Here is a 72089-nt window from a genome sequence, read left to right as displayed (position 1 = left end):
TGTATCTCAACCGGTACAAACTGGTCCTTCTACCTCGCAACCACAAGTTTTAGGTCAAGAAGTTCAAGTTTATCAGTTTTTTGTACAACAACCACTTGTTTTTGTGGTTCCACAACAACCTCAGGTTAGTATACCCTTATCTGGACTGACCCAAGCTCACACTGGTATATTTTATTCACAACCTGGCCAGCCTTTCATTGTTGGGAAACAACAACTGTTAAATTAGCAATAGTTGTACCAACAAGAACAACAATTGATTCAACAACCATGGCAGCCTCAATTTCAACAACCCCAATTCCAACAATTCCAACCCCAATTTGGACTTGCCCAACACGCTCAACCTGGGTTTGGACAATATCAAGTTTACCAAGGTCTTGGTCAACAAGGCTTTGTAGATTATGGACAACCACAAATTCAATCTAGTTATCAACAACCACCTTATGCCGGATTTGTTCAACAACAACCCCACCATGGTTACCAAATGCAGATGCCCTATGCTGGTATGCAAAGACCTATTGCTCAGGAAATTCCATCATATCCTGGGTATGCTCAACCTGACTTGAATTGACAGTTGCCATTTGTAGCAACTTTATAATTACCAAATTTAAATCATCTCACTAATGATCCAATCTTATATGAACCTTGGTGGCTGATAATTCCGCATAAGTTACCGTGTGACATTCCAAAATTCAATGGAAATCCTAGAAAAGACCTATCAAATCATGTCATGACCTTTGATTTGTGGTGTTCATCAAACTCCTTAAATGATGATTCAGTTAGACTCCATCTTTTCCAAAGAACACTTACTGGTCTGGTTGCTAAATTGTACATCGAGTTTCCAAGAGCTTCTTTCGACAAATTTACGACTTTAGCCACTACATTTCTAACCCACTTCTAGTTACCTATCAGATACGAGACTGGAACGGAACTCCTAACCAACTTTAAATAGACTACTACTACCCATATATTAGATCATATTCATGAGTGGTGGTGTCATCGTCGAATGGTTAAGACATATGTTCCTAATTAGATTTTAGCTAAGTGGTTCATAAAATCCTTGCTTCCATCAATCACTAAGGATGTGGCAAAAGGTGGAGTTGTCACTGAAGAGCAAGTAATTGCTCGTGCCCAATACTTGGATTTGATTTACACATAATTTGGCACACTCTACAACAAAATTCCCAATGCACCCTGACCAGGTTTCACTGTTCCTCCTCCTCCACAATCGATTAAGGACTCTCATGCCGATGATGGTGTGATTGGTTCTTCGAGCATGCAAATGACAGGAAGACCATCTGGCCAAACTCTTGCCATTACCAATCAAACTACCAATGCATTAGAAAATACTCTTGCTTCCGAAATTAATGCCATGTAATATGACAAAGGCAAAAATCAAAAGCAACCAAGAGGCAAGAAAAAGGGGAAAAACAAAAAGAAACAAGATAATTGCCCTCAAGAGAAATCATCTGATTCCTCTACTTCGGCAAGGAAACATCGTTATCCATGTCTAATCTGTAATGATGAGCATTTTACAAGAGATTGTCCACAGCGCTCAAAGGTCTCTAAACATTTAAAGACTTCAAACACATCTGCAGTGTTCACTGATCTGTTTCCAAACCCAGAGACACACTTGGTTGCAACAGACCATGCTTCCACATCCCAAGTACTCATGTTATCCATCACAAAGCCACAAAACGAAGCTTTGGTGTCAACGAGAAACATAGATTATGGAAATGCAGCGTCATCGTCGAATAATCAAGCCACTAATAAACCTAACCCTTTGACTTCGACTTCATCTGAAAATATTCCACCTATTGTACCAAAATTGACAATAAAACCACCAAAGGGAGTTGTGCATAAATTGACATTTAACCCTCGGGCTTGAGCAGCTCAGAACTATAACATAGTGGAAGATCTTTCTCAATCACCTTCTGCTATGTCGACACTCGAGGTGTTACAAAATTGTCCCTCCTAGAAGCAGGCTTTACTGTCAGCAATAGGCGGAGTAGATCCTATGGATTCTAATCTTGTGGTTTTTAACCATGCGGGATATACACCACAATTACCAGTGCAGTTAGCTTTCCTAATTCAAGTAAAAGATCTCAATAAGAATGTTCACCGAACTATTAATTGATGAGGGGGCATCTACTTCATTATTTCAATGAGCTGCTGGAAAATACTTGGTTCACCGCCGTTGTCACGATCGCCAACTACACTAAAAGCTTTTGATGGAAGAACATATACTCCTTGTGGGATTTTGAGTAACCTGCAAATCGAACTAGGGGGAAAAAGAGTTACTGTTGAAGTTGAGGTAGTTGACGGACCCCTCGATTACAACATTTTATTGGGAAGGCCATGTGTATATGTTATGGCTGATATGGTTTCCACGTACTTTTGTACTATTGCATTCCCTCATAAGGGTGGAATCACAGTCATTGATCAGGTAGCCTTCTTTGCCAATAGTTCACTGGCTATGGGAAGCATTCCATTGGTACACAGACCCCCGCTATCACTTCAAAGTGTTGGAGTAGGTCTCTTTAAATATCCTTCCCTAATGGGTACTTTTACACTACCGTCACCATCTGATTTGGCAGAATTGGCAAGAGTAGAGACTTGCAACATGATTTCCTCCACCTCATCTGATTTAAGGAGAATTACCAACAAGTTTGAAGTTGATATAAATATTGAGGTAATGCCGCTAATGCCGCTATGCCATTGAACTAGCATAGCAATAAATTTTTTGGGCTTTTGCGACAAACCCAAATCCGCATTTAGCAATTGTATGGGTAGACCGTTCGTTAGAATATGGTACTTCTTCGGATCCTTTCTCACGTATACATTCTACGGATGAAGGAATCATCCAGTGAATGATGATAGGAGAAGAACCTTGGGAAGATTATCATCATCGTTCCCATCTTCCAGATAAAACTAAACCACCCTTTAGTTGTTGATTTCCTTTCAAATTTAGTTTTCATAGACATAGTAGAATCAAAGCAAAACCTGTCAAATATTGAAGAAATGAGTTCTATTAATATTTCGACTAAGCCTAATATTGTAGAGAACATTCATGTTGGAAAATATTGTTCTCCATCAGAACTCGATAGTTACCGTACTCTCTTTTGTGAATTTAGAGATATCTTTGCATGGTCTTACGAGGAGACGTCGGGCATTAACTCTAGTATTTTTGAACAGGAAATCAAAATGTACCCTGATGTCAAGCCAGTTCGACAGTGGCTTCAACTTGTTCATCCAAAGAAAGCTGTTGCAATTAAAGCAGAAGTTGAAAAACTTTTGCGGGCTAGTTTCATTTACCCTGTACCTCTTATTGACTGGGTTTCCAACCTTGTTCCTGTCATGAAGAAACAAGGGACAATTCGAGTGTGCGTCGATTATAGGGATGTAAATCAGGAATGTCCAAAGGACAATTATCCTACTCCTTTTATCAACTAGATTATCGACGAATGTGTCGGATGTGAAATATTCTCATTTATGGATGGATTTTCCGGCTACAATCAAATCAATATCCGCCCACAGGACCAATCGAAAACAACTTTTATTTGTCCATGGGGCACATTCGCCTATAGGAAACTCCCATTTGGTTTGAAAAATGCAGGGGCCACATTTCAGAGGGCAATGAATTATGCCTTCCATGACATCAAGCACATTGTTCAACCTTACCTTGATGATTTACCTGCTCATTCACAAAAGCGAACTGTTCACCCACAACATTTGAGAGCAATATTTTTAAGGTGCCGACACTACAGGATACAACTCAATCCACACAAATGTGTGTTTTGTGTTGGTTCTGGTCGATTGCTCAGATTTGTAGTGTCTAGAGAAGGGATTTGACTCGATCCATTAAAGGTTCAGGCAATTCTGGATTTGCCTCCACCTTCAAGTCTTTTACAATTATAGAGACTCCAAGGGAAAGCAAAATTTTTGAGGAGGTTCATTCCTAATTACGCTGAGATGGCTAAAGGTTTTACATGTCTTTTGAAAAGGGAGATACCCTTTCATTGGGATGAGGTTGCACAAGATTCCTTTGATGCTCTTAAAGATACCTTGATTAGAGCTTCATTAATGTATTTTCCAAATTACTAAAATTACTATTACCTATATCTCACCGCTGCAGATACAACCATTGGCATGGTTTTAGTCCAGGAAGAAAATGGGATTGAACATTCGATTTATTACTTGAGCCGAAATCTCAACGATACAGAAAGTAAGTACTCTTATGTTGAAAAACTAGCTTTGGCAGCTGTGCAAGGTGTTCAAATATTTCACCATTACATCTTGCTACGGAAAACAATTGTCATTTTAGATTGTAACCCTCTGACATACATTTTGTCATGTTAATTGCTGGGGGTAAAATGCTCAAAATGGATAGTTATTTTACAGGAATTTGATTTGGAATTCATCAAGTCCAAATCAAATAAATCTGTAGTTTTCGCAGAGTTACTTTGCGACCTTCCCTCGACCTCCATTGATTCAACATCTGAACCATCAATTTTGGATGAGTCTCTATTTCTAATATCGTCATTTGATGCGTGGTATGGAGATATATTGATCTATCTCCAGACCCAAACTTTCCGGCCTGATACCTCTCGCTTGCAACAACGACATATTCGTTACCAAGACAAAGATTATCTGATCATTGGCAACACTCTTTACTGTCGTGGTATCGAAACGCTTTTACGGAGGTGCCTCACACATGAGGAAGCCGAGAAAGCATTGAATGATTGTCATTCTGGTGCCTGTGGTGGACACTTATCTAGATATGCAATCGCACAAAGAATTCTCCATGTTGGTTACTTCTAGCCAACTATATTCAAAGATTGTATTATTATTGTCAGAAGTTGTCACGCATGCCAGATATATGACCAGAAAGCCAGATTACCACCTGCACCATTGCATCCAGTCATTGCTATTGGCCTATTTGCCAAATGGGGCATTGACTTTATGACATGTAACCCTACCTCGGCCGGGGGGCATGGGTATATTATAGTAGCCATTGACTATTTTACCAAATGGGTCGAGGCGATGCCAACATTGAACAACAATGGCGAAACGACTGCTCTTTTCTTTTTTAACCATGTGGTTGCCTAGTTTGGTGTACCACAAGCCATAGTTACAGATCATGGGTCACATTTTTGCAATCACATGATGGCTGAGTTGATTGCTAAGTTAGGACTGTCACATGATAGTTCTACCCCTTATTACACGTAAGCGAATGGACAAGCTGAGGCCATCAACAAAGTCCTGACGCAGATGTTGCAGAGAATGATAGGGGTTCATAAGCGAAACTGGCACTTAATCCTATACTCTGCCTTGTGCGCATATTGAACCTTGGTGAGAAATGCAACTAGATTCACACCCTTTCAGTTGGCGTATGGTTTGGAAGCAATCTTACCGATACAATGCGAAATTTCATCGCTCAAACTCGTGATTGACCTATTACCCGACATTTCTGAAGAAGAAGCGTGTTTCTTGGAGTTAATCCATCTGGATGAAACTCGTCATGATGTCGCATTGGCTAACAAAGCGCATAAGAAACGTATTAAGGTGCAACATGATAGAAATTTCAAGCCTCGTATCTTCTCAGAAGGAGACCTGGTCTTGCTTTACGATGAGGAAGCTGATAAACTTGGAGCAAGAAAATTTGAACCAATGTGGATGGGTCCTTACATTGTCAAGCGTGTTCTGGCAAAAAGTGCCTATGAGTTAGTAGATTATGATGGGATTCCATTGTCACAGCCCTGAAACAGGTTGTACCTCAAACATTACTATGCTTGATTAAGTGTAGTAAAACTCACTATATATATGCTTTCATTGCATGTGTGTGTGTATCTTTTAGAGATTTTTATCTGGTTAGTAATCTGCTTTGCATTTGTTGCAGATGTCGGAGTCTTCAGAACCTTTTGTTGGTTATGTCGATGGTGCTAGTCGTAGTACGCAGAACTTGTCTTTTGCAGCATATGCTATTTTCGCTCCAAATGGCGAGTTAGTGAGTTTCCAAGGGATTTGTATCGGTCGATTGACAAACAACATCGCTAAGTATAGTACGTTGATTGAACTACTCTCTGATGCCATTTCACTTGGCATTCACTGAATCATCGTTAGCCTGGACTCACAACTCGTTGTACTACAACTAACAAACATTTATAATGTCCAAAATCCAACAATTTTTCATATGTTCCTTAGAGTTCGTATTTTGGAAAGACGTTTTAAACACATTCAATATCAACATATTTCTAGAAATCTTAACACATTAACTTATTCTCTAGAAAATTATGTGTTAAATAGACATTTTCGACACATGCAAAAGTAATATTTTCAATTCACATCATCAGTTGAATAGGATTGCATATAACCATAGAAAACTCTGAAAGTAAACTAGATAGGTGTTTTAAATTTTTTACAAACTCTGTGTGCAAGACACGTTTGGTCATCTGATCCAAAAACTCAAAATGTATGCAAAAAATCCTAAGTAGATCTAGTGGTGCTCATGGTAACAGGTCACAGCTTGTGCTATCATGTGCAAAATCCTCACCTAGTGGCTAGGAACACCAATAGTGTGGCGTTGTAGCCTCATAGGTAACTCCTCAATCCAAACATTTGGAATACCAAGGGTTAATCCCTCTATGTGATCCTGCAACTCTACTAAGGTCTCGGCCAAATCCAAGTCCTGGAGAACTGCTCTCCCAATGTTTCTCTACGCTGGCCCACCTGCAACTTGTTGGTGTCCCACAGGTCGAACAATACCCACATCTGCATGCATAAGAATAATTTTAGTTTAGCCTTGGAAACATTTAAAAAACATAAAAAACATGTAGAAACTTGAAAAATCAAAAAACACTTTGGTCAAACAACTTACCCATAGCACCCCATTGTGCTCCAACTGGTAGAATCAAATTTGGATCTCCACGGAAATCCATCCCTATGTATGGATGCTCCTCAATGACAAGATGTTGTCACTCGAGCCAACTGAAGAATGTAGTGGAAAAAGTGATTGTTGACTGACCCGCATGTCGAGCCATCAATTCAACCTACCTCTACATACGTGGATCTCTAAGACCAGCTACACCCAGTGATACATGTTGTGGTTGCATCAATGGGATTCTCTCTAAGGTAAAAGCGAGTAAGATCGAACCATAGCAGAAATTTTTCATCTTACCACTTTTTACCTTAGTCAGTTGTTATTTCAATGAAGAAAGCACAATCTTGCACCAGTTGAAAACTTTTGGCTCTATACACTCCAGTGCATACTGCATATAATATCTATTCGCCAGATGTAGTGTCACACTGCCAGCCATTTTATGATTGTGAAGAGGATCGTTCTCAAAGGAAAATCACCTACATCCCTGATGTTTATTTTCCCATCCTTGCTAGACTGTGTACCTGGCCGTCAAAACTATCTAATATAATCTCTCACCGATTCACCTCCACGTGAAAATCCAGAAAGTGAGATGGGGGCACCTCGCCTCGATGGTCCGGTAAGAAAGTAAATATCATCAATGGTAATAGGGACCATCTTGTCCCTAATGTGAAAAGTATGATTTGTCGGATCCCATGCACGAACAAGGAATTGCAATAGTTCTATTTTTTGCCTCATTCCGGACAACTTAAAGTATTTGAGTACCCCGCAGTTTTTGAGGGCCTTAAATGTACCCAGATTGTTTAGGGAAACCATGTCTTATTATTCATGCTCTCTTTTTAGCCATGTAATCAACATTCTGATCCAATGAAAGCCTGAAACACAATCATAAGCTTAATTAGGATCCTTTCTGTTAGTGTCAGCCTTTCAAGCCTTCCATCAATGATCAAATATGCTCTTACAAAGTGGTTGCAGGGTGTCAAAGTCAAATTTTGTCATTTCAGTGAGTCTTCAAGTAAAATTTGGTTACTAGGTATTAGGTCTAGGGTTGTTTTCACTCCTTCCAAGGTATTCCAAGTATTGGTCCATGTCACCATTCAGCTTAGTGTACCATCACTCAAAGAGTTGTCATCATCATTTCAGGTTCCAATGGGTCATTTTACACCTTGTTCGTGCTTCAGTTGTACTTGGGTAAGCCTCATTTCCCTCTCCTAGGGTTTTGAAGGTAATTTTTTTTGGATGGTCAATCATCAACAAAACTTGTATCCTGATGCTCATACACCTTCCTCTATCCTTAATATACCTTCTTAAATTCTTTCCATCACTGATATCCCTTAAATTCATCATTTTCCCACAAACCCTAACTTCTTGCTACAATTTGACAATTTTCTAGGCTAGCCCTGTGTTTTTCCATTTTGGACCCCTTCCCGTCACTCAATCTTTGAAATTCCACTTTCCCCTGTTTCCTAACATCCCTCCATACTTCCCAAAACTTTCTCGAGAATTTAGAAGCCCCTTATCCCCTTCATTTCACTTCATTTCAACAAATCCCTTGTTCCACACATCGGGATAGGTTTTACTCAAATGATGTTTCAGAGCAAGAAAAAATGAATTTGGAAAAAGTGAGAGATTTTTTGTCCACAATAATCCAAGGAAGAAAAACCTCTTTCACTTTTTACACAGGTGTCATGGTTTTAGAGAAATGTCAAAAATATAGTTGTCTTAGGAGAATTGTTGCACCTCTAGAGTGACCTTGGGAGAATCAAGATTTATCCTAGCTAGGATGACCAAATGACTTTCCTTATAAGTCATATGATAACTAGACATAAATATCTTTCCAGTGAGCTATCATGAGCTCATTTTAGAGTTGAGGAAGACCTCCAAAAGTTGACTTCAACAACACTCTACATTTAGGCAGCCTCATTTTGCACATTTTGACCAGTCTGGGGAGATTTGACTTTTAACAAGGCAAATGAGCTCCAAATTGAAAAATTCAAGATGTTTTGGAAAGTAGACTTGACAAGCTTTCCATCTAGCTATCAGATGCCTGATTTGGACATCAGGAAGGCCTCCAAAACTGGCCTGCAAAATGGCACTGCGCATTGGGAGCTCGACACTGCGCATCAGGCAGTTTTCTCCTGTGTTAATTTACACTGGCACTACACATCAGAGAGGCGTTGCGCATTGGCCAGTAACACTTCAAAACCCTCAAACTTCACCTCTAATCGCCATCATTGTTGCATTTCTCTTCCAATCAAGTAAGTAACCTCACTTTTGATCTCACATAGGGTTTTTATGCTATAATTGTGGTTTTAGCATATTAAAACTCAAAACCCTAGTTGTCTCCTACCAAATTTCTCACCATTTCTAGCTCTTGTCATTTGTCTTAATTTTCCCATTATCATTTTCCCTAAATCTACCCCTTGATCCCATTTTCCCTAACCTATTTTCCCTTTCCCTATTTTCCCTAAGAAACTAATCCCTTTATGAAACCCTAAGTTCATACATCAAAACCCTAGGTCCTCTATCCATCCCTCTCACCCCCCTACCTCACCTCATCACTATTGTTCCTTTTACAAATCTCTTCACTCATCATTTTTCCCCATCTATTATCCACCATTCACCATATCATCACCACATCATCCCATAGAGACAAGCATGGAAAGAGACAATGACCCTGATTTTGAGGAGGACACCCTAAGTGACAGCTCTAGGGAAAGGAATTTGTAGCAGGTAGACAAAGGGAAAGGAAAGGTCCCAGGAGAAAAGCTTGATGATGATGTTGAGAGGGAGTTTCAGCTTGAGGAGCATGATGATGATGTGCCACCTCATCACACTCAGGTAATTGATCTTGAAAGCCCATCATTAGATCAAAGCATGCTTTTGAAAGAGAAAGAGGCTCATATTCACATGTCAAATGATAAGTTGGCTAGAGCTAGATATATTATCAATTACCTAGAGCAGGAGAATAAGCAGTTAGAGGGTAAACAAAGCCAAATGGAGTTAGAGATGCTAAAAATTCAAAGGCAAAGCAACAAAGAGCATCTGGTTCCCTTGACTCCTATTGAACAAGAAGTGGAGCATGATAGAGAAATATGGCTTGAAAGAGTTAACATTCACCTTGAGGGGCTTCTAAAGAAAGCAAATAGAGACAATAAGATGCTAAGGCATATGGCCCACCATTATTTGACCCGGAATAGGATATGCAACATAAGGATCAAGCACCTTAAGGCAAGATTAAGGAGGGCCTTAAGAAGCAAAAAGAGGGGTGAAAAACTTGATATCTTGGCTGATGTTACATTTGCACAACAAAGTAGCCAATGAAGTACATTTGAGCCAAAACTGGGCAGATTTTGGAAAAATTTTGTAAATTTTGATTTTTTTTTTTTAATTAGGCAACACAGGAAATTCCGGTGGCACTATGCATTGGATTGGCTCACTCTTTTTCCAAATGGCTTGTAGTTTTGGATTCAGAATGAAAAAAAAACCAAACCCAGAAAATTTCATCAAATTTGGAGGAGACCTTGGCCACCAAAAGGGCAAAAAACACTCAAAAAGTGCCCTCTTTGCCACTTTTTGGACACACAGGAACCAGTCTTGGGAGAATCCACTATTGAGGGGGTAAATGACCTCCAAATCAGAAAATTCAAAGTGTTCCAGAAACTAGACAGGCAGGGCTTTCCAAAAAGATATATTAGGCCTGATTTGGATGAGTGTAAGGCCTCCAAAAGTAGCCTTGAAGCGGCACTGTGCATCAGGCAAATTTTGTCAATTTTGCCTAAAAGTCAAAATTCGCCTAGTTTCTTCAGCAATTGACTTCTTCTTCTTTTCTTGGTAAAATTTTCATGGTAAATGGTGTAATATTATGTAAATATTGATGTAAAACACTTGATGGGGTAGATACATCAAATCAAAAGTGGTTTTGAACTGAATGTATCAGTTTCCTTAGTTTTAGAGGCAAGCTGTTCCACTGCCTATTTTCTTGTTCCTAGTTTAGATGTTGTTGAAACAGCTCCTTGACTCATGGATTCGACCCCTGATGGATAGCTTAGATGGTTTTGAGGTCTATATGATGTCTTTTTTCAGTAATTAGCAAAGGTTGGACTTTGGTGGAAGTGGTGGCACTCATTGAACATTTGTATCAACAGTTTGGCAAGGAATAAAACCAGGTTTCACAGTTATTTTTGTGGGATTTTTGTGACAACGAATGTATTGTTTCTTCTTTGTAATGAGTTTTTATTATGTTTTATATGTATCCAAATATATCTTTATCATCTAAAACTAAATGAATCAAGGTGAATGGACAAAATACACTGTTTTGCTTTGTCTTGGGAATGCATTTGGTTTTCAATGTTTTCAACTGTTTGAAGAGGATTCATAGTTTCTTTATGCCCTCCTCAACTCCTCAGCTGTCTTAATCTACCATTTCAATCCATTTCTAGTACATAAACCCCTGTCTACCTCGCCCCATAGAACATGACTGTATCCCTGAGTTGATTTCCCGGACCTAATATGCCTTCTCCAATTGATCCATCAACCAAAACCTAAAAATCAAACTAGAAACCCTAAGCTACTATACCTAGCCTAAAATTAGCATCATTTCAGTCATCTCAAGACATAATTGCAACCATCCTCACTGATATTGACAAGGAGAGAGACCTCTCTTGACCTGGTAGGGCTAGCTACTAGGTTAAGCGTGGTTTGTAGTTACCCTAGGATTGCCTTCTTCAGCCTGAGGTTAATATAGGCTCTAACACTTTCCATGCCAAAAATAGGATAAATTTTGGAGAAACCAGCTAAATCAAACTTGGGAAATTTTCCCAACGCAGCCCATGCATAGAGACAGTGCACTGCAGAGCATGCAACCTTCTATCTGGGCGCTCTTCAGCACAATTTTTGATGTGAAAGCCTGCGTTGATCCCAGGGCAAAAAATTGAAACCCCAGGGGCCCCAAAAAACCCTAAAACTTGCATGAAATGACAAAAGAGTGACTTGAAAATAAAGTAGAGAGGTTAAGTTCCTACTTGGTCTAGACGGCTCGAGAAATGGTTCGCAAAATCTCTCGCAATCAACTGGTGAAGATCGAGGTAAAAACTAAGCTCAGAGCACAAAATTGAATGGTAAGTTCCAAATGGGAAAAATGTCATGGTAAAAACTTGTTTTATGTTTATTTCATGTTCATTAATCAAGCAAACATTAGTATTTACCTATTTTTGCCTATGAAACAGATATTTTTAATCCATTTGGTGGTGTTTTGAGCAGGTTTTGTAACTAACTTACAGAATTCAACGTGCTCGATTATAAATTGTACCTTTGACCCTAGAGCACACTTTTATCTCTTTTTCAAGATCTGTTAAAAGTGAAAAAGGAACCCCCTTTGAGTCCTCTTTAAGCTCTTTTCAGACTCTCTAAACATGAAAAGATTGTTGAGCGCTTGTTCTTTCTAGCTCGTTAAGAGATTGGAAACGATATCTCTCTTGTATTATTTTATGCTTTTTCGGGCTTGAGAGATTAATTTATGAAAAATAACTCGTGGAGTTTTCTTTTTGTCCCTTTTCAAACTCTCTAAACATGAAAAGGACCGAGTTATCTTTGTCGTTAAAACATCAAATAGCGACAAACTTGTCCATCTAAACAAGACCGAGTTTCACCTTCACTAGACTTGTTAAAACATCAAATAGCGATTGATTCGCCCAAAGGGTGAAATTATACAACAAGCATATTTTATCCTCATCAAGCTTGATAAAACTAAAGAAGTACTGGCCAACAATGACTGGGGAAAATGGGAAAAAGGGGAAAACCACTTTATGGTAGCAGGTCGCTCTTGAACATGACACTTTCACTCCATCACCGTGACTATTTGGGTTGGGTTATTAGCTTGATGGTTATCACACCATTGGTCTATCATACCATCCATCACTTTGTTTTGGGTCAATGCTACCAATTCATTTCAGTGTCGCCGACATGTTCAAGAGAAGTCATCCAGTCAAAATTCATCCTTTGCAATACCATAAACCTTCATTTTCATGACCGCCATTCTTGAACCTTGTGTTGTCAGTCAAATTCCATTTCCAAAATCACTACACTCATTTCCTGTCATTGATGTGGGATACATTAAGGCCCTCCTGCGACGAGTTGCTTCTTGTCGACATCAGCACATTATCCAAGAAGTTGACTTAGAAACACCCTTCCAGTACCTTAAGGCTTGCATGCATCAATGGCAGGTTTCTCACTTTCGGCGATAGGTTAACATCAATGGCCTTCGACTAAAAGACTTTGTATGGTGTTTGACATCAAAACATCTATTCACACCATGCAGAATGTACTGCAGTACCTTGAGGATCATTATCATTATCAGTGATTTCTCTCGCATCTGTTAACAACTTACATCATTGGTTGGTAATCAAATGGTGTCTTCCCATGTTCAACTTCATATCACATATTCACATGGTCAGACTCATACTTGAGCGAATGATTGAATGAGATAGAAGACCCCGGATCTAGTTTCATCCATCTGGGCTGTGATTTCAGGAGTACTAAATCATATGCACAATGGCTTTACATTGATGGTCATTATGATCATGGGTCTATCTCTGTAGATCACTGTTTATGTACATGTATTGAAAGTTTATAAGCTGAGTATGGGTATGCCTTCCCTCAACAATTCATGTAAAATCAAATATCATGATATATGTAATGTAATTGATGCAGGTCACCTTCCACTTTGATACCTCCTCATCACATCGTAAAGCATTTCATTTGACATTGGCATTTTTCTGACTTCATGCTTTAGGGGGCAGTTGTTATAGATCCATTTGGGCACATCAAATCCCAACATCCAGATCAATGTTTTAGGGATCATCAAACCCTAATTTCAGTTGCTTCATGCCCTAAACATCACCCCTTTGAATGACTCCTTCCCAGACAGTTTCATGACTTGAAGACATCCAGAAATAGCCTCTAAAGGGACCAGCGTAGGTAAGCCCTTGTAAACGTGCACTGCACATCAGTTGATTCCACTTCCAAGGTGCTCTGCAGAGCACTTAGGCTTCCTTTCACCTGCGCTGGGATGAGGAATGAGTTAAGGTGCATCCTATCCTCTCATCCCTCCCTCCATGGAACTAATTCTAAGTATGGAAGGCCATTCAATGCCACCATTTATGACAAAACCTCCTTCATATTCCTATAAATTGACCACTCATCTAAGTGATCAGGGGCTGGATTATGTTGAATTATAAGGAGATAATGCTGCTATGAGATTTGGATTTGAAGCAAGTACTGTAATGCTACAAGTTTGTCATGCTTTTGATGTGATGTGGATGGGATTGTTGGAAATAATACTGAGAGGGGGGGGGGGGGGGGGTGGATCAGTATTATCAGATCAATAAAACTTTTTCAATACTCAGAAACATATACGCTACTTCAGTTAAGTGAACCAGCGTGTACATGCTACTGTGTCTAAAGCAACCAGCGTATAACCAGAAATCTTATGATTCAGTTAGTTTATCTTCAGTAAATGCATCAGGACATTATTAACCATATTAAAAGTAAACAGGTGCAGTATGACAGAACAGATCATCACACAAAAGCCACACACATGAACACCATGATATAAGGTGGAAACCCAATGTGGGTGAAAACCACCTGCTGCAATTCGTCTCTATCTTTCTTTAATAAGAAACTTCAGTTTACAATCTTTTGTACTGGTGCAGCGTTATACCAGTACGCAGGCTACAACCTGCAGAAGGCTCAACCTTCTCTCGTTTTCCAGACTCTCCTGGAAGGGAGCTCCAACCCCCTTTGCTCTTGTACTAGCTAAGATACTAGTACGTAGGTGCTGGCCTACAATCTTCTTTCTTTCAGGAACCACTTTTCATACATTTTCAGACTCGATATTCCTGAAGCACAACATTACAATCTGAAGACCACAATTCATCAATTTTCATAACAGATCATACTAGCATCATCAATCTTTGAATCACTGAACCACTGAAACCCTGTCAACACCCAGTCACCAGAACATAGAGCAGACTACAGAACTTCTGCAATAACAGTCAGACCCAACTGCAAAAAATTAAGCTTCAAAAGATATACGCTACTTCAATGAAACCAACCCGCGTATACACGCGCCTTTACCAAAGACAACCTGGGTACAGATCTAAAAATAATTTCTCATAACTTGCAGCTGTACCAGACATCAGTCATACTCAGAACATAACATTGCGTCAGTATGCAGATCTAAAAATATGCGTAATCAATCATATACCGATAGTTCATTTCAAACCATTTGATCCCGATCTATCCTTAGATCTAGTCTTCCATCAACCGGTGTGATCTCTCCTTAGCTTAGATCAAGCAACCCAGAACCTGCATACTAGATCTCTTTCTTTATCAGATATTCAAGACTTTTCAGTACATTTTCCTAATGATCTTCTTCTCCTTATATAGCCTTAGGCCCTTCACAATACCACGGTCCAAAACCATAGTAACACAATACTATCAACTTCAAAACTAGGGATCAACACGTCTGTCGAGATACCTTGGTAAAAAACATAGGCTCAGGTACCGAGGACTAACTACCACGGACCAAAGAGAAGCTTCTCGACATGTACGCTCTTTTCTATTCATGAAACAGCGTGTATACGCGACTTCGTATATAGCGAGACTTCGTATCTGCGACTTAGTATATAGCGTACCAGCGTGTATACGCAACTTGGGCTTAATGAACCTGCGTATATGAAATTTCTCTTCATTCTTGTAGTCTGGACTGAGATCTGTCATCAAAGAGAGTTTCCATCAAGGACAACACCTGTACCGTAGCGCCACACCTGTGCCAAAATGCCAACAATCTCCCCCTTTGGACTTGATTGCAACCCCAAGATCCTTAGAATCATTCTCCCCCTTTGTCATCAAGGGAAAAGGGCTGTGCTCCCCCTGAGAACATGCTGATATCTCTGCTCTGCTGTGCTGAACATGCTCCCCCTGACTGTAGGCAAGATCTGCAAAAGATGTTCTTCAAAAAGAACCAAGACTTATACATCATAAAGGACCTTCCTATCACCAAAAGACTCAATACATACATCCATATTCCCAATCAAGAGGGGATACATCAGAAATTTACATATAACAACCAATTACATTACATCATTCATCCCAGGCATAGTGGGGAAACCAACATAGGTCGTTACATGACCTTGACATCATAAAAGAGATATCACAAAAGAGATACATGACATACAGACGAAAGATCTAGACCAAGACCTATGAAAGTCACCAGCAGCATCTGATAATCATCTTTTAGATCAGCAACCAAGATTTCCTTCTGTGCTCCTTCTCCTGAAACCAACAACAGTTGTGAACTAGAACCAAAAACATCTAAATGCCAACAATGCTTTATTAGACTTTAAGCTGCTCCCCCTGAAACTGTGCCTGTTGCACCCCCTGAAACTGTGCCTGAAGGACTCTGGCGTACCCATCTCAGACCTTCTCCAACCAGAGTCTACCCTTGCTGTTCAGAACTCCATATACGCGACTTCACCTGCATAAATCGGTGTATGTACGCGGATATCCCTTATACAACACGCGTACACCAACTTTTCTTTAGAACAGACAAGCTTCAACAGCAGGATGAAGCATCAACTACTCCCAGCTTTTGTCTGAGATATTCAAAAGTCTCCCTGGGCAGTGGTTTTGTGAGAATATCAGCAACTTGTTCTTTAGAAGAAACATACTCCAACTTGACCTTTTGTTCAAGCACTTGTTCCCAGAGGAAGTGATACTTGATTGGTATGTGCTTGGTCTTTGAATGCATGACTGGATTCTTTGAAATGCTGATTGCACTTGTATTATCACATAAGATAGAGACAGGTGGAGTGCAAGTGATTTGAAAATCCTGCAAGGTCTGCATCATCCAAAGAAGTTGTGTGCAACAAGATGCCGCAGCCACATATTCTGCTTCAGCTGTAGATAAAGCAATCGAACTCTGTTTCTTGCTGAACCAAGATACTAATCTGGAACCCATGAAGAATGCACCACCACTTGTGCTTTTCCTGTCATCCACACTTCCGGCCCAATCTGCATCTGTGTAAGCATGAAGAGTGAGATATGTATCTCTAGGATACCATAAGCCATAGTTTTGAGTCCCTTGAAGATACTTGAAGATTCTTTTGACTGCCTGAAGATGAGTTTCCTTTGGGTTGTCTTGAAATCTTCCAACAATTCCTACTGCATGCATAATGTCTGGTCGGGTACCTGTTAAATAAAGCAAACTCCCAATCATGGATCTATAAGTTGGTTGATGAACTGCTGCTGATTCATCATTTGTACTGAGGCTGCATCCTGTAACCATGGGGGTACATACTGGATTTGAATCTTCTATGCCATACTTCTTCAAGATCTGCTTGAGGTACTTGGTTTGAGACAAGAAAATACCTCCTTCATTTTGTTGGATTTGCAATCCAAGAAAGTATGTCAATTCTCCAAGTAATGACATTTCAAATTCTTTCTGCATAACCAAGGCAAAGTTTTGACTCATAGTCTCTTCATTGCTGCCAAAGATAATATCATCTACATACACAACAAGTATTAGCAATTTGTTATTTTCAACTTTCATATAGAGATTGCTATCTGCTGATCCTTTTGAAAAACCTTGTTGGTGAAGATATTTGTCCAAACGATAGTACCAAGCCCTTGGAGCTTGTTTGAGACCATAGAGAGCCTTTTTCAATCTGCATACAAGGTTTGGATCATTCCCAAGAATGAAACCATTTGGCTGCTCAATATATACTTCTTCTTCTAAGTCTCCATTCAGAAAGGCTGATTTCACGTCCATTTGAAATACCTTGAAGTTTTGAAAGCTTGAGAGAGCAAGGAACATTCGGATGGCCTCAAGTCTTGCAACAGGAGCAAAGGTCTCTTCAAAATCTATTCCTTCTTGCTGCGCATACCCTTTACAAACAAGTCTGGCCTTGTTTCTAATTATTTCTCCGTTTTCATTCAATTTATTTTTGAAGACCCATTTTGTCCCTATGACATTCTTATCTTTTGGTCTAGGAACCAATTCCCAAGTGTTGTTCTTTTCGATCTGCTCAAGTTCTTCATCCATTGCTTTGACCCAACATTCATCTTTGCATGCCTCTTTCACATTTTGTGGTTCAGTGGGAGAGAGTAATGCCAAATAGCTTGAAGCTTCTGCAATTGTTCTTCTTGTTTGTACTCCTGCTTCTTTCTGCCCCACAATCTGAGATTCTGGATGATTCTTCTGAACATATCTGGATGGAGTCTTCTCTTCTATTCTTGTCTGCTCCTCTGGTTCTTCTTGAGGTTCTTCTTCATCATTCTGTCTTTGAGGGTAGCCTTCATCTTCTTCGATGTCTTCATGATGAACTTGCCTAGGAATGTATCCCTTCTCATCAACCACAACATCAATGCTGTCGACAATTCTGCCAAGTCTTTTATTGTAGCACTTGTATGCTTTGCTATGTGGAGAATAACCAAGAAGAATGCCTTCATCTGCTCTTGGTTCAAGTTTGCCAAGTTGCTCATCAGTATTCTTAATATAACATTTGCTCCCAAAGATTTTGAAGTGCTTCACCGAAGGAGTCTTACCACACCAGAGCTCATGAGGAGTTTGAGTGCTGTTTACTCGGACATTTGTTTTGTTGAGAATAATAACCGCAGCATGTGCAGCTTCACCCCAAAAAGTTGCGGGAGTACCTGATTCATCAAGCATAGCACGAGCCATTTGTTGGACTGTTCTGTTCATTCTTTCCACAACTCCATTTTGCTGAGGATTCTAGCTGTAGAGAATTCTCTTCTTATCCCATGTTCTTCACAGAAATCAAAAAATTCATTTGAGGTAAACTCCCCACCTCTGTCAGATCTGAGGCACTTAATTTTGCGTCCTGATTCATTTTCAGCCAAGGCTTTGAAGGATTTGAATTTTTCGAATGCTTCATCTTTGTGCTTCATAAGTCCTAACCAGACAAACCTGGAGAAATCGTCAATGAATAATATCAAATATTCTTCTCCTCGAGGTGTTCTTTTTCTGAATGGACCACATGTATCTGTATGTACTAGCTCAAGAGGCATGCTAGCTGATCCTTCCTTCTCAGGAAAATTAGTTCTGGTTTGCTTTCCAAACTGACATGATTTGCATATGGTGTTGTCTGGAATTTTGATATCTGGAAGATCACGAACTGCCTGATATTTGCATGCTTTCCTTATTTGTGGAAAGCTTAGATGCCCCAACCTCCGATGCCATAGCCAGTGTTCATCATTCTTGCTCAAATATCATTGTTGTTGTCTTTCTTCAAATATGTATAGATTATTTGGAGTCCTTCTTCCTTTGATCACTGTTTCACCTGTATCAAGATCACGAACACAACATCCATTTGATCTAAATATTACCTCTGTTCCTTGATCGCACATCTGACTGACACTCAGAAGATTATGCTTCAATCCATCAACATATAAAACATTTCTAGCTTTGACCTTCTCTTTCAACGGAGCAACGCCTTTTCCTTTTATGGCTGCAGAGATATCGTTTCCAAAAGAAACTTTCTTTCCCTTTTCTAATGCGGTATATGATTCAAGTTTTTCTTTGTCCCCTGTCATATGCTTCGAACATCCGCTGTCAATGTACCATAGACTTTCTTGACCTTCTGCATAAAAGGCTATCCCACATCTTTCTGGTTGCGGTTCCTTTATTCTCCATGTTCTGACATTTGAGGTTTGTTCCTTCTGAGTTGTCTTCCAGAACCTGCTCCTGCATTCAGAGTCTTCATGACCAAAGTTATTACAAATAGAGCATTCAACTTCATTTTCAAGAACCGAAAAGTTGTTATAAGTCCTTTTCATGGTTCCAGTCATACTTCTTTGCTTTTGAGCTTCTCTAGTCATGATTGTCTTGTAGGCAACACATTGAGCTGCTTTGTGACCGAAGTTATGGCAAGAAAAACATTGGCCATTAAAGAAATTTCTCCGATAATCAGATCTATCATCCAACTGATTGTAGCTTCTATTGACATCCATTCTTGGGGAAAATTGGGAAGATTTTACCTGTGGCTGATTGTAGCTTCTGTTTGTCCTTAAGGCAGCTTGTCCCCGAATTTCTTGATAGTCTTTATTTGTTCTTGAGGTAAACTGTCCCTGATTCACCTGATGACTTTTATTTGGTCTTTGCTCGCTCCTCCTTGCTGCATCAAGATAACTTTTAGAGGTAGAAGCTTGAGATGTTTCTCCATTATATCCCAGACCTGTCTTGATCAGAGGAGAACGCTGCACATTGATAATCTCATCCAAGGTTTCAGATCCTTTAACAAATTTAAGATTAATCGCTTTTGTTTTCTCAATCTCCTTTCTAAGACAAACAATCTCACATTCCAATTTTTCAAGATGTTTTTCCTTTTCCGCCAGTTGACATTGTAGAGAATCAATAATAGCACTTTTCTCTTCTAAGCAAACTTTGAGATTATTCATTTCTTCACAAAAGCCTTCTACATCTATAGCATCCATGTAGTCATCATCTTCAAAAGCCATTAATAGTTTATATCTATAACCCTGTTCATCTTCGTCACTATTTGAAAGACCATCACTATCTTCATGAGTGTAATAGCTTTTCTTCTTTTCATTCTGTTTCTTGTTCCATTTAACAGGTTCCTTTCCCTTGTCATTCTTATCTTTGTGAGGACATTTGGCAGCATAATGACCTACTCTTCCACAAGCAAAGCATTTAAAAGGTAACTTACCTCTGAACCTTCCAGAACCCCTTTGAAGATTTCTGACAAAATTTGATTCTTCTTCTTCATCTTCTGGCACATGACTTGCTTCATAATAATCTTCTTTGCCTGAAGCCTTGAAAGTAGCTTCTCTTCTATCTGATGGACCTCCTTTTCTCATTTCATAAGCAGTTAGAATTCCGTGAAGCTGAGACATAGTAAGAATTCGTAGATTTTCCTTTTCTTTTATTGCAGACACTTTAGATTCAAATTTGGGGGACAATGATCTTAGAACCTTTTCAACCACAATAGCCTCTTTTATTTCTTCACCCAAGTTTTTCATGCAATTAACAATCTCATCTACCCTAAGGAAATAGTTAGCCACACTTTCATCATTATACATTCTGAGAGTCTCATACTTAATCCTGAGGGTTTGAAGTTTAGCACGCTTTACCTGTTCGTCTCCTTCATAGCTCGTGACAATTTTGTCCCATATTTCTTTTGCGGATTTATAGTGCATTACCTTCATGAATTCCGATTGGGATATACATCCTAATAGAGTACTGACTGCTTTCGCATTTGTTTCATACTTCTTTTTCTCGGCTGGATCTGTAGGAGTAGCTGAAGGAAAAGTGTAGCCTGTCTCTACGATGTCCCAAACTTCTGTACCAAGAGATTGAAGATAGGCAGTAACTCTTACCTTCCAATAATTGAAGTTTGTCCCATCAAAAACCGGTGGCCTGATTGATGCTTCTCTCTCGTAGTTGCTCATGATGAACGATCTACCTTCAAGCGATCAAGCTTCTCTGAAGGACCTGCTCTGATACCAATTGTTGGAAATAATACTGAGAGGGGGGGGGTGAATCAGTATTATCAGATCAATAAAACTTTTTCAATACTCAGAAACATATACGCTACTTCAGTTAAGTGAACCAGCGTGTACACGCTACTGTGTCTAAAGCAACCAGCGTATAACCAGAGATCTTATGATTCAGTTAGTTTATCTTCAGTAAATGCATCAGGACATTATTAACCATATTAAAAGTAAACAGGTGCAGTATAACAGAACAGATCATCACACAAAAGCCACACACATGAACACCATGATATAAGGTGGAAACCCAATGTGGGTGAAAACCAGCTGCTGCAAGTCGTCTCTATCTTTCTTTAATAAGAAACTTCAGTTTACAATCTTTTGTACTGGTGCAGCGTTATACCAGTACGCAGGCTACAACCTGCAGAAGGCTCAACCTTCTCTCGTTTTCCAGACTCTCCTGGAAGGGAGCTCCAACCCCCTTTGCTCTTGTACTAGCTAAGATACTAGTACGTAGGTGCTGGCCTACAATCTTCTTTCTTCAGGAACCACTTTTCATACATTTTCAGACTCGATATTCCTGAAGCACAACATTACAATCTGAAGACCACAATTCATCAATTTTCATAACAGATCATACTAGCATCATCAATCTTTGAATCACTGAACCACTGAAACCCTGTCAACACCCAGTCACCAGAACACAGAGCAGACTACAGAACTTCTGCAATAACAGTCAGACCCGACTGCAAAAAATTAAGCTTCAAAAGATATACGCTACTTCAATGAAACCAACCCGCGTATACACGCGCCTTTACCAAAGACAACCTGCGTACAGATCTAAAAATAATTTCTCATAACTTGCAGCTGTACCAGACATCAGTCATACTCAGAACATAACATTGCGTCAGTATGAAGATCTAAAAATATGCGTAATCAATCATATACCGATAGTTCATTTCAAACCATTGGATCCCGATCTATCCTTAGATCTAGTCTTCCATCAACCGGTGTGATCTCTCCTTAGCTTAGATCAAGCAACCAGAACCTACATACTAGATCTCTTTCTTTATCAAATATTCAAGACTTTTCAGTACATTTTCCTAATGATCTTCTTCTCCTTATATAGCCTTAGGCCCTTCACAATACCACGGTCCAAAACCATAGTAACACAATACTATCAACTTCAAAACTAGGGATCAACACGTCTATCGAGATACCTTGGTCAAAAACATAGGCTCAGGTACCGAGGACTAACTACCACGGACCAAAGGGAAGCTTCTCGACATGTACGCTCTTTTCTGTTCATGAAACAGCGTGTATACGCGACTTCGTATATAGCGAGACTGCGTATCCGCGACTTAGTATATAGCGTACCAACGTGTATATGCAACTTGGGCTTAATGAACCTGCGTATATGAAATTCCTCTTCATTCTTGTAGTCTGGACTGAGATCTGTCATCAAAGAGAGTTGCCATCAAGGACAACACCTGTACCGTAGCGCCACACCTGTGCCAAAATGCCAACAGGGATCCAAGCTGGAGGAATGGCTTTGAATTAGACACCAATGGTTGTAATTCCTTCTTTTATCTAATAAAGTGTTTGAATCTTTTTCCCATATGTTTGTATTGTTTCATAATTCTTATATGTGTGAATTGTATATGATTCCTTTAACTTATATTCAATAGATCGTATGCTTTGATCGATTCTTTGTTTTCTGTTGTGTTTACAAGTTACTTCTCAAGTGTATTAAGTACTGGAAGGAGCGACAAGATCAATACAAGGGAGATGAGAGGAAAGCAGAACTACATGTAGGTCTTCTTATCTTATCTATTGCTTATAGGAAAACACTTTAAACTATTGTTCTAGATACAACTACTTATCTAGGGAATTAGTATTTATTCGTAGAAACCAAATTCTCCAAAACAATGGGAGAAAATATTTCATCCAAATCTATACCTTTTGCAAACCCATCAAGATATATACCTTTATTCTGTGTAAACACATTTGCAACAAGTATGGTCTTGTACCTCCTTTTGCCTCCATATTCTTCCTTAAATTTGTAAACATGATTATTCTACAATGCTCTTTTACTTGCAGGAAATGGGACCAAGTCCCAAGTGTGGTTATGTACTAAAGATTCCATCTCTTCTTTCATGCCTTGCTCCCATTTGTTTCTAGTTTATAATTGCATTGCTTCTTCATATCTTTCCAGTTCACCAGAATTAGTCAAAAATATATAATAAAATGAAGGGTAGTATCATTTAAGAGGTACACTTATCCTAGTTGATCTTCTAATAACACTTGTAGGAGTTTGAGGTACCTATTGTTGTTGTTGAACATTTTTATATTTTGGCACCTTTGGAATTTATTTTTCTATGATTTTGTTAAGCACTGTGTATTTTGTGTTTTCCTTTTCCCGTTTCTTTCTCTACAACTGATATTTTTACATGACCTTCTCATTGAACATCACATCTATATTCCTAGTGATTTTGTGATTTTTATAATCACATAAGGTATAGTCAAATATTAACTCCATATACAATAAAAGTACACAGTGGTTGTAAGGAAAGTTTGAATGAGGGCGAGCAGCTATCCGTAGCTGCTCCGCCCATGTTTCGTCGCTTGCCTCCCTTTCTGTCGTGATTTTCTTCCTTTGCAGGTTGATGTGATAATTTTTTTGTTGTTGCGTAAACTCTAGGTTCAACTTGGGTGGAGTTTTGAGGGGATGAAGCTTTATGGGCTCTATTTCATGCCTTCAACTGTTGGATTAGTCGCTTATCTACTAGAAGCATCTACACATCTCCTGCAAGGGTTCACGAGGGTTTTTGTTGGGATTTGCAGCCCATTTTTTTCTTTTTCCTCTATCGCCATAAAGTTTTTTCTTTGTAGTGATCTCTGGTTCATGGGTCTTGTGCGTGTTAGATGAGACTATCATCGATTTTTTTTTGCGTCGTCCACCTCTATGAAGAGTTGATGGGATGGGGTTTTTACCCCTTTTCATGCCTTTTCACACTAGACATTTTCTCTGCAAGGCCTCTACTCTGGCTCTTTCCAGTTTCACAACCTGCTTCATGGGGTTCACTTTATGGCCTCTCAGTGTGGGTCCCAGGGCTAGTTCTGTTATTTTTTCAAACTCGTTATGTGTCAGCAAAATGCAACTTTATTTTCTTCTTTTTCACTCCCTTCTTAGGACCTTTGAGGGTCTGTGCACCTCTTTCTTTTTAGTTTTTTATTTTTAGTAGTTGGTGGCTTGTGCGCTAGATCTTTTGCTTGATGGGCATGTGTGCCTTGGATTTTTCTTGCATTTTCTTGCTTATGGCTAGGGGTTTTGATAATAAGGTTTCATTCCCTGATCCTTCAATTCCAGTTGAATACTTTGTAATAGACATGTAATTGCCCAGGTTACATACACACTGAGTGTGTCTACAAAATGTAATTTTTATTCCCTATTTACATAATACAAATTGAGGTTTTTTTTCTTTGAAAAAAAATACACTTTTTGGATTTTGCCTCAAGCTTGGTTCTATTTTCTCTATCAATATGGAAAAATGCTTCAAAATCAAAAGTATTTAGAAATGGATAGTTTACCTTTTTACTTGTCCATGCCTTCTCTGGAATGCCACCATCCAAGGAACTTGAAGACCCTTTATTTATTGAGTAAACAACAAAATCCACAACATATTCCCAAAATTGTAAGGGCAATCCTGCATGTAATCTCATACTCCTTGCATGCTTCATGATTATCTTGTTCATCCTTTCTAACACATCATTTTCTTGCGATGTTCCTGTAACTATCTTCTATCTCTATGAATCCCATGGTATTAACAACAAATATTAAACTCCTTTCTGTAATATTCACCTCCATTATCTGATATGAGACACTTCAACTAATTTCTTGTCTCGTTCTCAACCAAAGCTTTCCATTTCTTAAAAGTAACAAAGACATGATATTTGTTTTTAATGCAATAAATCCAAGTTTTCCTAGTTGTATCATCAATAAAAGTAACATAATAGTAAGAGCCACTGAGAGATTATACCTAGGTTAGTCCTCACACATCTATATGCACAAGCTCTAACTTTTCACTCTTCTTTTACTTCTCAACTACGATAAATCTAAATCCTTTTTTATTTCTATAAACACAATGCTCATAGAATTCCAAATCAACCTTCTTCAAATTTGGCAATAATTTCCTCGAGTGGGGAATATGTATTCCCTTCTCACTCATGCTTTCGAGCCTATGATGCCACAATGTTATATCTACTCATATAGAAGCCAAAACAATAACAAGGTTAGCATTACCAATACATAAATACAATGTACCTACCTTCTCCCCTTCTGATATTATCAAAGATCCTATAGTGACCTTTCATGAATTTCCTATAAAATGTGATTGTACAAACTTCGCTTCCCAACTGTCCTATTGAAACTATATTTCTTATTAAATTAGGAGTGCACCTTACCTCTTTCAAAAACCATTGGTTTCCATTCTGTAATTGTATCCATCCCTTTCCCTTTCCAACAATTTTACATGGTTCATCATCAACCAAATAAACCTATCCAAAATCACCTTGAACATAATCTTGAAAATATTATGGCAAGAAATGAAGCCCATGGGTCTATCACCCAAGAATCAATAATTTTATCTATCGAAACAATTGAATCATCTTGTACCACATCACCTATTACATTTTCTTCCTTATTTTTCTCTATTTTCCATCTCCTTTTTTTTCCTTTTAGAGACCAATAGTCTTTCTTCCCACAATGCCAACATTCTAACATCCCTGTAGATTTGCATCTTACCTTCTTATACTCTGCATGATTCCATGGGATCTTTCCTCTCTCTATTTGTCTTCTCTTGTTATATATAATCAAAGCATTAACTAACATCTCAAATGTGCTTTTCTGTTGCATTTACTCACTAAGGATAATACCACCAACATCATCAATCTTTAAAGTGTTTGAAATAGAGACAAAATTGCTCACAACTATAATAAAGCCATTATGACTTTCTGGTAATTAACACAAAATTGAAAGAGCGCTAACATCATCATCAAATTTTACTCCTACAAAACTTAGTTGACTGGATATTATATTAAATTCATTTAAATGATCAACAATACATCCACATTCTGACATATTCATATTAAATAAATGCTTCATAAGAAATACCTTGTTAGAAGTTGAGGGATTTTCATATAATTTAGCTAATGACATCAACAAACTCTTTGTTTTCTTTTCTTTCAAACTGTTGAAAGCCACTGATGTTGCCATGCACAATCATATTGTTCCTAATGCCTTTCTATAAAAAATCTTATATTCTTCATCTTTCATAGTCATTAGCTTCCTTGTTGTTCCACCTAGTTGTAGAAAAATACATTTCTAACATAGATACTATTCCATTTGCATATTCCATTACTGGTATTTTTGGTTGTTAAACCTCTCAACCCTAAAACAAATTTTCTCCATTTCTCCCACTCCAACCAGGAACCCTCCTTTCATGGTGAATTTTATTAGCGAAATAAATCTTTTGCTTTGAGATCAATTGTTAGGAATAAAATCACAGAGCAATAAAATCAAAATGAATGTGGAAATGAAACACATAATTAAATGATGCAAAGGAGACACCAATATACATGGTTCACCTAATTTGGGCTATACCCACGAATAAACATCTAGTTCCATCCAACAAAATGAAGGGATTACAACCTACAACACATATTTTGCTACCTCCTCTTCTCTCTCTCACTATCTTCTCCCTCTCAATTATAATGCTCTCTCAATAATACATAGTTGCAATACAATTCTCTCATAAAATAGGGTTTCCTTCTAGGGAAACTACTCTAAATCATGCATATTTACCGTGAAATTATAATATATTACAAGGCAATTTTTCCAAAAATTTCTCTTTGAGGGCATTGCCCCCAAACTCATGCTAAAGGGCCCTTGAAAGAGTTGTTTCCACCCTCTCTATACCCCCTAGTGACAATAGTAGGGGGTAAATCCCCCATACATCCCGCATCATCAAATGGGGTCCAAACGCAACTAATTTCAAGACCTCTAAGTAAGGAAGATAATCATGATCTACAACCAACAATTGGATTATAGGTAAGTGAAAGGGAATTAAAAATAGGGAAAACATGATGTAAAAAGATGATATTTTTTGTGTCCCAACAAGATGCTTATCCATAACACTATGTTATTCCCAAATACTTCTCAAGGTCATGGTTTCCTTAGAGAATATCTATTATATTTAGTGACTCCATCATAGCACAATGAAGGAGGAGATACATGCTTTCAAGGTCTTTATGCATGAACAAGGGCTAAGCTAGATTTTGTATTTGATGGAGCCTCTATGGTATTTTTCTATGCCTTAGTTCTATTTGTTCTAGGTCGTCATCTTGTTAATTATTCTTTCCACCTTGCCTCTAACATTGGTCTATCCATGTTAAACTCAAGCCTTTTCATTTCCCCTATAAAAACATGATTTATGACAACCACTTTTGTCTGATATAAAACTATATTGATCTCTTGCTTGAAAAAAAAATCATAATTATTGATAACCTATAAGTATTCAATAAAAAAATAATGATTTTAATAGTGAATTACTTGGAACACATCAAACAATTATATCCCAAAATGAAAGATTAGTGACATAGGAGACACATGAATCATGCGACTTTAATAAATACATTTTCCATGGTTCAACTAGAAAGACTTCCATGATAGAAAAGGTAATTAGATCATTGAATCATTTGTGTTTCCAAGTATCATCTACAATTTTTCATCGAGGAGAGTAAGGCCTTAACTATCAAAGTTATACCCACTAGTGACATCAAATGAATGACCTCCAAGGGACACTGGTTTGTGAAGAAAAACCATGCAAGAGTGGTGAACATCTTGCAATGTCATATCTTTCTTGAGACAACAATATATCTTTAATGATGATAAGTATCATCCAATTTCATTCTCTATCAACATTCTTATTCCTTAGGATAAAAGAAAGTAGGATTTCAATGATCAAATGTAGTAGGAATATATAGACAATATTTTTTTAATAACGTTGATTTATAAAGAAACATAACATAACTAAAAATACCCACTTGAGTTGATATCCCATGTTCTAGAGCAACAACATACATTTGTTGGCATAGGAAGTCCTTCACTATCTTACTTTCATGAATGTGTTCCAATCTTAGGTGGTCACCATGTGGATGCAAGGAGTAATATTGAATATGTACAATCATTGATGCAATATATATGTGAAAAATGGGCCTCTTATGATCCAACTGGATATTGGTGGCAGCGTGCCTATTCCACCTAGACCTCCAACTGGTTTCATCAATTTCCTTTATTATAGCACAATTTACTATTTTTAGCAATTTTTCGAGTTCTGAACTTCCAGAGTTGTTTTGACCCCCTAAATGGATTCTTTTGAGGTACACTAGGCCATGGGCATGTTGCAAATATTGTAGTACTTGGAGAGACATTTCTAACAAGGTATTTTACGTGCCAAATGGAGATCATATGACCAAGTTACGACCATGGGACCAACAAACTCTTCGTGTTCCATCTCTTGGGGTTAGGGTTTTGGTTGTTTAGGGTTTCCCTTTGTTTTTCAATAATAAAAAGGCCCTTGAGCCTCATTGTGACAAATTTCAGAGGCATGTAGCCACCACATCTCTTCTCAAAGATAAGCTACCATAGTCTAAGCTAGTTTATTTCCATTTTGTACGTAAGCATATTTCAATTCTTTGATATTAATGAAATGAAGATTTATTTCTGCTGCATATCTATGTTTATGTTTATATCTTTATTATGTTTTCTGCATAAGTCTGGATCAACGGTATCAAAGCGATATGTTCTTTCTCTATTTTTTTGTGCATGTCCCCACAAAGTCAAGGTATAAGGATTTGGGACTTGAACTGGTTGATCCCTTGCAATATCGACCCCACTGACACCAATGACCTCCCATGGAGGAAGAAAAGAAAGAAGAGGGAGCAAGAGATCCTACCAAATTGTTGCCTGAAGAAGCCCTCGAGCGACAGAGGAACAAAATGATGGACCACTTTGCCCAGATCCTTCGGCAGATGCCAACCGACAACGGATCTTCATCCAACAGACACTTCAGAGGCACCGCCCCCTTCAAGGTACAAGTTAACTTTGATATCCCTATATTCAAAGGTCAAATAGATGCAGGTGTTGTAGATAAATGGCTAAATCTGCTCGAAGTTTTTTTTTGGTCCATAATTTCTCTAATAGGGAGAATATTACTTTTTCATTGCTTAAAGTCGCCCCCCATGTCAAGGATTGGTGGGAAACTTACTATGAGAGACATGCCAAGGAACCCTCTCTGTTTTCAATCATACCCTCTTGGAACTTTTTCTAAGATGCTGTCAAGGAATAATATTACCCTGTTGGGAGCTATGACAATAAGTACATACAATGGACTACGCTGCAACAACAAAGGGATTAAGGTGTGCATGAGTTGATAATATTTTCGATACCCTGTGCACAAAGTTGGGTATCAAAGATTATGAGAAACTTCTAGTGCTCAAGTACTGCGATTGTTTGCGCAAATACATTTAGGAGGAAATCGAGTTCCTAGACATCTCCTCGCTTGGTGCAACATACTAATATGATACCAAGATTGAGTAGAAATTCAAGCAGAAGAAACAAGACTTTGTATATACGAACCCAAAGCAGAGAAAAGGCACCTCCAAGCCATAGAGAAAAGGGAAGAGTTGGGACACGACTCCCTAGGACAACTCCTCGAAGCCGCAAGCCAAGAATAATAGGAAGGAAAATGACACCAGAAAGTGGTGTGAGGTCCATAAAAATCCTAGTAACTCACAACACGAACGAATGTCGCGTAAAGTAGGCACTTGTGGTTGAGCTAAAAGACTCAGAGATGGATGCTTGCTTTGATTCTGAGTCAGAACCTAAAAAAGGAACCAATAAGGGAAACAAGATCATTAACGCATAACCCATTATAGTATTACCCACAACCAAGCTCCAAAGGGTGGAACCTAAGGATCCATAGGAGGGAGAGCACATATTCCACTTGCAGATGTGGCTAAAGGGTTCACTAGTGCAATTCATCATTGATAGTGGGATCCAAACGAACCTGATCTCAATCGAGGTTGTTAAGAGATTGAAGATGCCAATAACGTTGCAACCACAGTCGTACACCATTGGGTGGCTCCACCAATGGCAAGATCTCTATGTCAGCCAACAGTGTCATTTGCCTTATAGCATCAAGCCCTTTGCAGACGAGTTGTTGCACAATGTTCCCCCCTAGAAGTTTGTGATGTTTTATTAGGTTAGCCATACCTATGGAAGCATCATGTTGTATATGAATCCAGACCTCATTCTGTTATTATTGCTTTGGGTCATAAATTGTACAAGATACCAAAGGTAGTGTTGCCTACCGCCTTTTATTTGATCTCTACTAAATAATGCAGTACGATCATTTCTCAGGCCTGGAAATTTGTCTTCCTTATGATTCACCCTCAAAGCAAGAGAAATATTGTGGCCATATCCACAGCCTCTAGACAGGGCTCCTCCGCACTACAACAACAGATGGAGAAGGTCGTGGAGGAGTATAAGGATATCTTCACCTCATCCACGGGGGCACCTCTACACTATTGGGTCAAGCACTCCATCGATCTGACCCCAGGCACTCTGCTACCCAATGGACTGATCTATTAACGCTATATTCTAGAGAATGATGAAATCAAGAGACATATTCAAAATTTGTTGTAGAAAGGGCACATTAGGCCAAGTTCACCTTGTGGGAGCCTGATCTTGTTGGTACAAAAGAAGGAAGAAACCTAGAGGCTTTGTATTGACTATTGGGTGTTGAATAAGATCATTATCTAGAATAGATATCCAATCCCATGGATTGATTACCTTATGGACCAGCTCAAGGGGGCAAAATATTTCAGCAAGATTGACTTGAAGTCTATCTATCACCAGGTACTAATCGAACTCTTTGATGTGTGGAAGACTGCCTTCAAATCCAAGGAGGGTCTTTTCGAATGGCTGGTCATGCGCTTTGGGTCAAAAAATGCCCCCACAACCTTCATGAGGCTAATGGATGACATCTTGCGTCCCTTCACCAACTTGTTCGTAGTAGTGTATTTGGACGACATCCTGATCTTCAGCCAGAGTTGGGAAGAGCACCTACACCATATTTGACAAGTCTTTAAAACCTTGTGACAACACAAATTGTGTGCAAATTTGGTGAAATGCACTTCTGGTATGACCTAGGTTCAATATCTGGGGTACATCATTGATGAGAGGGGTGTGCATGTGGACCCAACCAAGATATAAGTTATTCAGGATTGGCCAACCCCAACCACTCTACCAGAGCTCCGTAGCTTTCTGGGTCTTTCCAATTTCTATCGTAGGTTTGTATTGGGATTTTCTCATGTCATTGGGCATTTGAGTCAAGTCACCAAGGGCGAAGCGAACGAAAAGTTATTTTGGTCTAAATCTCAACAAAATGTGTTTGTCGAGTTGAAGCATTGCCTCTACTTTACACCGGTGCTCACATTACCATACCTGCAACAACTATTTGAAATTGAGACAGATGCCTTTGACTATTCTATTGGTGAAATTCCTACCCAGGAGGGGCATCAGGTGCCATATCACAGAGAGACACTTTCATATACATCCTGGAATTATCCCACCTATGACAAAGAGATGTATTCCATTGTGCAGGTCTGCCAAGAATGGAATCATTACATTCTACAGAAGGAAACAATCATCCACACAGATCATTGACTACTACAATTCATACAGATACAAGGAAAGTTGCAAAATGATCACCATCAGAAATGGTCCACATATATGCAACAATTCCATTTGAATATTAAGTACAAGAAGGGAAGCACCAATAATGTTATATATTGCCTCAAATGATCATCGATTATGGCACTAACCACCATGCTCGAATCTTGTGGACATGAGTCTTCGAGATGACCACATATTTACAAGAGTGATTCAGAATTCGACACCACATACCAAATGCTCCTAGAAGGAAAGCAAGTTATAGACTTTCACCTCCAAGATGCATTGTTATGCCACTTAGGACACCTCTGTGTTCCTTCAAGTGAGCGTGCCAAGATGATTTGGGAGGCACACCATAGTCAGGTCGCTAGGAAATTTTGGGTAGAGAAAATAGTGGTAGTGTTGCGGAAGTATTTTTATTGGTCGAACCTTCGAGAGGATGTTGGGAAGTACATTAGATCCTGCACTACTTGCGCCATTTCCAAACATACAATCAAGAAGCAATGCATGTATACTCCTATGCCTACTCCAAGCCAGCCCTGGGAATCCATCTCCATGTCGGGACTTCCTTCTACCAAGCATGGAAACTACTCTATTTTCATGGTCATCGACATATTATCTAAGATGGCCATTTTGGCGGCCTACAAGAAGAGTATCACAACAAAATTCATTGCTAAACTCTTCTTTGAACTAGTATGGGTACACTTTGGGATCCCACATTCCATTATCTCAAACCAAGACAACAGATTCCTAAGTGCATTTTGTTCAAGCCTCCAGTAATTGTTGGATACCAAGCTCACTAAGTCCACGACTTTCCACCCCCAAACTGATGGCCAAACATAGTTCATCAATAGGATAATCATGCCTATCCTACACATGTACAACTTGAAGCATCCACACACATGGGATGAAAGCCTCCCCTATGTCTAGCATAGCTACAATAAATCTCTCCATAACTCAACTGGCCACAACCCCTTTCAAGTGGGGTTAGGATTCCAACCACTATGTCCTATTGATGTTTCCATACCACTTACAACTACTTAGGAAGATTCGACTCATGTCAAATCTGAAGCTGGTAGAGCTACCAACTTCATTTAACGCATTCATCACGTTTGCGAATAGTTTCATGAAATATTGGAAAAATCAAATTCTAAGTACAAACAATGTCATGATCAGCATCAGGTGCCACACAAGTTCCAAGTGAGCAACAAAGTCTGGTTACATTTGCAGAAGGAGTGCCTCACTTGGGCTCGTCGTAAGCTTCGCCCACTCTGATATGGGCCTTGCACCATCACTAAGACTATAGGAGAAAATTCTTACAAACACAACATTCCATTATTCCTTGGCTTGCACCCAGTATTCAATGTGGACTGGTTATGGCCATACTTTCCACCATTGTTGGACACATCAGACATTGTTGAGCAACTGAAACCAAAAGAGCTCATCCCAAGTACACGACTGATAAGATCATGGACACACAAATAAATAACACTCCCTAGAAGAGGATCCAACTATATCTAGTTGTCAAAGCAAGCCAACTCCTTCACTGGGGAAAGTGGCTCACTAGGGACCAGGTTCAACAAAAGTTTCCTCACCTCATGGAGGTCTACATGCAATGGGGACCATTTCTTCCTAAGGGGAGATGATTGATCTAGGTGGATATTGGTGGCCACCCGCATATTCCACCTACATCTCCAGCTGGTTTCATCAGTTTCCTTGATTATATCACAATTTACTATTTTTAGCAGTTTTTTGGGTCCTAAACTTTCGGAGCTATTTTGACCCCCTAAACGACATTTTTTTTAGCTCCACAATAGGCCCATAATCATAGGCTACATTTACTAATCTGCAACAAATATTTTAGAACTCAGAGGCACCTTTCTAACAAGGTATCATATGCGCCAAACAGAGATCATATGACCAAGTTATGACCCCAGGAAGTTGGTTGTCCAACTAACCCCAACGACGCCCACAAAATCTTGGTGTTCTATCTCCTCGGGTTAGGGTTTTGATTGTTTAGGATTTCCCTTTGTTGTTAAATAATAAAAATTCCCTTGAGCCTCATTTTAACACAGTTCAGAGGCATGTAGTCACCACATCTCTTCTCAGAGATAAGCTACCATTGCCCGAGCTAGTTTATTTCCATTCTGTATGTAAGCATCTTTCAATTCTTTGATATTAATGAAATGGAGATTTATTTCTACGACATCTAGGTTTTTATGTTTATATATGTATTTTGTTTCATTCCTGCATAAATTTGGATCTTCACGTAACAATTTTGTTTTGGCAATTAGATATATATGTGTGTGTGTATTATGTGTACAATCTATTTTCAATTGGTCATAGGCATCATTTTAGAGAGTTTTCTCAAGCAAATATATGCCATGTTAATTGGAAAGGAAAATTGCATGCTTTGGTACATTGGAAATTTTCTTATACTTGACCATTTGTGACTCTTGTAGGTTAGAGTAAGGTAGGATAAACATGGAAAATTTTGGTCACACTAGATTAAACAATGGATATAGAGCAATGTTAGAAATTTTGAGGTGATTTTTCATTTTCCAATTTCTACAAATGCATGTTTTCTTTTGAAGTCTAAATCAATAGCTGATGTCATTCACAAGTTTTGGGCTAGAGTTTAGTTGTGTCAAAGTAGAAAAGAAATAACTAGTTGATTCATGTTTTCTTGACTAAATGTCTTTAGGATCAGTAATGCAAAGAGTATTAAAGTATTTGAAAAATCATGTCAAGTGGGAATTAGTTTCTAAATGTCAAATGTCTAAGGTCACCCATTTTGTCCATTGATTAACTTTGTTTGATAGTATATAATTAATGAGCATTGGATATTTTCAAGAGTAGATAGTTCGACCAATGGAATAAAACAATGTTCAAATGTAGAAGAATTAGGGCATAGATAAAACACTTGGCTAACCATCATCGTGTAAGTGCAAATTTGGTTTTAGTTCTTGGTAGGTAGTTATTGCTTGATTTTCCCCAAAGCATTATAGTGTTCTTATCACTCCACAATGAGGTATTTTCCCCAAATGAAATCGTTGTTATCACTTAAAAATGCACCTTCAATTTTGTGGTTGTACCCTTGCATGAACAAATGCATATTCAACATCCCAAGGATTAAAAATTGAAAAAATCAACAAAGTTGGCTAGGTATGAAATGTTGGGAAAAGAGGCTTTGCTCAATGCATTTTCTTGATAAGGTGTGAACATGTAGAGAAAATGAGTGGGGAAAGTGCACTATCTCATAGGTTGTCAAGAGTGGACTATGACACTATTAAGAAAAGGAGAAGACAAGTGTCAAGTGAAGGGTAAAACATGATTTTTTTTTTTGTCTTAAGTATTGTTCCATTGAGCAAAGAGTTCCTTGCTTGAAGATTTTACTTAGAGGAAAATCAAAGATCGTGCTTAATGGATAATCCATTGGTGCAAGACAAAAGACAACAAGAAAAGGAGTGAAACAATAAATGAGCACAAGAAAGTGGTAGTAGCAAAGAAATCAAAATTGACTAAGTACAAGCCCACTAAGAAAATAAGCTTTTCTCAATGCCTTTGCTCAACGGTGAAAAGAAAAACTATGCTTGGTAAAGGAAGAGGTAAGGGTGTGAATCAAACACCATGCAAAAGTTGTATAACAATCTCTAGCAAGAAGATGAGATGAAGGACCAAAGCGAATATTGTCTAAGTGTAAACCCAATGAGAAAATAAAATTTTCTCATGACTTTTCTTGGAGGGAGTTGGAATTGGTATGCTTGGTAAATATGTGAGGGATGTTGAATCCATGAAAACATGAAAATGAATTTTAGTCCAATGAGTGAGTAATGAGCATGTGCATGTTCACTTTGTCAAGTGAGGGAAATTGTTAAAAGCATAATTTTAAAGGCAACAAGCAAAGTGAGTTTTCTTGGGGCATATGCTTAAGGAAAGCAAGAAAATCATGGAATGGGTGAATTAGAAATGGGCATAGGCTACAAATTGTTTAGAAAATGTACAAGGTAATGAATGAGTAGGACAACTAGCATGTTAAATTAACAAAAGGATGAAACACTAAATGGGGGAAACCCTAGTTATTGAGCAAATAGAAAGTAGGATTTACGAGGAGAATGACATATTTTTAAAACATATGTCAACCAATCAATCATTGCCATATGGATCATATCAAAATGACTCAATTCATGAGTTAAAGAAAAAGAAGTATACTGAGTTCTAAGAAGAGAACTAAATATTAGCTCACAATTATAACCAATGTCTCAAATAATATACAACATGGGAAATTAATACAAATGAAAGGATGATCATCTTTGAGTTTGTCAAGATGGAAAGTGAAGGATGTTAGGAGGAACATATAGATCATGGATCTATCTTCTCACCTAGGAGAGATACATTCTCAAATCATTACTATTTTAAAGAATACATTGAGTTGATTGAAGATTATCAACATTTACCATGTCATGATGATAGATATGTTCTTAGAAGCCACTAAATAATGCCTCATGATCAATTCTAATTGTATCTTAGATGAATAGATGAATAAATGTTCTTTAGGATGTTTGGAGGCAATACTAATCATCTTTGACCATACCAAAGGAGATACAATCCATCAATATATTTGAGAATGAAATGAAGCTTTTACAAGGGCTGGAACTCCTTTGAGTGGAGAGCTCTATTATTGGGTATATGTTGTCGTTGTATTGAAGCTATGCAAGTGTTATGTCTATTTATTTATTTATTTATGTATATCAAAGTTTCACCTAGAACTACATCTAGATATTACATGGAATCACTCTCTATTGTATATGCTTGTGGATCTTGATATCAATCCCTAGAATATACACTAAGAAAGGAAATTGATGAAGTGATCATTTTGTTAATATCTCTATATTTCCGTTGGAAAAATGAATGGTTAATAAACTTATTGAGCCCTAGTTGGAACTAAAAACTTTATTCAATGAATCAATTTATTATTATATTTACTTGATTACTTTGTTTTTTTTAGATGTGAATGACTTATTGTCCACTTAATAATTATTTTCTTTTTCATTAAATTTGAAGAAATGATATGTATGATTTGTTGAAATCACAATGTCTGCTAGATTTCTCCATGACCACTTCTAATCTGTTTGGACAAGCACCTTAATTCCATTATCCAATGGTTTCAACGCTTATCATGATTGGTTAAACCAATCTTTATTTTATATATATTTAATGTGATTATTATCTCTTATAAAAGGATGTATTCTAATTGAAATCAATGTCAAGGATACCCCCGATTGAGCTAGAAAATAACTAGTGCTAAAGTGAGAAAGAATCATTGTTTGTAAAATAAGTATTGCCTCTAAGTTTCCCTGGTGAGTTTGCCCTTCTCAGTGTTTGGGACCTATCTCAAGGAGCAAGTTTGAGAGAAAAAAAACTCCAATAAGGATGTTGTGGCAAGGTACACAACATGCCATCGCCCATCCCTCACCCCCCCACCAAGAAGAAGAAGAAGAAAATGAAAGGAATACCAATAATGTCGAAAAATCAAGAAATAAAGTCAATTGTTGAAAACTTGTAGGAACAATTGATAAATCACATTATTGCTCCATTAAAAACGTGCCCTTGGATTTATGTGTAGCATTATGTTACTCAAAATATAGTAGTTTAACTCATCTTGCCATCTTTAAAGGGATTTTCAAAGCATGTGTGCAAAAAAAGGAAGTCACACTTCATGATTCATTGAATTACTTTAGGAACAAAGAGCAAGTTTTGAACCCAAAACCACTTATTTCAAAAAGTGTTATTTCAACCAAGTGAACTCAAATATAATTATATCTAGGGCATGATAGGAGAGTGGACACTATTTGATTCAAGAGAAGTTGTGCATCACAACATGTGCAAACTTAGGTGTTTCACCAAAAATTCTTTAGGCTCTCATGTGGCTCCCTCTTTGGGAAGGCACCTCCACTTTATATTATACTTGGCATTATCCCTTTTGTACATATTTCTCACCTTCACCTCTAGAATGCCTTTAGTTCTAGTATGAGCTTATCTTCTTCATTTCTAATGAGAATCTATGTTTGTGTGACCACCTTATTGCACAACTTACTATTTAAATAAAGATACATAGAATACATAATGGAAACCCCCTTTATTGGGAACATTTAGTGCATAGGAAATCTATGCAACTTTCATTCATTTTAATAAACTGTACACTCTAGTTTGGAGCTTATTTTTATCCTATTATTGTAGAATTATTTACTTGTACATTATTGGCTAAAGTGTCCTCACACAATTTTATTAAGTAGAAAAAAAACTTACATAAGGGATGAGAGGCATAGGATATATAAACTTATCTAGCCTTATCTCAACATGTCATGTGTCCTTGATCAACAACTCAAGGATAATCACTATGTGAAGGTTGTGACAAGGCCAACCTATCATCTAGGAAATACAACACTTATAGAATTCGCTTTATTATTCTAGAACTAATACATTCTAAAATAACTTTATAAATAAAAAAAACTAATTAACTAAATGTAATTTTACAAATGTTTTAATATTTTGCAAAGTGCACGAGACCTAATTCATTTACTTTGATTATCTCCATATCTTTAGAGGAGATGAACCTATTTTTGAAAAACAAAAGTGAAATATATAGAAATACATTTTGTTAAAATTAATATGTAATTATATATTTAATATTAATACAATTTGATAATGGTAAAAATTAATTATCAAAATAATAATAATATAATTTTAATATTAATTATTAAATTAATAATAATATAATTTTAATATTAATTATTAAATTACTGTATGGAATTTATATGAATAAATAAATATTCTTTCCATGATAAAAGTGAAATATCATTCTTGATTTTGAGGTAAAGGAATTTCATGTTTTTAGTAAGATATATCATTTTTTTAGTTAAAAAATTAAGACATTGGTCGTTTGTATTATTATTTACTTTATGATTTTAAAATCATTTTTTTTTATAGCAAATTAATATATATTACAATTTGAATCTAGAAAAATATCTTTAAGTCTAGAAAATATCTCCAAAGTCCAAAAGGTTTTATTTTAGGTATAATCGCTAAATTGACTTACTAACCAATAAAATAACTATACTAAAAACAAGGGCTTTTCAGAAAGATGTAGTTATGCAAAATCAAGCCATTTAATCCCTATAGTTGATTGGTTATGAAGAAAAGTTGTATCATAATAAATAAGATATTCCATGGTACCATCATCATTCAATCTCAAGAGAATACCCCTCCACTTCTCACATGCATGAAATAACTCCTCTCGGGCTTCTTCAACAATCTTGTACAATTGATGAGGGAAAAAGGTGAAATAATGCAGTCTAGAGGGAGGCTATTCTAAATCGAAGATTACTTCTAGCAAGGATTTGTTCCCGTGTTTGGTTTGTGTTATGGGATATTTGCTTGGCATTTAGAGCTATTATGAAAGTTAAGTGTAGTGTTACTTCTCTATTTTAAGTTTTGGAAAATTGTTGAGTTATCAATATCTTGTTTTTAATGCAATATTGGTATTTGTGTGGTGCTTTCCATACTAGATATTTTGGCTTAAGTGTTTGCATTTTGTGTGTTTGGCTCCCTTGTTATGTGGTCTTTGGTGTAGTGGATATGTTATATACCTAGGGGGATAATACGAGGTACAAAGGGAGGTACCCAAGGGAATAATGTAATAATGGGATGGGCTATAATAATAAATAAGGTGGTTAACATCATGTAAGGGACCACAAGTAGTTAGTAATAATGTAATGGGCCCATGGTATTAGTTCGATGGTATGAGGGAACCATGGTAATGACCCATGGTATTGTATGTATGAGGCCTATATAGAGGCTAGAGACTCCACATGGAGGGATGTCAAGGAATATTGTATGAATATGCATATGGCTTGTGGAGTGTTCTCCTTCCTTCAGGAGTGAATGTATGGTGTTGCCCTACCTTAAGGGTTTGATATTAATAGACTCATTTCTATCTATTTCGATCTTGTCATTCTTGAGTTTATTTCTATTCTCATATATTTTTTGGGTTCGATCTATAACAAGTGGTATCAGAGCACTTTCTTGGGCAAAAGTGGAGAATTTTTTATTTATTTATTTATTTTTTTTAATTTTTTTGCAGGATTTTTGGGGAGGCGAGTTTGCAGATTATATCTGTACATTTTGGGGCAAAATTTGCAAAATATAATTGCACATTTGAATTCTTTGTGAAAAAATACCTGATTTCAAAAAAAAAATCGACCGAATCGGAGTTCGGATGAAGAAGGTATCATTGATCTAAAAATCAGTGGTGTTGTAGACAATTTTTTGGGGCAGCGAGTTTGCGGCGCAGATCTAGACGTCCTAGTGCAAGATCTACAAAATCTAATTGCAGATCTGGATTCTTTGTGAAAAAAATACCCAATTAAAAAAAAAATCAGTCGAATCAGAATCTGGATGAGGGAGATATCGCTGATTTAAAATCAGCGCTTTTTTTTCAGAATTTTTGGTGACGACGGGAGTGTTGCACCGCAGATCTGAAATTCCAGTGCTTGGATCAGAATTTCTATTACATGGGCGGATGCAGAATGGTTGTTCCATTTCCAAAAACAGGTCATAATAGAGATTCTGAGCAATATTGAGAGAATTGTGGCCATTTTAAATTTTTGCCAAGTAAGCGAAATTTTTTCAAAATATTTTTCATGGCGGATCCTAATTTTACAGGGAAAGATGATAGCCCTACTATTGAAGAATTCATACAAAGAATAAAGTTCAAATATGGGGTATTTTGGAAGGCTATAGTACCGCTTAATTTGAAAGAAGACGCTGACATATGGTGGAACTCACTTGACATCAAACAGTTGTCCAAATTTTCGGATGAAAAATTTGAAAAACTCCTTATGGACAAATGATCTTGTGCTAGAAAAAAGAATGAAACACGTCAAGGGTTATGTTCTACTGGTGTCTCCTTATTGCAAGTTCATCGATTGATTCAGAAGGAGAAAATCATTGTCTATAAATCCGAGTTGCAAGCAAAACCTCATAAATGTCAACTTGGCAAAAAAATTGCAAGTGCCATCAAAACACATTGAAAACACACAGGATGTTCAAGTTTATAAGGATTTGAAGTTTTCTATGGATAAGTATGTGTTGCATGGTGATTTTTACACTTTAGATATGGATAACATGGATGTTGTTTTGGGATATTTTTGGATGGAATGTATGGGTACTATCAATATTAATGTGTAGAAGAAATTCCTGAAGTTCTGGTATAAAAAGAAGAAACTTACATTACAGGATATTTCCATTAATAAACAGGTAGAGTCTAAGGAGGTTGAAGTAGAAGATGTTACAGGGACTGACATATCAGATGATGAGCCTGTGATGATCGACAATCAAACACAAACAGAGGCTGAAGCAGAAAAGGTTACAGGTGCTGATACATCAGATGAGGGCTCAGTGGTTGAAGTAATATTGGAAGATAAGACACCACAGCAAGCACCACAGCATGCACCAGATAACAGTCAAGCTCCAGTAAGGGGTGAATTAAAGAAAAAGACACCGTGGGTTAAAACTTTAACATATCATCACCCACATCACCCCGCATGACAACAACCAACAAGATGGCAACCAATTAGCCACAAGGACAACAACCCCCGCAGGATAGATAGAGGGGAGCGAAGATCCACCTACTACACATCAACACAGAAGAGCTACCACAGTCAACTTCCATCTCAAGAGCGAGGCACCAGTGAGATCGAGGGTTCACCTTTCTCTTGGATGGCTAGATGCACGTGCATGGTACCAGTGGACTACTCTTTTAAGTAGATCTTATTATTTGTATTCTTCCCATGTTTCGGGGACGAAGCATGTTAAGGGGGGTGGAATGTTATATACCTAGGGGGGATAATATGGGGTACAAAGGGAAGTACCCAAGGGAATAATGTAATAATGGGATGGGCCATAGTAATAAATAAGGTGGTTAACTCGTATCATGTAAGGGACCACAAGTAGTTAGTAATAATGTAATGGGCCCATGGTATTAGTTCGATGGTATGAGGGAACCATGGTAATGACCCATGGTATTGTATGTATGAGGCCTATATAGAGGCTAGAGACTCCACATGGAGGGATGTCAAGAAATATTGTATGAACATGCATATGGCTTGTGGAGTGTTCTCCTTCCTTAAGGAGTGAATGTATGGTGTTGCCCTACCTTAAGGGTTTGATATTAATAAAGAATCATTTCTATCTATTTCGATCTTGTCATTCTTGGGTTTATTTCTATTCTCATATATTTTTTGGATTTGATCTATAACATGATAAGACCCTCTTGTGCTATGGAATCTAAATATTCCCTAGCTAGAGTGGTAATGCTTGTTTTCTAGCCAATTTCAAGCTCTTGTGTGAGCTAGAAAAGTGGTTCTTCTATAGGTGAATTTTCCATGGACGATCCAAAGGCCCACTAATTTTGTAGTGGTTTTAGAAATCCATTTGAAGTAACTAAATATCACTTTTTATGTGACTTGTAAAATCCATGAAAATGAATTATGAACACTTTGATCTAGTAGAAAAAACAAATAAATGTGTTGAAAGCAAAATACTCCATGCTGAGAAATATGATTAACAATTTTAACAAAAAAATCTCATTATATAATCTCAAATTACCAAATAATAATGAATTGAATTCAAAATAATATAAAAGAATAAATCGTTAAAAGATATAAATCTTAATATTGAGAACTCACATCACTATGAAAAAAGCTAATAAAAAACCATGCTTCTTTCTAAATTTGATATTGATAAAAAATTTTGAAATATCATAATTTATAAGTGTTGTAATTTTGTTTGGGGTACATGATTATATTGGGAAAATCATAATTAATAATGTTTTGTAAAACTACCTTTGAAAATTGTATATTGACCATTTTTTTTAAATCTCATTTATGGGTGTTGTAATTTGTTATTTTTTTGGTACATTGTTATATTGGAAAAATCGGTGTTGTAATTTGTTATTTTTTTATACATGATTATATTGGAAAAATCAAATTAATACTGTTTGGTAATTCTCCATGTTTAGCTTAGTTCCCACTTTTTTAATACTAAATTCCCCAATCCTAACTATATATATAAAAAAATAATGATAATGACAGTGATCAAGTTCCATGGAAATTTTTGTAACGATATGATAGTAACTGAACTTGCTTCTCCCGTCCAGAAAAGCTGCAGGGCTGGAATGATTTATAGCACACAGAGGCAGAGATTTCAGGGAAATCTTTCATTCCTTCTTTGATTTCTCTGCGTTCTGAAGCATGTGGTGCATTCCCTACCCCTAAAGGTAAAAAAAAAATTGGGTTTGCTGGTTATTTTAGTTTTATTTTTTTTTATCATAAATTCTTTGGCGGTGGAGCAAACACCTGAGACTCAAGGTAATTGTTGTTTGAAGGGTAAATTTGGACCGCCAGTGTTTCAGAGCTTCAGAGGACCAAATTACATAAAATTCCATTTTATCACCATGGAAAGCTTTAATCTTTTCGACGAACCGAAACCCATTTTCCCTGTTATTGAATACTCTGAATGCTGCAGCATAACACCGGAAACTGTAATATCGCCCCCTAATTTTTTAGCAATATGTTTCAGTTCAGATGCATCTCTTTTTAATTTAATGTTCCCAACAGCGGATTTTACTGTAAGAATTTATTCCCGCTTCTTCTTTTTTTGAACTGTATTATGGATGCAGTTGGGTAAAATTATCAATGGCGAGTTAGAATACGATGTTGGGGGTTATACTATTATTGATTGCCGTTATAATTACGAGTATAAAGGTGGTCATATACAGGCAAGTTTGAGGGCATTACTTATTTTTCACTTATATGTTTACCTGTTAGTTATTTCAATTTGCCCCTTCAGTTTTTTTTTTTTCAGGGAGCAATAAATATCAGCGACCCAAAGGACATGGAAATTTTTTTGGAAAACAACATCCAAAATGGAAAATCTATGGCCATTATTCTCCACTGTGAATATTCATCCATCAGAGCACCGAAGATGTGAGTGGCATTCATATTACTCTTATAATTGATTCAGAAATCCTTTTCTACCTTTATTTGGTATCATGTTCTCGTAGGGTTTTCAGATTTACTGTTTAGCGATCAGCGTTAAGGCGTTGTGTTTTTTTAAAGTAAAGATTTTGTTTCAACTATGTTAAAGAACCTTCATTTAGTTGAAAATGTCAGTAGAGATTTCATTGTATGTATGTAATGGTGTAATAAAAAATAAGTTCGTGTTCGATGTCTTCTTTGAAAGAAAGAGCAAAACCCCAAACCTGGTTTTTTTTATCTCTTCAAATTTAAGAGATATGAAGGGAAAAAAAGAAAGCCAAAAGCAAACCTAGTTTTTTTTTTTTCCTTTGTATTTAATAGTTATGAAGGATCTATTTGCTTAATAGATATGATATCAGGATGAGTCTGGTGTGAGATTATGACAGATTTATGTTATTAAAATTTAAATATGAGGTTAAGATGGGTTTTTGTTAATTTAGGTTCATTTTAATAGATATTAAGTATTTACGATCAATATTTATTTTAGAAACATAGTGTTAGTAGCATTACAGACATAATGTTATTAGCATTGCAGACATAATGTGACTGGCATTGAGATTTCCGCACATGACTTCTTCGAGACAAATGAGCATAATGCCTTCTTGATTGCTAAACTATCATATATTGTGTTTGCTTTGCTTGTTGCTTTCAATTCTTAGAAGGTTTTATTGGCATTTTCAAATTCAAAATATTTCTGCTTGATCTGATCTGTAGCCTTTTAAAGATCGTAAACAATAGGGCTGCATTATGATGTTATCAAGCAGTTCTATTTTTTATTTGTAAGAGGTAGATCATCTATTCACATGCACATAAAATGCTTACATGTTCTTTGAGAACTCAGCTGAGAAACCCTTATGTTGCTTCCATGTGATGTTCTGTCAAGTCTGGAGGCTTGAGCAGTACCATGTTTAAATATTGAAAATGTTTATGTCCCAGTGAAACAAGACAAAGCAGTAATGGAGATAACTTGTCCCCTGGCCACTATGTCACTATATTGAAATGTTCATGTCCCAGTTAAACAAGACAAAGCAGTAATGGAGATAACTTGTCCCCTGGCCACTATGTCACTAAATTGAAAATGTTTATGTCCCAGTTAAACAAGACAAAGCAGTAATGGAGATAACTTGACTCCTGGCCACTATATCAATATCAGTGAGAAAAAGAAGAAGAGAGAAACTATAGCTTTAGCGATATAGGTGGACCAGAGTAACCTTGTGCTAAACATCATCGTCTTCAAGGGAAATGGGATGCTGGGAACTCTCTCCAGCCTGGCTGTCTTCAGTCTCCCTTGTCTCTTGGTTCTTCACGGTCCTCTGGAACATGCTGTGAACCCTGAATGGCATTTAGCAGGAAGTAATATTTGTTATTAAGCTGGTGCAGCTCCCCCAGGATATTACTTAGAAGGGGTTTGCTTTTCTCTAAGGCTGAGTCCTTGTGGCAAGTTCTCAGTTATTTTGTGTGCAAGTAGAGGTTGAGGGTAATGGATGATGGATGCCAATTCTTATCTTTTTTTCCTACTGCCAGTCTCAGCTCTGTGGCCTTGAATCTTCTCCTCTAGTCTTTCCAAGTTTTGAACTGCAGTCGTCTTGGTCGCCTTGCAAATTCCTGTGCTATGCAGAGTGCTTCCGAGTTACGGCCTCTTGTGTGAGTCCTTCTCTGTACGGCATTCCCATGAGCTGGGTCAGGTTCAACCCCATTTACATTCTCCTTCTGGTGCTCAATCCCCGCCTTTTTATCCTCCCTGAAGTCAGACAACCATAATCACCCATAACGTCTGTGCGGTCCTGAAAAGTGTTTTCTGCATCATGTCCTGTCTAGCCATCATCTTGAGCCATGTTCCCCACATCATTCCTCACCAAACCTGGCTGTTGCAGAGGGATCTCCTTTCCATATCCCATGCCTCCTTGCATGAATTTTCTGAGTGCCTACTGCACAGGATGGTCGGATGTTTTAGTGCTGCCACTTACTGGAATAATTGGTGTGAAGTCTTCTCACTTGTGAGGACTATGAAGTAATTCTGTTCAACAGTTCAACTCAAATTAAATAGATTCTCTGTTCATTTCCCACTTGCTAAAGTTGCTTCTGTTCTATTTTAAAATTTGTCACTGATAACTGTGGTCTAACCGATCTGGAATTTCCAGTGCATATATAAAAGATTGTCTACTACTTGGAAACTTCTTTTTTCCCAGAATTATATATGATTCAACTTTTAAAATGTGCAACCTAGTTCAGCTCTATTAGCACTTTCAAATTAAATTTCTCTTTGGTCTGATATACAATCTGCTAAATGATCATATATAATATGGCTGCATTATGTCAGGTTTAGGCACATTCGAGATCTTGACAGGTTTAAACATTTAAGGACCTATCCAGAATTAGATTACCCTCATCTCTTCGTATTAGATGGCGGATACAAGGCCTTCTTTGCGCAGTATGCGGTAAAAATACTCTGCTTTTGCACCCAAATGGATATATCACAGTTAATATGGTTCTGTTGATATGATTTGACATGAATTGGGCTACTAATGTCAGAAGTTAAAAGTTACTCTAAAAATACATGATCATTTGCAGGACCTATGTGAACCAAAGGAGTATGTGAAGATGTCAGATAGTAGGTTTTATGAAGAATACAATGATGCCAAAGGAAAAGTTAAGAGTCGGAAAGCCAGAGGGAAGAGGCAGTTGATTTTTTTGAACTTTCAACCATAGTCCTCCAATCCTTTTATTTCTTTCTCATATTTGGTTAATCCATTCTGGATGCATGCCAACTTAGTCATAGCTTGAATGACGTAATGTGGCTTCATTGAATACAAGATTTGTTGCTTTCATACAATTGGGAGAGAAAGTGACATAAGGTGGCACTTGCCTTGCATATGAAATGGATGTTCTACCAGACACAGCACCCAACTTAGTATCTGTATATGGATTGGATTTCTACCCAGCACAGCATCCATCTCAGGACCCTTTCTTTCTCAATATGCTCAAAATGTTCCTTTTAATTTCTGATATTGTACTCTTGAAATATTGTTATTGAATCAAGTTGGTTTGCGTAATCATGTGTAATTTTAATTTCATAAATTGTATTCATGAAATATCATTATTGATTCAAGTTGTGTAATTTTTAATTTCATATATTGCATTCATGAAATATCATTATTGATTCAAGTTGGTTTGCATTATGATGGGATAAACAAAAGTCATATGTTGTTGTTAAGTGAAGTATGTAAAATGGTTTTCTTATATTTTTGATGATGGGTGAGATGCCACTTAAAACATGCGATACAAATCAATCTCCAGAAAATATAGATACAAAAATCGTTATTTATTTTATATTTTAACGTCATTAATCTATATTTTCTTATTGAATACTATTCAGTCTGAGATGCTTTGGCTCTTTCAATTTTACTTTCTAGTTGTCCATTTTCCTGTTACAATTTTACATCGTCATTACTGGTTAACATTTTGCACTTGACAGAGATTGGTAAAAAAACACTTTTCTATATATATTAAATAAGAAATATAATAATAAGACAGCAATTACAAGAAATACTCGTTACCAGTATAATTGAATTTCAGAAAAAAAAGCATATATATTTTAAATAAGAAATATAAAAATTAGACAGCCATTACAAGAAATACTCATTACCAGTTTAATTGAATTTCAGAAGAAAAAAAAGACAACAATATTTTCGCTGACCACCCAAACTAAATCTAATTGACACCATCCCCCCACACACACATATATAGATTTTATAAAAAATATATTATATATTTATAAAGGTCTTTTTCCTAATTTTTAACTATAATTAATAGAAGTATGTGTGTGAAAAAGAAAGACAGATAAATATAAACATTAAAGAAAAAAATTGTAATATAAATGACATTTTATGAAAATGAAAAAAGAAAAAGATAAATAGAAGTTTATAAAAAATATTAAAAAAAATCTATTTTAAATAAATTTCATGTTACTTAAAATTTTGTAATTAGTTCACTTCCACTAATTAATTGTCATATCATTGAGAATGTTACTTGAGTATATATAAAATCACTTGAATTAGCAAATTGAGAAGCTTTTAGTTAGTTGATCATTCACCATTAATTTTTTTCCCACTTAAAAAGAATACTTCTACTCATTAATTGAAATACTAAGATTTTTGCGGCTTAAAGGAGCCTATTAGTTCACTCTGATTAATTCAATATTACTTAGAATTCTGCAACACAGGAATTATTAGTGAAAAGGGTTGTTTATTTGAAGTAGCAAAGGTGGGAAGTAACAAAACAAACCATATTAGTTCACCCTGATTAATTCAATATTACTTAGAATTCTGCAACACATGGGAATTATTAGTGAAACGGGTTGTTTTTTTTAAGTAGCAAAAGGTGGGAAGTAACAAAACAAACCATAAGATGTACAAAATCCATCCATGTGTAGAGTTGATTAAAGGATGAAACCATACAATTAAATAAATTGTCATAAAAGGGTTCTAATTGTATGTATTTCACACATTGGAATCAATAGAAGGTTGTGGCCTAAAAATTGAAGATTTTCCTATCTTGCAAAATTTCAGCAATATTTTTCCAAGTAGTGTCAAGCCTTCCTTAAAAGAGGGACATTGATTTCTTAATCAATTTTGTAGGTGGATGTGCACCAATGTTTGAGCGCCCTTATAGGATGACTGACCAAAAAATGACTAACCAAAAAATGCAATAGCAATCACTCATGGATAAAGGGTACATTTGACTAAGTGTGTTCTTGTTCTTGATTTTTCAAGTGCAATTAAGACAAGCACAATTTTCTACCACTGATAATTACTTGCAATGATATAATTATAACTTTAGCTAAGTGTGTTCTTGTTCTTGATTTTTCAAGTGCAATTAAGACAAGCACAATTTTCTACCACTGATAATTACTTGCAATGATGTAATTATAACTTTAGCACATTTACTTGCAATGATATAATTATAACTTTAGCACATTTAAGATCACAGTGAAATGAAGATGCACAAGAGACTACAACTACTTTTACAAGAGACACAAAAGATACTACAAAAGCTTTTACAAGAGACACAAAAACATGCACAAGAGACTACAACTACTTTTACAAGAGACACAAAAGATACTACAAAAGCTTTTACAAGAGACACAAAAACTTTTACCCTGGGAAAACCCAATCTTGGGAAAGAGACAACCCAATCTTGGGAAAAACCAACAATATTATCTTGGGAAAAACCAACAATATTTTCTTAGGAGAAATTGTCCAATTCAATCGAATATACAATTTGAATTTTCCCATTCAAACTTTGTCAAATTGACCACTTCACATAAGTCAAACTTGGTCAAACTGACCACTTCACATAAGTCAAACTTTGTCAAAGGAGAGAATTTGATAGAGAAAATTTGATACGTTTGTTCAGCTAGTCAAATTTGGTTCAAAGGTTGAATTTTGGCCTCTATAAGTCTTAGTCAACTATGGTCAAACAAATTGAATTTCAACCTTTCAAATTTGGTTCAAAGGTTGAATTTTGGCCTCTATAACTCTTAGTCAACTATGGTCAAACAAACTGAATTTCAACCTTGCAACTCCCTCAGAAAATTTGGTCAAATTGCCTCAATTCACTTGCGGTCAACATTGGTCAAAGAGGTTTTGTCAATGCACAAAATTCTACCCACAATTTTGGTCAACATTTTGTCAAGGATGTGGTCAAATACCCATATAAGTCTTGGTCAACATAGGTTAGAAACAACCCAAGAATCTTTTAGTCAACGCGCACGTGTGAACAAATGACTAATTAGTCTTGTGGTTGACCTATCATATTTGGAGCCTACATGAATAATAAAATAATAATTTATTTTCCCTTTGACTTTTTTGACTTGAATACCGACCAAAGCTACAAAATATCAACACTCCCTCTTAGCTAGATTGGTATTCTCCTTACTTCCTCAATTGTACATTTTGTTGAATAAATGTCTCCATCCTAAGAAAAGGTTGAATGAGCTAGCTATGTTGATGTATCCATCCACTTAATGTTATATTTCATAACAATGTGGAAAGCATCCTACATCATGCACAGGGATTTAGTCACCGACTAGTCACATACCCTTTGCAAATGGATCTAGTCACCCACTAGCCAAAACCCATGGCAATCTGGCCAAAATCCACTGATCGGGGTCAACAAGACTAGTCCTTGGGTCACCAATATACCAGGTAATCACTTGGAGTCATCTCAGGTACCTACCTTACCCATGGTGTAACCCTGGGCCCATTTACTATTCTCGCATGTTGTCACATGCTATTGAATGACAAAACACTTATGCTATAAGGCACTAACTCAACCCACTAGCCAAAATCCATGGAAATATGGTCAAAATCTTGATCGGGGGAGCACTTTGGGCCTTGATGTTTGATCTGGATCTTTTCACTTTGAAGATGCATACAAAATTGCTTTTTAAAAGAGCATGTAACTATTAAATGTGTAACATCGCCTCCTCTCACATCTACCCACTTCCACCAGCTTACCCAGGGTAAACATGAGATAAGGGGATATTATGATATGACTCAACCTCCTATATGACCTCAATGAAATGGGGTCGACATGACAAGACCTTATTGACTTCCCTTAGGTGCCACAAGACCTCCAAGCGTAACCCTTCCCCTATAGGTGTCCAATCCCTGAGACAACTCACCTTTCCCCTGATCTAGACCCCCAATCGCTCCCTTGCCAAGGCCTCCATGTGACTATGGGTTCCCAGTTGCTCCCATAGGCCTGCATCAGTGCAACCATGGCATTTTTCTGCTAGTGTTGTGCCGATGACTATGATAATTAAAGCTACTTTCCAGCATTGGGGCTTAGCCTCTGCCCAGAAAGCTATGAAACTTACAAAACTCATAAAAGACATGAAGACAATGCTTGTAAACCAAAACTGGAACCAAGACTTGACCTAACCATCCCCAACCGAGACTGACATTTTGTCAAACACTTGGTATATATGCCAGCTACAGGTCATGAATGCAAGTCTGAACATAAGGGACTGAAAACTTATATGAGGTTTAACAAGAAGGGTCTCTACCGTCTCACATTAGATGTCATAACAACAATTAGGTATTGCATTCATTATTTATTTAGTTACAAGTAAAAACATGCATAGAGCCATGACTGAGATCTGTCATATAACCAGCATATAACCAGATAGATAACAATAAGAGAACAACCATTAAAGACACATAATAACCAGTACATTTCCTTACCAAAAGAAAGAGAAACTTAGATTTTATTAACCATAGGAAATTACCAACTGGGTTCGGGACTTCCATCAACCACTCGACCGTAGATTGACTAAACCATATCTTTCTTTCAGCCAATCACTCTCGTGCCATATTCCAAGAATGAATGTGGGATCTCATGGGGCAAACCAATCCAAAGATAACCAATGGAATCCACAAGTTAAACCACCTCCACCCTTTCCATATCGTGATGAAACCTAAACCGGTGTCGAGATCATAAACCGAACTGAGCTTGGATGCCTCGAAATTTTTTCACCGTCCTTGAGGAATTTTCCTATCTCCACCCTCAGGGTTTATCATGTATCCCACCATTACCAGTCGAGAGATTCCTAAGCCTTTGGGAATTTTTGTGAGACCACCTCATCCTGGATTCCAAAACCATCTAGCAAGCCAAAGCTCAAACCAAGAAAAATCCCATCACACCATGGTCATCCGAAAATGGAAAGGCTAGGCTAGAATCCATTCTCGAATCCCGGTAAAATCCATGCCAATAACAACAAATGAACCATATACCAACATGCACATACCATGCATTGCAAACCAACTAGGAAATCACACATGCAAACCATTACCTACAAGTATTCCATTGAAGTTGCTTGATCCTTGCCTTCTTTTGCTTTCCTTGTCCTTCTTTGTTTTTCCTTTCCTTTCCTTGCTTGCTTTCTTTCTCCTCTTCATGTTCTTCTCCTCTCTGAGACTAACTCTAAAATTGAACTAACAAAAAGCTACCAATTGATGCTTTGACGTCTTTTTATTGATGAGGCCTCTAATTTATTCAATTTTCCATTATTTTCCTTCATTTTCCTTTCACATGCAACCTGTGACCTTTCACCTTCCTTTTCTCCTAATTTCCATTATTTTCATAAATAATGTGCCAAAAATATATTTTTTCTTTTCGAAAGTCTTAGCCATTGTCTTTGCCAATTTCCCCTTAGCCATAAAACACAACAAGTGGTGCCCACTAAGATATTTTTCTCAACATTCAGCTTGGAATAAGTGTCCCTTGCTCGTGGTCTTATTTTACCTTTATTAACTTTTATTACATGAACTTTTAACCTGAGGTTGTTATAGACCCCTCCCTGTTAGGGGAACACCATCAGTGTTAAACCACACCTAGACCCAGCAAAACCCACTGAAGAGCAAAAACATACTACCTTTGGAGATTTATAACCCAGCTTATTGTAGTTTTTACAATAACATCCTGCTCAAAAGCAAAACCATCATGTAAAACATGAAAACATGACAACCATACCGCTTGTTGGAGCTTTATAACTTAGCTCATTGCGGTATTTACAATAGCAACCGTACATGAGTATTTACAAATACCAAGACTTATTTTCCTTCACCGGCAAACAATGAAGGAAACATAGCCTGCATCTAATCAACCATCTCCCATGTAGCTTCATCGGGCCCAAAGTGCTTCCACTGCACTTTAACCTACTTGAGTGATCTATTCCAGAGCATGAGATGTTTTCGTTGCAATATGCATTGGGGTTTCGGATGGAATTTTCCTTCTTTCTCTGCCTACAATACAGACCAATCAATAACATGATCAACGTCCTTTACATATCTTTTAAGAAATGAAACATGAAAAACATCGTGGACTTTCACTGTCGGAGGCAACGCAAGTTTGTAGGTCACTGGTCCAATCGTCTCAAGAATCTCAAAAGGCATGCAATACCGTGGTGCCAACTTGGCACATGATCCAATCCTCAAGGAGCTCTTCTTAGGATTGATGCACAAATACACATGATCCCCAACCTGAAACACCTTAAATGTCCTATATTGGTCTGCATAAATTTTATGTATGTCATGTGTTTTCTTTAGATTCTTCTTTATAACCTGCATTTCTTGTTCCATGTCTGCTAACATGTTCGGTCCAATAAGTACTTTTTTCACTCGATCACTCCAGCTGATGGGAGTGTTACAACTCCACCCATACAGTACCTCGAATGGACTCATCCTTTGTCACTATTGATAATCATTGTTATAATAAAACTCAACCAATGGAAGGTACTCCTCCCATCTCCTTTGTTGATGCATGACATACATCCTCAACATGTCCTCCAATATCTTGTTGATCCTCTCTGGTTATCCATCTATCTATGGATGATAAGTTGTGTTGAAGGCCAACTTTGTCCCCAATCCTGTAAACATCTCCTTCCAAAACTTGGAAGTGAACTTGGCATCCCTGTCCGACACAGTCTTCTTCGAAACACCACGTAATCTCACGATCTCCCTGATGAAGACATGTGCTACTTCACTAGTTGAATAGTTAGTCTTCACTAGAATGAAGTGAGCTACCTTGCTCAACCTGTCTACCACAACCATGATAGAATCACATTGTCTCGATGTCCTCAGGAAACCTGTAACGAAATCCATGGAAATGACCTCTCATTTCCACTTGGGAATTGGAATCGGTTGAAGCAACCCACCTCGATGCTTATTTTCTGCCTGGACCTGCTGGCAGTCCAAACATCTCGCCACGAACTCTACCACTTCCTTTTTCAAATTCGGCTAGTAGTAGAATTCATTGTTGTTAATGTATTCTAGTATCCTAGGTAACCTAAATATGGCTTTACATGAAACTCCCTCAAGATAAGCTTCTTGAGTTCACTATCATCTAACACATAGATCATGTCCCTAAACCTCTTCAGGCTATCTGTTGTAAGATGATAATCCATATCCTGATCACCTGTACCCTGCTGTCACCTGAGCATAAGCTCCCTATACTTGTCATCCTGTTGTCTCGCCTGTAAGAACTGATCCTGTAAATTTGTCCCATATGAGCTCACTATTGCAGCATGGTTCAACTGCACTTTCAGGTTGAGATCATCTGCAACAATGTTTGATCTGGATCTTGGGGGGAGGCCCTCAAGATCTAAAATATTGAAATGGATTTTGTGGGGGAGGCCCCCAAGATTTGAAGAATTGCAATGCTAGAAAGAAAATGACAGAACACACAGTAAATAAAACCACAAAGAAACGTTTTATTAAAACCGATAATAACTATAAAGGCTACATTGTGGCAGACAATCTGTCATTTTACAAAATGCGACTTGTTACTTATAGTCTTTTTTAGTTACAATACCACAAGTTAATTCCATGGGTGAATGAATACCATGGGTGGATGTCACAATACCACGGGTTAATTCCATGGGTAAATGAATACCATGGGTGGATGTCACAATACCATGGGCAAATACCATGGGTGAATGAATACCATGGGTGGATGTTACTTACAATACCATGGGTAAATTCTATGGGTGGATGAAAACCATGGGTTGTTGCCATTTTCTATTCGGATCATTCCTCCCTTCTTAAGAAGCAATGGTCCCCATTGCATGAAGTTCCCCCCTGCGAAGCCTTTGTTGAATATGAAGAGCCACTAAAGAGAAGGGTTTTATGTGGTTAACCCATAACCATGATGAATGAAGATCCAAGGATAGAAATACCCTGTAATGCTTGTGACCAACTGTGATACTCACAATGTGCGGCCTAGCAAATGGACTTCAATGAAGTGTGGGTTTGTGGATGGCCCATAACCATGATGAACAAATATCCGAGGATAGAGATACCCTGTAATGCTTGTGACCAACTATGATACTGACATTGTGCAGCCTAACAAATGGACTTCGATGAAGTGTGGGTTTGTGGATGACTCATAACCATGAAAAACCAAGATCCGAGGATAGAGATACCCTGTAATTCTTGTGACTAATTGTGATGCTAATAGTGTGTGGCCTAGCAAATGGACTTCAATGACAAGGATTTTGTGTGGTTGACCCATAACCGTGATGTTGGTTGTTGATGAAGTAGCAGGTGCCTACATAGCCTGGGGTGGGAGGGCATAACTCCAAAGAACCCAAGCTAAATGCTGCTATGCTAAAACTGATGAATATGAAGCGAGTGCCTACTAAAGCGGGGTGGGAGGGCACGTCTCTAAAGGGAATGCGATCTGAATGCTGCTCCATAATTAAAATGGATATAACTCAGAATATTTATTATAACTTGATTTTGGAAACAGAAGGACCATTTTGCATCTTCCCATGTGTTGGACATCCTTATCTGGACACTCTAGAATCTCATATTCGCGCTGCAACTTTTCCACTATCACAAAAGTTCTGAAAAAATAGCTGATTTTAAATCAGCGATATCGCCCACATCTGAACTCCAATTCGACCCATTTTTTTTTTTTTTGAAATGGAGCCATTTTTCGATAGGACCTCAGATATACAATCACTTTTTTGAAATTCTACATCAAAAAATAAAAGGATAGCACCATCCACGAATTGCCTTCAGAAACATTTCTGCAACATAGCTAATTTTAAATCAACGGTGTCTCCCTCATCCAAACTCTGATTCGGTAGATTTTTTTTTGGATTTGGGTATTTTTTTGCAAGGAATCTAGATATGTTATCTGTTTTTGTAAATTTTGCACCAAAAATTTTAGATCTGATTTGCAAACTCGCTGCCCAAAAACATTTCTGCAAAAAATGAAAAAAATGAAAAATTCTTCCCGCCTGGCCCAAGAAAATGCTCTGTGGAGGGCGTAGCATATGCCTGAAGTTTGTTGAATATTGCTGCAAAATTTGAAACTAAAATATGCATCCAACCCTCATTCCCATGGAATCATACCCTGCTCTGATACCACTGATCTGGATCTTGGGGGGAGACCCCCAAGATCTAAAAGATTGAAATGGATCTTGTGAGGGAGGCCCCCAAGATCTGAAGAATTGCAACGCTAGAAAGAAAATGACAGAACACACAGTAAATAAAACCACAAAGAAACGTTTTATTAAAATCGATAATAACTATAAAGGCTACATTGTGGCGGACAATTTGTCCTTTTACAAAATGCGACTTGTTACTTATAGTCTTTTTCAATTACAATACCACGGGTCAATTCCATGGGTGAATGAATACCATGGGTGGATGACACAATACCACGGGTCAACTCCATGGGTAAATGTATACCATGGGCAAATACCATGGTTGAATTGGTGGATGTCACTTACAATACCATGGGTAAATTCCATTGGTGGATGAATAACATGGGTGGATGAATACTATGGATTGATGCCATTTTTTATTCGGATCAATATTCTCCTTACCCTTGATGTATCTGATCTTAAAGTTAAACTCACTAAGAGTGATCAAACATCTAGCTTGTATGGCCTTCAAATTCAGTTGGTCAAACAGATACCTTAGTCCACTATGATCTTCATCAACACAAACCTCCTACCAAGAAGATAATGTTTCCACATTTTCAAAGCATGAATAATAGCCGTTAACTCAAGATCATAAGTCACATAGTTCTGCTCGTGGTCATTCAGTGTTCTAGACTCGTAGCATATCACTTGTCTCTCTTACAGAAGAACTCCACCAAGCCCTCTCTTCCAAGCATCTATAAATACTATAAACTATTTATTCGGATCTATAATCTTTAACACTGGAGCATTTGTCAACAATTGCTTCAAATGCGCAAAATTGGTTGCACACTTCTCTGTCCATTCAAACTTCTTACATTTCCTATGTAATCATATAATAGGATATGCAATGCATGAGAATTTCTTGATAAACTTCTTGTAGTAACCTGTTAAGCCCATGAATGATCTGACTTCTTCCACATTTCTAGGAGTTGCCCACTCCATGATAGCTTTTATCTTTTCCAGGTCTACTGCTATGCCATTCTTGGAAACAACATGTCCCAAGTAGTTTACTTCTGTCTGAAAGAAGTTGCACTTGCTAAGCTTAGCATACAACTGATGCTTTCTTAGCAATCTCAACACTGTTGTTAAATGTTAGGCATGATCTACCTCATTCTTAGACTATATCAGGGACGTAACAGACTATTCATCAAACACACTTTAGAGGAAATTTCAGCCCAAAAGTGGCCTTCTAAGGAAAAATAATAAAATAATAGTTAAAAGAAGAAAATTGTTTTTTTAATTAGATTTTTTACTTATCTCCTTATAGGTTTACTCAAATTTCAAGTGTAGACACTCGTTCAATGCAGAATTAAATTATGCATCCAATGAGTACCCATTATGCATACTTTTGAGAAGACCCACATTGATAGAAATTAAAGATACCTTAAAAAGTGTGTTGAACATGTTTTTTAATGTATCTTCAATTTTTATCAATGTGAGTCTTCTCAAAAGTATGCATAATGGGTACTCGTTGGATGCAAAATTTAATTTTGTTTCCAACGAGTGCCTACACTTGAAATTTGAGTAAACCTATAAGGAGATAAGCCAAAAATACAATTAGAAAAAGTAGTTTTTTCTTATTTTCCCTCCAAAATATTTACATGTACATTTTTTTAAATTTAGAGGATTTTGATTCATTTACATATTATGACATGGAAATTACGTGAAAATTTCATGGGCAATTTTAGGCTAAAATTTCCTCTAATGTAAAAGTAGTTGGAGCATTAGTTAAACTGAATGGAACTACAACAAACTCATAATGCCCATACCCGAACTTGAGGGCATTTTTGTAGATATCCTCTTCTTTGATGCGTACTTGATGATAACATGATCTCAAGTCAATCTTTGAGAACACTACTGCTCCCTTCAACTGATCAAACAAGTTGTCAATCCTTGGAAATGGATACATGTTCTTGATCGCCACCTTGTTCAATTTCCTGTAATCAATGCACAATATAAGAGTACCATATTTTTTCTTCACGGACATTATTTGTGCAACCCAAGGTGATACACTTGGCCTAATGTATCCCTTTTCAAGTATTTCCTTCAGTTGCAATTTCAACTCTACTAACCCTGGAGTGCTCATCCTATAAGGTGCCTTTGATGTCGGTGTTGCCCCTGGTACCAACTCAATAGAAAAGTCTACTTCCCTGTGTTGAGGAAACTCTAGAATCTCTACTAGAAACACATCTTGAAACTGCTGCAATATAGGTGTTGACGGTGCTGGAAATCCGTCAACCAAGGGGTCTCCCCGATGTGAAATCCCAATTAGACCTCATAGTGTTTGGTGTAGGAGCCCCATCCAGAATATTGACCTGGTTTCCATACATATCCAAGATATGTCTTGGCTCTAACTGTCAGCATGAGAGAGGGATGGAATAGTGTCTTCAAAAAGCAAGAAGGTGTGCCTGGTGAGTGTTCAGTTGTAAACGTGTCAAGGTTCTTCTACTACAGAGAGGGGAGAAAAGTGAGTGTCTAAGTGAGAGGTAGTAGTACCACCCAAGAAGAGACACACATGAACCAAAAGGATCCATCTAACATCCAGCAGAATAGTCCACAGAGGATGCGACGGTTGTTACAACCAACAAATGAAGAAAGATATGTCTAATATCCTACAAATAGTCCACAAGGATGGAACAACAATAACAACCATTACATCACATTTTCAATAAGATAAGTACTAAAATAACTGAAAAAGTTCAATTATCTTGACACATGTGAAAGAAAACATGAAATACAAACATCTGCAAAATAGTCTTACAAACATTTTTTAATCCATGCATGAAGAACGTGCTAGCCTTGAAGGCTTATGTTATTAAGTAAAAGTTCCAGGACACATGTTTACAATGTACATCACTAGCTCTAGTAGTGGAACATTGGAGCCACTCCTCGCTCCTCAAAGAACTAGCTTATATCTCTAAGTCCTTTGCTCATACAATGAGGGTGTATATATAACCAAGGGGTGGTGCTTCACCCTCCTTGTGACTCTTTGACTACGCTTGTGATTGTTTGACTTCCTATGACCTTTCAACTTACGTGACTCTTCATATTCCATGTTTGTTCCTTGGACTTCCACTTTACAATACATTTTGAATATACATGATCCACAATGATGATGTGGCCTATGACAACTCATGACATGACATGACATGACACTACTGACATGGAATACTTGATGATGTGGTAGTGTCATGCCACTACTAATTTTGTGTCTCTGATATCTGCTTGAGAATGATTTTGCCTTCCACCTCTTCATGGCTTGGTTCTAAGGAGTCTTCGATGATCTCAAGTCTTGGGTTGTGGTTGCAAATTGGTGTCCCTTTTCTTTTCCTTTATTGATCACCTTGCATGTCTAGCTACAAAGATATCTTTCAGCATGCTTCCCTTCTGCATCTCCTTCTTCATCATCCTGTCATGGTGTGAGAGAGTACCTACATCTGCAATTCACTCATGGCGAGACGACATCAGTCTAAAAACCCCCTAGTCTAAGATAGTGCATTTGGATCCATTAACTAAGCTGATGTCGGGTGACAGGTCGGGAGAGAGGGCTTAGTGACTACGCAATTGCATAGTTCAAGCAGCCAAGGGTGATGCTTGATCACTGAGACTGCGTAGTGCATAGTTCAGGCCAGACTGAGGGAAAAAACTTCGTAGTCCTGGGTGACAGTGATGCAGGTTGAGGGGATGGACACTAAGAGGCCATATTGCGTAGTTTCAGGAGGAAAGGGAGATTGATCTACTGCACAATTGTGCAGTTCACAGGCTCATGGGATTGGCTTGAATCTTGTGACTGTGTAGTGCACAGTGAAGTTCGGGCTAAGAGGAATGATTGCAAAATTCTGGAGGTCAAGGCCAAAGCTTGAGCACAGAAACTATGCAGTGCAACAGTCCTGAGAGGCAGGAACTACCCATTGCACAATGTCAAGGGGCAAGATCTCAGCTAGATCACTGGAACTACGTAATGCGCAGTTTAGGGAAGTCGGGCGAAGCCAAGTTGCTTGGTTGGGAATCCTTCTCAGAAATGACTAAGTGTAAGACCGATTAGAATGATGTGAATAGTGATAAGACTTTAACTGTGATCTCACAGTTAATACTTGACGAGGAAACAACATAGATAACCCATGACAAATTAACAACACATTTCCCTCTATGATCACCCATGACAAATTAACAACACCTTTCCCTCTGTGTGATCACTTTATGACTAGTTACGACAAGTGTGACACTTAAGGTACACTTTGCGACAACCATTATGACACTTGTGTGACAATGCTCAAAACTTTGTGAATGGGTGAAATCGGTATTTACATGGTTAGGACAACTCATATATACAAAGGTAGACCCTTAAAACCATCATAATATGATTTTTACATGTTTTGTGACAACCAGTATATGACAAGATGACATTGTGCCCATGTTGCAAACGAGACCAAAACAATTAAAGAAAATACATGAAATGAGTTTCAATGTTTGCGAAAATAAATGACATTGAAGACATAATGATGTGGTGATGATAAGTTTTCCTTCTTACTTAAAATTCATGTGAGATGTGTCTTGTTTTTCATATCTATCCTCCAAAAGGTTGTAAACCAGATGGAGTCTCCATGTGGTCCTGATAGTGTTCCTTCCTCTTCTTACCTGGTGATCATCCTTTTTCGTTAGCTCCTTAGGTGTCATCTAACATGTCTTCCTTCTCCATTTCCTTCTTTATCATCTTTCTGTAGCATGGTAGATTTCCTATGTTTGCAATCAACTCATGACAAGGTGACATCAATTTGATAAACCCTATCAAAGATGTTGCATGATGTTCTGCTCACTGAACCGAAACCAGTGGTGGGCCAAGGGATAGGCCCAGTGACTGTGCAATTTTGTAGCTCAGGAAGTTAGGGGCAGAGCTTGGGCTTTGAGATTGCGCAATGTGCAGTTCAAGATGGGTTGAGGAAGAAGATTGCATAGTTTGAGAGCTTAGTGAGCTAAGCTTAGGGGTTCGATACTAGTTCATCCAACTGCGCAGTTCTGGAAGACAGAGGGAACTATGTGATTACGCAGTTCTGGGAGTCAGGGCTTGGGCTTGAGCACTAGGGTTGTGAAATGCGCAGTTCTGGGAAGCAGAGACTACGCATTGTGTAGTGCTAAGAGACAAGGTTGTTACTTAAGCGGTGAGACTATGTAATGCGCAATTCAGGAGGGTTGGATGAGGCTAGGTTGTTGGGAACTTTCCAAAATTTGACAAAGTACGGGATCAATGAAACTGATGTGAATAGTGATAGAACTTGACTATGATCACACACTTAGACACTTGGAAACATAATGTAGATAATCTAGAACATATGAACACATACTTCCCTTAGTATGACAACCTTTTTGGCAACTTACAGACAAGTGCGACACTGAAGATAGACTTTGTGATGATATTGACGACACTAGTGTGACAGTGCGTGAATATTTGGAAATGAGTGTGAAACATGCCTACATGATAAGAACAACTCATTATCATAAATATGTCCTCTTTAAATAAACCAAAACTCCACTTTGCATGATAAGCAACAATTCCCATGCCAAAAGGTGACATTTGATATATGAAGATAAAAATGTGAACAACACTTGCAATACATGAATGACGATGAAAACAACACATGCCAAAGCAAAGATAACATGAAAACGAAACTAGTTAGAGTGCAAGCAAGTGAAAGTGACAGCCAAAAACATGAAAGCAACACTCATGAAAACAAAGGTGCGCAGGAGCAACAGTTCGCAAAACTTGCTGAAATAGAAGTACAAATGCAGCTATAATATGAGAAATTGTCGTTGTCAGTGTGCACTAACTGTCGACATGGATTGGACATCGCAAAAGAAAATATTGATAGGAGAGTGTTATGTTTGTCCAAGCTTGTGTAAAAGAATGCACTCATTCACTTGTTACAAACTGAGCATGTGTGAGCAAGTGAATTCGACACTTCTAGTTCAAGAAGGGAGCTCAAAAGCATATGTTGACCAAGAAGTGACTATGGAATGACCGATCATAAGATCCACGGAAGGCTCCAAAATTCAAGTGTGTGCAAAATTTTGGAGGGTGTTGTAGAAGCTACAACAATAGGGTACCTCTTGAAGATTTATGCATCCTCAACATCCTTACCATTGTCACTAGAAATATGAACTGCAAGCATCACACACCCTTTTTTGCAACTTTTCTTAGCCTGCATAGCTGTGACCATCCTCACTGACGTAGGCTTTTCATTTCCCTACAAGATTCTCTTCTCTCCATTATTATCCAGGCATTCAATAACCTTTTCATAAAATATACTTTGGTCCTATGAAGATACAATCAATCCATACCCAAAATCTTACTATACGATCACAATGGAAATACATTAAAATGTTTTGTTGTAGGCATACCATTCAACTCAAATGCACAGCTCTTACCCAGTGATGAACTCTCTTCTTTGTACCTGTAGCCAACTACACCAACCAAGACTATGCATGCACTTATTTTCTCAAGCCACACTTATCCACCAAGTCAGGATTAACATAACTATAATTAGATCCATGATCAATCAAAATAGAAATAACTTGATCACAAATCTTACTGTCCATCTCAATGATAGATGCCTACTGATTCACCTTCCTGTTGTCCTCAGAGGCATAAATCTAAGGAATACTATGAGAAACACACCCAATTGTATGCGCCTCTTAAGAAATATAAATTTGAGGCCTATCTCCCTGGTACAATGGACATTCCTTCTTAAGATGATCTTTGCCACATATCCAACACTGCAATGGTGCTCTATTATCACCTCTAGTCAGTTGTTCTCTAGGTTGTGACACATGTCCCTCCTCAACTACATTGAGCTTCTTATAAGTAGAAATATTTTATTTCTCCCCTGCATCTTGCAATCTTCCCTTCTTCAGTGGCAATTTTCCTTTTAATTTCTCATTTCCCTTCAAGTCACGTTTAGGCTCATCTTTTTGCTTTGACAACTCATAACAATGCTTCAATTTTCAAATGTATTCCTCTATCGATCTAGGCTCATCAAACTCAATATGGTCTCTATATGCTACTAGCAATCCACTGATGAATCTCTTAATCTTAGCCTTCTCCTCCTTTAGATAAGGCACATACCTCAACATCTCCAGGAACCTACTAGTATATTCATCATATGTCATAGAACCCATCTGTAGCTCATAAATCTCCTTAGCTCTACCATCATAGTACCTATATGACAAGTGCTTCTTCTTGAAGACCCTCTCGAACTCATCCAAAATCAAGTCTTCTTCCTAAATTCCCTTGACATTCTTTACATCCTCCCACCAAATATCTACTTTCCCTTTAAGACTAAAGGTGGCTATCTTAGCTTTCATGTTCTTTGAATAGCTATGTAATCTGAAGAATTTATTCATTCCAAACAACCATGCCTCTACATCTTTTGGCTTCTTAATCTCTCCATCAAATGTATGAGGTTTCACCTTCTTGAACTCCTTAGGTAAATACTCCCTCCTCCTATAAGGATGGTGATGGCGATGATTGTAATGATGTCTCCTGGATGAGGAACTAGAATGATGTCCATACATACTCATCCTCCTGTCAGGTGTATCTAGTGATCTACCACCTCTAACCGTGTCCCCTTTTTTCAACTTATATCCAGACCAAGATATGCTACCATAGGCTCCAATAGTTTTCTCTTCCCGCTCTTGATTGATTCTCATATGTCCCTATCTCTGCAACTCTTACAATCTCTGAAGAATTGTTGCATTAACCTCAACCTCCTTTTACTAATCCATTGTACGTATTTCCTGAGCCTCAACCAACATGCCATTATTTGCTTTGCAACTTCTGATATCTACCCTCAAGCTCCTCATTAATGTATCTGCTATACCAGGAGAATACACTTCTCCTTACTTCCCAACTGATCTGTAGGGAGAGTCATGGGAACTGTAATCTACCATTTTGCTTGTCATCTTGAATTATTTTCTTCTTACAAGGATACCATGTCAGATAAACCAAATAGATACTAAAATCAAATCCATACCTTATTTGATGTTTAGGGGAGGCTTATCTTATATGCAAGATCAGTCCACATTAGCATGTACATGCATAACCATAAACATATCCGTGTAAAAATATAACATCACAACAACTACATGCATGATCGTACCAACTATATACCCTGATCCCATGCATGAAAACCATTACCTTGACAACATCAGACTTACCCAAAGGGAGTGAAACCATGCTTTGATACCAACCTGTGGTATCAAATATGACCCAAAGAGAGCACAACATGCTCTGATACCACCTTGTGACCTCACCTCCTCTCACATCTACCCACTTCCACCGGCTTACCTGGGGAAAACATGAGATGAGGGGTTACTATAATATGACTCAACCTCTTAGATGACCTTAAGGAAATAGAGTCGACACAACAAGACCTTATAGATTTCCCTCAGATTCCATGGGACCTCCAAGAGTAACCCAACCCTTCTAGGTGTCCAATTTCTGAGACAGCTAACCTTTTCCATGATTTAGAGCCCTAGTCGCTCCCTTTCCAAGGCATCCATGTGACTATGGGTTCCCAGTCGCTCCCATAAGCCCGCATCAATGCAACTATGGCCTTTTTCTGCCAGTGTTGTTCCAGCGACTATGAGAATTAAGGATACTTTCTAAGGTTGGGGCTTAACCTCTACCCATAAAGCTATGAAACTTACAGAACTCATAAAAGACATGAAGACAATTCTTGTAAACCAAAACTAGAATCGGGACTTGACCTAACCATCCCCAACTGGGACTGAAATTTTTTCAAACACTTGGTAGATATGCCACCTACAAGTCATGAATACAAGTCTGAACGTAAGGGACTGGAAACTTGTCTGAGGTTTAACAAGAAGGGTCTCTACCTTCTCACATTAGTTGTCATAACATCAATTAGGTCTTGCATTCATTATTTATTCAGTTATAAGTTAAAACATGAATAAATCATATAACCCTGCTTATAACCAACATATAACCAGATAGATAAGAATAAGAGAACAACCATTAAATCCACATAATAACCAATACATTTCCTTACCAAAAGCAAGAGAAACTTAGATTTTATTAACCATAGGCAATTACAACTAGGTTCGGGACTTCCACCAACCACCCGACCGTAGATTGACTGGACCATATCTTTCTTTCAGCCAATCACCCCCATGCCATATTCCAAACATGAATGTGGGATCTCATGGGATAAACTAATCCAAAGATAACCAAGGGAATCCATAGGTTAAACCACCTCCACCCTCTCCATATCATGATCACACCTAAACCGATGTCAAGGTCACAAAATGAATCGAGCTTGGATGCCTCAGAATATATGCACCATCCTTGAGAACTTTTCCTGTCTCTACCCTTAGGCCTTACCGTGTATCCCGCCATTATCGATTAAGGTATTCCTAGGCCTTTGGGAATTTTCCTGAGACCACCTCACCCCAGATTCCAAAACCATCCAAAAATCCAAAGAAAAACAAGAATAATCCCATCACACCATGGCTATCTAGAAATGGCAGGGTTGGGATTGAATCCACTGTCGAATCCCAGCAAAATTCATGCCAATGATAGCAAAGAACCATATACCAACATGCACATATCATGCATGTCAAAACCATCTAGGAAATCACACATGAAAATCGTTACCTGCAAGTATTTTCACTGAAGCTGCTTGATCCTCGCCTTCTTTTACTTTCCTTATCCTTCTTTGTTTTTCCTTTCCTTTCCTTTCTTTCTTTTTCTCGCTTGTTTTCTTTCTCCTCTTTTTGTTCTTCTCCTCTATGAGACTAACTCTAAATTTGAACTGACAAAAAGCTACCAACTTATTCTCTAAGATATTTTTATTGATGAGGCTTCTAATTTCTTTAATTTTCCATTATCTTCCTTCATTTTGCTCCTCGCATGCAACCTATGACCTTTCATCTTCATTTTCTCCTAATTTCCATTATTTTCATAAATAATGTGTCAAAAATACATTTTTGCCTTTCCAAAGCCTTAGCCATTTCCTTTGTCAATTCCCCCTTAGCCATAAAACACCATAAGTGATGCCCACAAAGATATTTTTCCCAACATTTAGCTTGGAATAAGTGTCCCTTGCCTGTGGAATTATTTTACCTTTATTAACTTTTATTACATGATGAAATTTTAACCCGGGGTTGTTATAAAATGCATACATATAAAGGAAGCAAAAATAAATGACAACCATGATAAGTAAAGACACAAACAAATTGATAACGGGGTTCACCCAGTGTGGGTTACGTCTTCGGTCCCTACTCAATGTGGGGAGGCCTCTTTCATTAATCTTCAGCGAAATATAATTACACGCATGTACAAAAGAGACCATATACCTCCACTTCTGGGGATGGCCTAAACATGCACACCTTTGCCAAAGAAATGGACTGCATCGTTGAATTATTGGCGAAAATCCATGAAAAATGACTATAAACTTGACCCCTTTTTGCTTTGGTCAAAATTTGGTCCCCCTGGGAATCTCAAAGATTCCTTCCCACGAGTTGAGTTGAATCCATCTGCTCATATGAAGAATCTGATCACACCATCACGTTCCTTGTGAAAATTGATATGAATGAGTATAAAGTTGGTATAATTCTGAAACGACCAATTTTGGGCCCTGAGGGAATCTTAAAGATTCTTTAAGATTCCATAAAGATTTTGCTCTACATGTTGACTGCAATTCCGCTGCTTAGATCAGAAAACAGATCACGCCATTAGGCACCAGGCGAAATTCTAAGTAATTTGAGTATAAATTTGGCATGATTCTGTCACTGTGAAAATTTGGCCCCAAGGGAATCTCTTAGATACCTGGCATATTCCCGCACGTCAGAGTTTTGCTCCTCAGTTTTTGTGTTAGCCCAAGGTTTTGTCTTGCATTGGACTCCATGATCAACCTCTGTCCTTGGTCAAATGGGAAAAATGGTTTTTATATAAAATTTGGGCGGATTCTACCAAGTCGGGCCCATTGGGCACTCAATTGGCAAAGATTAAAGTAATGAGTTTGTTGGGGGCAAACTAGGTTCAAAACACACCATCCCCCAATTTTGGTTTGATTTTGTCTAACTTTTAGTGGCGTTTGGTTAACATTGGGGGTTGTTGTTAATGGGGTCGTCGCTTGGGACAGGCGGACCACATGGTCAACACGGGTTCGAATCATGTCGACCCCTCATATGGCATATTTGTGGTCCAATGGTGGTCGGTTGGGTGGTTCTGCCAGCAGCTAGACCACCCACCACATAATATATATTATATATATGTGAGATCCATTGTGGGGTGGTGGAGTGGCGGCCCACCACCCCATTTGTTTATATTTCTTTTTTATTTTATAAATGAATTGTTTGAATTTTTCCATAGATATTTTAGGGGTTGCGTACAAAATTGAGTAGGCAACAATTTTTCCAGTTCTGGCTATCGAAAACCATCGCAGAAAAGTGTCAAATTATTTCCTTTTTAATTTCCTCCAAATTTAGTGGCTACGCCAGATTTAGCCGAGCTCCAAATTTAGTTTACACTACTAACTTTAGCCAGGGGGGCAAGTTAACCAAAACTTTGACTGGCCATAACTTTTGCATATGATGTCAAATTGAGGTGTTGTTTGCGCCATTGAAAATCTTGCGACAAGATATTCGATTTGACCTTAGTTTCATATAAATCCAAAGACTTTTATTTTTTAGCTTTTTTTGAGCCCTCTTTGATTTATACACCTCTCTAGAGCCACCTAGATCATTCCTCCCCACTGAGGAGCTTTTGGTCCTCAAAAAGCATGAACATAATATGCAACCTGCATGTGCCCTGTCAAGCCAAATTTCCTCCTTTGTACTTCATATCCATAAGTGACAAACGAACACTTGCATTCTATGCAAACCTGTAGGACAATATTTGCAAAACTACAAGCATGACTCAAACAACCCCATACTTGTCAAGAGTTTATAACACACTCTTTGGTCAATTTCACATCAAAATAATAACAAAACCATTACTCTAGCTATCAACAAAATGCCAAAATATCATCATGTTGTTTTCATAAGTGATGGAAAATGCATCATCACTTTTACAATAATTTTGCAACATATGATTTACAAAATGTTTCCATGACAAGATACTATATCTAGTAAAACCATCTCTTACTCAACAAAGTGAATGGGTCTTCTCCCTGTGGTAGATTTTCTTATTGAACATCTTTTCCATCTAGTTCCTTTGTAGGTGCTTTATGGTCATGAAGTATTTGACATGTGGCTCTCTCATGTTCATTTGTGTTGCAGTCACTACAATGATTCTTTCTCCTTCAAACTTTTTGGATCGTCTTGGAACACTTATTCCTGGTACGCCTTTGATAAGTAACCGTGGAATCCTCACTATCACTAGAATGTGATGAAATGCTCCCATCATCTGTCATTGGTTGGTCAGTGGTTGTCTTGTAGAATTTTCCAACCTCTTTTCTGACATACCCAAGTTTTGCATAATGAGGAAATTCCTCCACTTTGATGGGAGTCACAATTCCCTGACCATTAATGCAGAGGCCCTTTCCTTGATACCCCATTTTATTCAACAATTTTGATCCAATTCCTATAGAATGTTTCTCAAAAGTAGCATAATCATCATCATAAAAAGAACATGAAATTGAGCAATCACTTTTTACCTCAGGCTTGTTATCCTGCAACTTTTCTAAGGCCTCCTCCTTGTCTTGTATCTGATGTTGCAACCTTTCTTTCTCCTCCTATGCTTCTTGTAGGAGTCTCTTTAGTTCGGCATTATGCGCTTGAATTCTTTGGTTGATCTCTTTGAGTTCTTGGAGCCATGAAGTCTTTGGTGCCCTTCTCACCTTTGGTAAAATGTCTGATGATATCTTTGTCTCATTGCCTGAATTGGAACCCAAGTCAATAGGTCCATCTTTTGCAATCCGAAGAGCTACAATATTCATCTCATCCCATGAGTCAGATCTAAGGTCAATTCGTCCAACCCATACAAATCCTACTGTAGATATCTTCTCCTCATCTTTTGATTCATATTCTTGGTCTTGTTGCATGGTTTCATGTTAAGAAACCAGCTCACAAAAAGATAGAAAATATAGATCAATGACTTCAAAATTAGCCTCTTCGAGGGGGCAACCTCCTTTACATTACGCAAATGAACAATTATTGGATGATACAAATGAAAAAACCTCCTTTCTATATATAGAAGTCTAAGGGATCACAATATAATCAAATCCGACATAACAATAATAATATAAGGGCACAACAATAAAAATAGTGGGCTTCTATGGGGCATAATAATAACAATATGAGGACAATAGGGGTAGAACAATAACAATAAGGGCTACAATGACAATGTTAATGGGGGAATCACTAGTATTATAGGGACCTAACATTACAACCGTCTTTTGCTTCTTCTTCCTTCCATTCCTCTTTGGCCTCAATTCCGGATGCAGTTTCCAGCAATGTTCCTCATCATGCCCTTCTTTCTCACAATCAGTACAAGAGGGATTTGCTTCCTTTATCTTAGTTGTTGTTGCCCTCTTTGGGCAGTCTTCTTTCTCAAGATTCCCCTTTCTTTCAATATGTATAGCCTTCACACTAGCTTCATCAAGAGTTTTAGGTTCAAATAATAATAATGAACGATGCAAATAACTATGCAAAGAGACAATATATTTCATCAACGTCTCAGGAGTGTATAGTGGAACATTTAATGCTAATGCTTGTTTCCTAAACTCCTCTATAAAATTTTAAACATGTTAACCTTTACTTTATTTCAAATGTTTCCACTCCATCATGGCCTTTTTTTTGTAACCTAATGGGTAAAATAGTCCTCTTAAAGAAGAAACAAACTCAAACCAAGATGAATTTTTTTTACAACTACTCTTACCACGTTTATGTAGTTTGCCTTCCCACCATACAAGAGCAGTGTCACTCAATCAAAGGGATTCTATTTGGATCTTGGCTTCATCCTCTTTGATTCGTTGTATGTGGAAATATACTTCAACCTATATGATCCAATTATCTAGCTTTTCTGCACTAGATTCTCCACTAAACAAAGGCATATCAAACTTGACATCTAGCTTGAAAAAGGGCTTTCTATGATTTTTTCTACCTTTAAATTGATGAGAAGAGGAAGAAAAATAATTTTCATTGGAAGATGGAGAGGGAGGTTCAAGAGGCTCTTCTCCTCCTCCTTCATGATTCACTAAGGCATGATCATCTGGTCCTTCCTTCTTCTCTAGCTTCACCATTGCCTTCTCATACTCTGCAAACAATTTGTCCACTTTTTCTGCCATGGCATAGAAGGCCTTGCTGTAGTTTTGTTGACTCAAACAACCCCATACTTGCCAAGAGTTTATAACACACTTTTTGGTCACTTTTACATCAAAATCATAACAAAACAAATACCCCATCTATCAACAAAAGGCCAAAATATCGACATGTTTCTTTCATAAGTGATGGAAAATACATCATCACTTTTATAATCATTTCACAACATATGATTTACAAAATGTGGCCATGACAAGCTACTATATCTACTAAAACCATCTCTTACTCAAAGAAGTGAATGGGTCATCTCCCAGTGGAAGATTTGCTTATTGAACATCTTTTCGAATTGGTTTCTTTATAGGTTCTTTATGTTCATGATCGAAGTATCTAACATGTGGCTCTATGGTGTCCATCCTTGTTGTAGTGGCTACAATGATTCTTTCTCATCCAAAATTTCTGGATCATCTTGGAACACTTATTCTTGTTGTGCTTCTGATAAGTGCCCATGGAATCCTCACTATCACTGGAATGTGATGAAGTGCTCCCATCATTTGTTGTTCGTTGGTCACTAGTTGTCTTGGAGCATTTTCAAACCTCTTTTATGACATACCCAAGTCCTGAATAACGAGGAAATTCATCCACTTTAATGGGATTCACAATGCTCTGTCCATTAATGTTGAGGCCCTTTCCTTGATACCCCATTTTTTCAACAATTTTGATCCAACTCCTGTAGTATGTTTCTCAAAAGAAGTGAAATTTTCATCATAAAAAGAACATGAAATTGATGAATCACTTTTTACCTCAGGGTTCTTATGCTGCAACTTTTCCAAGGCATCCTCCTTGGCTTGTAACTGGTGCTGCAACATTTCTTTATCCCCCTCTGCTTCTTGTAGGAGTCTCCTTAATTCAACATTCTTTGCTTCAATTCTTTGGTTGATCTCTTTGAGTTCTTGGAGCCACGTAGTGTTTGGTGCCCTTATTACCTTTGGCGCAATGTCTGCAAATTTTTTTGTCTCATCACCTGAATCAAAACCCAAGTTAATAGGTCCATCTTCTATAATCCCAAGAGTTGCAATCTTCATCTCATCACCTGAGTTAGATCCAAGTTCAATTGGTCCAACACCTGAAAATCCTGCAGCGATGATATTCTCCTCATATTCTTGGTCTTGTTGCACTGTTGCAACTATCTTATGCTTCTCCTTCCTATCAGTCCTCTTTGGCCTCAATTCTGGATGCGATTTCCAACAATGTTCCCCATCATGCCCTTTTTTCTCACAATGAGTACAAGAGGGCTTTACTTCCTTTCTCTTAGTTTTTTATGTCCTCTTTGGGAAGTCTTATTTCTCATGTTTCCCCTTTCTTTCAAGATGTACAACAATCACATTAGCTTCATCAAGAGTTTAGGTTCAAATAATAACAATGAATGACGCAAATAACTATGAAAAGAGTCAATATATTTAATCAATGTCTCAGGAGTGTCTAGTGGAACATTCAATGCTAATACTTGTTCCCTAA

At 37.6% G+C, this 72089-nt stretch overlaps 1 protein-coding gene across 1 annotated transcript; it reads left to right on the top strand.

The window, feature by feature from the left end:
- Positions 1-43367: 43367 nt before the first annotated feature.
- Positions 43368-47351, top strand: LOC149141280 (uncharacterized). Its single transcript, XM_089449348.1, has 6 exons — positions 43368-43539; positions 43648-43803; positions 43942-44040; positions 44127-44248; positions 46620-46737; positions 46871-47351. The coding sequence occupies exons 2-6, from the start codon at positions 43717-43719 to the stop codon at positions 47006-47008; spliced, it is 564 nt and encodes a 187-aa protein (XP_089305474.1). The 5' UTR covers positions 43368-43539; positions 43648-43716; the 3' UTR covers positions 47009-47351.
- Positions 47352-72089: the final 24738 nt, after the last annotated feature.

This window comes from Pinus tabuliformis, chromosome X (assembly GCF_031772625.1).
Source record: "Pinus tabuliformis cultivar Carrire ecotype Pingquan chromosome X, CPIR1, whole genome shotgun sequence".
Taxonomy (NCBI): Eukaryota; Viridiplantae; Streptophyta; class Pinopsida; order Pinales; family Pinaceae; genus Pinus; species Pinus tabuliformis.
Note: the sequence above shows the minus strand (reverse complement) of the source record. Positions and strands in the feature narration are given on the sequence as shown.

Coding starts and splice junctions, on each gene's coding strand:
- LOC149141280 (XM_089449348.1), top strand. CDS start 43,717: ATGGAAAGCTTTAATCTTTTCGACGAACCGAAACCCATTTTCCCTGTT. Junction 43,804..43,941: donor GCAGCATAACACCGGAAACT/GTAATATCGCCC, acceptor TTATGGATGCAG/TTGGGTAAAATTATCAATGG. Junction 44,249..46,619: donor TCCATCAGAGCACCGAAGAT/GTGAGTGGCATT, acceptor GCATTATGTCAG/GTTTAGGCACATTCGAGATC.